The 62598-nt window shown below is 45.7% G+C and overlaps 1 protein-coding gene, 1 long non-coding RNA gene and 1 pseudogene across 3 annotated transcripts; 2 read left to right on the forward strand and 1 right to left on the reverse strand.

Annotated features, from left to right (window-relative positions):
- Window positions 1-22923: 22923 nt before the first annotated feature.
- Window positions 22924-23953, forward strand: LOC146203856 (ELAV-like protein 1 pseudogene; annotated as a pseudogene).
- A 5825-nt stretch (window positions 23954-29778) lies between these two features.
- Window positions 29779-30509, reverse strand: LOC146203857 (uncharacterized). Its single transcript, XM_084585801.1, has 3 exons — window positions 30285-30509; window positions 30133-30225; window positions 29779-30063 (listed from the first exon to the last, which is right to left on the reverse strand). Exons 1-3 carry the CDS (start codon window positions 30482-30484, stop codon window positions 29784-29786), a joined length of 573 nt encoding a protein of 190 aa, XP_084441927.1. The 5' UTR covers window positions 30485-30509; the 3' UTR covers window positions 29779-29783.
- Window positions 30510-47279: 16770 nt separating this feature from the next.
- On the forward strand, window positions 47280-60377 carry LOC146203858 (uncharacterized). 2 transcript variants are annotated; one of them, XR_014703919.1, is made up of 4 exons: window positions 47280-51346; window positions 53004-53238; window positions 56057-56235; window positions 60205-60377. It is a non-coding gene; the product is annotated as an uncharacterized LOC146203858 (long non-coding RNA). The 2 variants fall into 2 exon arrangements; XR_014703918.1 differs by having other exon boundaries at window positions 51053-51346; window positions 53004-53119.
- Window positions 60378-62598: the final 2221 nt, after the last annotated feature.

Genomic DNA, 62598 nt, shown 5'->3' on the forward strand with positions numbered 1-62598 from the left:
GTAACATGTGGGACGCCTTCCAACCTGGGGGGCTCATCGTCCGGCGCCATATCGATAATGGTATTGTGACTGGCCATAGGGTTTTCTTGGCAGGAAATACTGGAGTGGGTTGCCATTACCTTCTCCAGTGAATCACATTTTGTCAGAACTCTCTGCCGTGACCTGTATATATATATATATATATATATATATATATATATATATATATATATATATATATATATATATATATATATATACACCGGGTGTCCTAGCTAACTTGAACCAAGGGTTACAAAATACAAAGTAATATGTTCGAGGTAGGTCAGTGAAACCAATTGCATACAACTGCCAGCCAGTTTGCGCACTACAGGCAATTTTTTGTTTTGCAATTACTTAATTAGCTAGTTATGTTAATTTCTTTAATTTATTAAATATCGACTTTAGACCAAACATGTGAATTGGAAAGTTGTAGAGCACCTTCAGAAACCCTCATTCCATTAATTGCGATGAAGAAAGTCTCACGTGTATCTTTTTTTCCGGGCTCAGAAGAAGGCCCGCGAAATACAAATAATACCACGTGACTAGCGCATTTGTGAGCCGCGATTGTGGTGCTCTCAGTCGTGGTTTGAGCGAACGAAATCAGCTGCGGCCGTGACCCGATGGTCCCGTTGCAGCGGCAGGCAGAAATGTTGGTGATGGTTCGAGCGTGCTCGAGCTCGCCGGTAGCCACCGCGATTTTGTCCAGGCCTGCGCACCGCAGAAGCCTACATCACGACAGGCGGATGACGATAAAGAACCGGCAAATGAAGGTGCAGCGCTAATTTTAGGCGAGTCACATGATGTCATCTCGCCCCTTTACCCAAGCATGTATATGCAGATTCAGTGGCTGATACCTTATCGGTCATCCGTTTGTCGTGACGTTCGCTGATGGATGAGAAGGAGGCCTTGTTAAAATCTCGGTGGTGTCGGCTCGCCGCTCTCGCTGCTACTGCACTGTCACGTAGGCCGGCTGTCTGACGCGGACGAAGAAGCCATCGCAGGCATATCGGCCTGCCGCTTTAACGGGGCCAAGAAGACACGGCTGCAGTTAATTTCGTTAGCTCAAACCACGGCTGAGAGCCCCACAATAGCGGTGCACAAATGCACTCGTCAATTGGTATTATTTGTATTTCGCGGGCTTTCTTCTGAGCCCGCAAAAAAAGATACACGTGAGACTTTCTTTATCGCAATTAATGAAATGGGGGTTTCTGAAGGTGCTCTACAACTTTCCAATTCACATTTTTGGCCTAAAGTCAATATTTAATATATTAAAAAAATTAACATAATTAGCTAATTAAGTAATTGCAAAACAAAAAATTGCCTCTAGTGCGCAAGGAGGCTGGCAGTTGTATGCAATTGGTTTCACTGACCTACCTCAAATATATTATTTTGTACCCCTTGGTTCAAGTTAGCTAGAATACCCGGTATATAGGTATATAAACGACGCTCGGCTGCTGACCATGTCGGAGTGAATCTGCCAATGCCAGCGCGGGCGTTCGGCACGCACGCGATGCATTTTCGTGCGCAATAAAAAAAAAACGCACCATAGTGGGCTACGCTTAAAACTGCGCATCTTTGAGCCGTCATAAAGATCACCTAAGCTGTCATACAAGCAAGGCATTTGCGGGCGTTCATCTGGTCGAAGCTGCTGATTACACTGCTACTATCGCTACCAGCTTTTCTGTTAGTACTCCTAATAACTATCCCAAATTGCGTAGTTTATTTAGCATTGATTGCAGATATTTAAGCCAAGGATGAGTACAACCGTGCCTTCAAAATACCCTGGAATATTTTTGTAGGGCAAATAAACAACTTTCACTCTTATAAACAATTTTACTGATTGTTAACGAACTTTGACGCCAGGTAGAAGATCTTACTTCGTCTGTAAAACGCCGCCTACAGTGTGCGTTGAAATATATTAATGCAGCCGACTCTCGTTAGTTTCACCTATCAATGCCGCCAAATTTTCGATTCGATTCAAGTAGAACAGGATGTATTTCGAGTGCGACTAGTAACTTTCCTTTCGTTTAGCCAATACTCGGCGGTATCGCCAAGTTCGAATTTCCGACTGCACACGTAGTAAAAACACTGGAGATGTTTCCGCTTTTTCAGTGCTCACGGAATGCAAGCACGCCGCAGGCACTGTAATATTTGGCTCATGCAGGTGGAGCGAATGCGCTAGATTTTATTTCTTAGGACAAAGTACGTATGACATATTAATCTTTTTCCTTCTACTAAAGAATAGGCAGCTAGTAATAAGGTTGAGAATAAATGAGAATAAGACAATTGGAGCGTTTTTAATTAGTCACACCATTGAGGTATTGAATGAATTCTACGTTCTTGTGACATTGTTATTATTAATTTATTGTAATCCTGCATATAGGTTTCTAGCAGGCTCTATGAAGTTTTTCCAATCTTGCACTCGAGTCACCGTGTAGTAGAAGACGAAGTATCCGTCCTTGGATAAGAAATATTTGGACGGTCGTCCCTCACAAGGCCATTCTGTTGAAACTTCTTTCGAAAAATCATGAAATGCAGTTGTGTTTGCTTTCCTCGCGAAGACCAGAGCGCTTTTGTAGCGGCAAGTACACAAAGCATCGTTGGCGCAAGCCCCAAGCCTTTGCAGTGGGCCTGGCAATAGCGGACGCTGCAGCAGACGACGCAGTTTTTTTTTTTTTTTCACCCTGAGCGCAGCGTTCGCGCATAAAGGCACGCTACTGCGCCGCTATCGCCAGGACTGCCAACGACGTCGGCAAGCCGAACGTAAATCAAATAGGCCACTTTGTAACCTTGCCATATGCGGTTGGGCACCCCACCCCGGCCGCCTGTGCAGTTGTGCGCACTGAGGCGGCTTTCCCGCACTGCGTAATCCGATAAACAGTCATTGCGCGTGGCAATGTCACTAAAATCATGTTGAATTCTTCAACATTATCAAATACAAAAAGGAGTCTGTATTTGGTGAGTAAGAAATCTATATACCGCGTTTTGTGAAACTCCAATCCCGAAAAGCCGAGTTAGCGGTATTTCAAGTGATTATTTCTGATGTTAATTTTATAGAACCGCACGGCCGAATGTGGTAATTTATAGATGATTAAAATTTAAAAATTCTCTTTCTTCTACTTCTTCATCTCCTTCTACATCTCGCTCTTCCTCGTCCTTCTACCGTTACTGCTCTACTTCGTTCTACTCCCCCTCTGATTTTTCTATTTCATCCTGTTCTACTTTTTCTACTGCTTCCTCTACTGTACTTCTTTACTTATACTTCTTGCTCTTCTCTACTTTCCCTTCTTCCTGTTGTTGTGCTCTAGTTCCTCTTCTAGAAAATGAAACGTAGACGGCCCCCCCAACGGTGCAACGCATGTTGCCGGGAATGCCCTGGTTACCACATGAGAAAAGCACTTTCTGAGCTACGTCTCCAGATTTAGTGCTTTGGCAACACCAAGAAACGACGGCACTCGGGCTGAGCGATGCTGGTATCACTCTGGGAGGTTGCAAGTGAGACACGCTTTGACGCCAAGATGTGATATATCCCTGACCCTAGTACCCCTCTCCCTTGAATAGGCCTTCGTGTCAGCTTGATTTTAATCCGCAGGCATTAGGTGTCTATGTTCGAAGCAGCACGTGCCCAGAGTTGGTCATCACGATTCCGGTGAACTGAAAATGCTTTTACGAAAAACAACAATTGTATGCGAAAGAGGACCATAGAACTTCGCCAAGGAAACAGTGTTAGTTGATTAGTTAATTTCGGAAGACGGCGTATCCTTCGATGAAAAAATGATTCATGAATGTCAGTTGAGAACGAAAAATAAAGTTAGGGAAAAATATGGCGAGGAGTAGCAAGCAAAAACATAAATGAACACGGGGGACTCACTTTGGCGACATTCCCATGGTGACCGCCATTGGCGCCACCAGGCGCCCCTACAACCGCGCGCCTCTAGCAACGGTCAAGTCATGGAGAGCCAGCGGCGCAGCATGTCTTTGCGCGTTGGAAGAGGAGGCGAGCCGGTACAAAAAACATTGTGGCGCGTAGTGTAGTGAGGCAATGCTCATTCCTCCGATCCGGGCGGCAGCAGTGATATCAAACGTTCTCATTAAAAATTATTCCCTCACTTTTTCTTCATCTTCCTTTATTTTTTCTTATTTTACTTCTTCCGCTTATAATTGTTATGCCTCTCCTCCTTCTACAACTTCTGCTTCTTCAAAAATTGCGTTCCTATAATCTGCTGACGTGAAGCATGTATGCTGAGACACAAGCGCTGGGGATTCGGGGACAGATGTTTTATTCGTATTATGCAATAACCTGGGCAATGTCATCATGTCTTTGTCTTCTGGATCAATAGACCGACAGTGCTGCTGAACGAACCAGCGAAAAAACATTTGTACTGTCTTGCCTTCAATCCCTTAATGCCTCGCGGTCTGCCAAAAACTTCAACCAATAATTCGGCGCCTGTCATCGTTTCAAACTTGACACCGATGTCAGACGGCAAGGTATGTATCTACCGGTGGGTTTCAGGTCCGGTCGCTCCTATAGCTTCGCCTCTGTCCAATCCAATCCGCAGTGATGTTTTGTGTTGAATTCATCTTTATGGAGTTACCTATGGTCCGCAATGATCATTATCGCATAAAATATATTGTTATTCGAGCTGGAGCTCTGGTTTCCTGCGCCAAATTTAAAACTACGGGCACCAACTGTTGTTTGCTTTGGTGCACTGGAAGCGATCGCGTAATTTCGCTGAAGCAGAGATTTATTTGGGGATACCGAAAAATTTCAATTATATCTGAAGTGCATGCAGGTGAGAGTTGTGGTTATTTGCTTTTCACGCACTTTTATGTATGATGCATGTCACGGGCAAGTTATTTTATGCGCTAAGACTTGCCGTTCCTCCTTTTATTTTGTACTTGGAGATATTCGCTTGGAAAGAGGGCTAGTTTACAGCAGGAAATACAGCCATCGGTGACTGCTCCTGAAGCGCTGCGATATCATTACAAATCACTAACGTGTCGCCTTCACCTGCCATAAGTAATCATTTCTTGCGTCGAAGAAAATCTGCCTGAGGGCGACAAAACGGTTCATGTATAGTTCACAGACCTTTCCCGTGCAGTTTATTTACTACAACTTGCATGGCTTAAGCAAACATCGCTGCAGATTGCTTACTCTGACGAGCAAGTTCAATCCTGAATGGGAAAGGGCTTACTTCACTTCTAGATCATTGGACCGCCGTGTACATCAATACTCCAGTCATAACTTGAACATTTTGTTCTGATCTGGTAATCCTCGCCAGTTCTACCGGTGTAAGATTTTGCAGTTTTTTTCTATTTGTGCATCACAAGGTATCCAATCTGCCGCTGCATGTATTAGGTATCCAATCTGCCGCTGCATGAAAACCATGTGCTGTAACGTCAGGTTTCTCGTAGCAGATTTGATAAAGGACTTCAAAATGACCGTTATACATCGTTCAATGTAATACAGTACGCAGTCATCACATTCTTAAGCATCTCATTCCTGGACTGCTCCTGTCAGAGGGTACGAGAACGAAAATGGTGCACCCAGTGCATTTTTACTTCTTTTTATATGCTGTCTTTCTAAATGCATTGAATAGGTTTTAATTTTACGGCACTACTGTTACCACGGGCAGGCACATGGAGGGCGTTAGAATGTGGTGTTTGTAACAGGACGAGCGCTGTTATCACAGTTTATTAGCACACTTTATTCATCATGTCACAGTACCATCTAGCCCAAATGTCTGTGCAATGTAAATGAAGGCTGCGCACTAGCTTACAAAACCTGGGGTTCTGTGACGTGCGCACTCATGGCACTGCATACGAGCGCCTAGCTTTTGCGTTTTTCCCCCATTGAATCGCAATATACTCCACCAGGAATGAATCGGGTCCACTGACTCGGAGCCCGAGCGCTCTGACCACACAAGACACCGTGGTGGCTGAAATTGTTTGTGTATCGTCAGGTTGTCAAGGAGTCATTCTAGGTGTGAGGAGTATGCTGACAAATACTTCGAAATTTTTCGGCGCGGCGCGTTTGCGGACGGTGTCTACGTAAAGATCGTCCTCTGTTCGACTCGCGGCAAGTTGTGCTCCTTGGCCCTTGACTGCGTGCATTGTTCACGGTGCCTGGCCTCCGATGCATTCATTCATTACTGTCCAAGCAATGAACTGCTATGTGCAGGCGGGCATGATGCTGTCTCATTGCTCCTTGGAGGTGAATCGTAGCGTGTATACGAGGAGACTCCACCTTGGGCATTTTATTTACTCTCGATTCCATATGGCCGACCGGAATAGGGGCGCCTTAGTTCAAAGCGAATGCTACATCGCACAAGGAGAATCTTCGTGTGAGCGGCTAGTGCTGTAAAACTTCATTTATAATATTTCTCTAGAAAAGCTTTTACGAAATTTTCATGTAAGCTTGCCGAGTATCGCAGGGGTGTTAAACATGTTATTGAAAAAGCAGTATCAACTATGCAACGTCGCAAACAGGAGCAACGAAGGAAGGCTGCAAATTTGAAACCTGAACTCTCTACACAGTGGTTGCGCAGGCAATCCCTTAAAGAAATAAAGAGTTACTAAGCCGCAAAACATCCCACAATACGCGAATCGAATTCAATTGAAACTATTTGCTTTTTCTTTCCTTCTGAATTCGTAAAATGGTCGCTAGGGGGATACCACCTGCGTTAAAGCGTGGCATGGTATAGAAGCTGTGTACCGTGCGGCTGGGTACAGCAGCTTCAAAGTAGGCGCCGTCATATTCCCCCACTCCAGTTTTCCTTCCTGCGTGGTCCCAAAATTCTCCACAGCTTTTGTTTGGCACCATGCTGCATTCAATATAAATATGGAACCTCGCGTCTATGGTATTTACTGCAACATATGCATTATGAGGACGACGTTCTTTGGTGCGCCCTCCTCAGAATGGTGCGCCGACGTGAAAAGTAGGTTTTGTCCTGAGGATTTGATCTTGGTAAGGGAGTATCTGTGAACATAAAGGTTTGTTCATCATTCGACTTTTGTCCGTACATCACGTGTCGGAGTATTTCGTACTCAGCCCTTGAAAGGGGTCATTGTCTGTAACCGGTGTGTGAAAATAAAGGACAAACATCCTGGCGTTTTTTTTTTTTTTCCAAGTCTCTGAGGAAACAACCTCAAAATTAGCAAGAGAAGAGTAAAGAAACCTGACATCGGAAGCAAAGTTAGACTGTTATATGAGAATGAAAAAAGCCTTGTTTGTTGAAAATGCATCTTGTTTGATATTCAATAGTTGCCGTTAATTAACAATCTTAATTCACTCAGGAAAGACCAACTACTGCTTTTGACACATTTCTACAGATTTAACGGCATGCTTTAACGTTTAGGGGAGCTATCTTGGGGACGCTAGTGACGCACGAAGGCAACGAAGCCCCCATAACATTAGCCGGCGCACAATCTTGTGTTCTGCGCATGCGCGACGGTATAAGTTCATCAACTGCAGGTTGTCGTCTACAGTTCTGTCTGCAGTTGTAGCTTGAAACAATCTCTGCATGAAGCCTGAAATGAATCAACTGAAACGACAGGTTTTATCCGGCTCATATCCGTTGATACATGCATCCTAGTATTTTGGCGCATGCACGAAACGAAAGGTCGCGCTGCGGCGAATGTGTACTATAAGCCCCTGAGGCGCTGACGCCACTGTAACATCGTCACTGTGCTACGTCACGCATCGCGTAATGGGTGCACAACAGTAAAACAAGTTGCAGAGAAATAGCATTCTGCTGGGAACATAATTAGAACCCGCGGTGAAGTGCTAAGGTCAACTCCGGGATAGCTAGGATAAGTAATTAAGTCATTGCCGTGTTTTCATTTTTGTTTTTTGAAGCCATTCCCTGACATTGCACATGTTTAATAGCGACTTTCTCGCTCTGTACGGCGCCGTCTTCATCAATTTTCGTTTGCGTGCAAGACAGTACCAAAGCAAGACCAGTGCAGATACTTGCACGAGCTGACCAAGTTTGAACTCGTGGCCACATCAGCTTAGGAAGCCGTGCCACAGCGCAGGAGCAAGCGACATTCCGGAGTGTTTTGCGTTGTTGCTGGGGAAAGAGCAGGGATAGATAGGAAAGCCTAACATCCACACTTCCGGGTTAGATCCGGAGCTTTCTAGCATTCCACACATCTTGGCAGCCCATGCCACTCAGCGCGCGATGGATGATATCATGGGCGCTAAGCATGGCTCCAGCAATTATTTTATAGAAATGCGGGTCAGTGGAAGTTTCAAAGCAATCGGGTGTGCCCACCCGCCACTCGATGTCCAAAACCAGGCTGCTGTGGCTCTGATATACAAAAGGAAATAATACGAGCCAATTAGGTCCAGGAAGGTTAGTGCATTCTGGTCGTTTGAAACCCAAAACAAATTTTGCTTGCACTTTAGCCTTCCGTATCTCCTCGGAAATGAAAAAAAAAAAGCAATCACATCACAGCACACTTTAATGTCTGTCGAAAAAGAAAAAAAAGGGGCACAGTCTGAGGTGAAACAGTCGTCAGCTCATGGAGTCGATGTCAGGAGTTCATCCTCCACGGTGTTGTCGAGCGAAACTGGCTGCAGGGCCTCAACGATAGGCAAGTCCTCCAGTTCACTGTCCCAGTGACTTTTCTCACTTGGAGGCGTCTTAGGGCGCAGTTCAGGTGTGAGGATAGGCGGTGGGCTTGACCAGGATTCATCGGCCACGTCCTCGATAACCTCTGGACTTCTCAGCCCAATGAAACTAGCTGAGGGCTTCGCTTCGGTGTCACTCATACAGCGTTCGGACTCACCCCTGTCTCCGTATTCTGTTTGGGCTCCTTCTCCAGGCCAGACAGTGCCCACCCCTTGTCCCTCCTCGGGCGTCGTGTTAAGCTCATTCGAGTCGCCATCGGTTGCTGCGGTCTGGAGCTGTCCTTGGGGCTCTGGTTGGTTGCCGCCGCCGCCATCATGCGATGCTTCTGCCATGTTAGCTCTTGGGACCGTTCGACGTAAGTGCCGTTGTACGTCGGTCACGTCGGCAAGAGGTCTTCGCGGTTCGGCCTTTTCATCGCTGCTGCTCGGGAAGGCAGATGCCTGAGACTTACGGGCATCCATCTTCAGTAAAAAGGGCAAAGAATGCGGCTTTGTCTCAAAATGGGCTTGTGCACACGGGCGATGCTTCGGCGCACTAGCTGGGTGCTTCGTACTTGCGGGTTGCGCGTGAAAACCAGTTCTCTACATTATACCCATTTTTTTTTTGTCCTTTGAAATAAACATATCAGAAACAAAGAAGAGGAGAGGAAGCCCGGACGATCAAAAGCTTTGCCAGGCATCAATTCAGCTAAAAATAAGTGAAAGGCGCAAAAACTCAACATTTATATTAAAAAAAAAGAACGTTTAAGTAAAATATTGTCACGAAGACAGGGATTTATGGGTATCGGCAACAGGGGCAGATACACACAGTCAAAACAGAGGTTCCCGGGATATGGTAACACGAAGACACAAGCTCAAGAGTCCACAGTCCTAGCTAGCCGAAGCGCGCGAGAGTATCCAACTTCTTCGTCGTTCAAGCGCTACCTCGAACCGTCAGGTGGCATTATATCCCCCCCCCCCTCCCCTTCTCGAAAAAAAAAAACCGCAAGCTCAGCGAAAAAAAACTGCTCCGGATGGCAAATACGACTTTCAGCGGGTAAAATACGGCTTCATGTGAAGCCCATGCACCAGTTCAGACGAGCACTGACGACTAGAACTCGGTACAGTTCCGTCTGGAATAACCTCGTACGTAACTTCTGAGAGGCGACGCAACACTCTGTAGGGTGCGAAGTAACGATTGAGAAGTTTTTCTGACAGGCCTGGGTGCCGGACAGGTGTCCACACCCAGACTTTGTCACCAGGCTGGAACACGACATAGCGATGGCGGTCGTTATATCGGCGTGCATCTGTTGCTTGCTGTTTTGTAATGCGATTACGGGCGAGTTGGCGAGCTTCCTCAGCGTAGTTGGTGAATTCTGCGTCAGCGGTAAGCAGCTGGTCGTCAGCCGCACATGGCAGCATAGCATCGAGCATGGTCTGTACATCGCGTCCGTATACTAGGCGAAACAGAGTTAATAGAGTTGTTTCTTGGACGGCCGTGTTATATGCAAATGTGACATAAGGCAATATCTCGTCCCATTTTTTGTGCCGGACATCGACATACATGGCGAGCATGTCCGCTATTGTTTTGTTTAGCCGCTCAGTAAGGCCATTAGACTGAGGATGGTAAGCAGTAGTCTTTCGGTGATGTGTCTGGCTTAGTTGGAAAACTTCTTCAAGAAGACGCGCTGTAAATGCCTTGCCACAATCAGCGTTTACGTATGAAGGGGCGCCATGGCGGAGGACAATCTGCGTCATGAAAAATTGTGCCACTTCGGAGGATGTTGCACGTGGCACCGCCATAGTTTCCGCGTAACGTGTCAGATAATCTGTAGCCACGATAATCCACTTATTGCCAGCTGACGATAGAGGAAAAGGGCCAAGAAAGTCCATACCAGTTTGGTCGAATGGTACTAGCGGTGGGGGAATAGGCTGCAGGAAACCCGCTGGCTTCAATGGCGGTGTCTTGCGTCGCTGGCACTCGTGGAAACCTCTAACATATCGATGAACGGTGGCGGTAAGTTTGGGCCAGAAGTAGGCCTGGCACACTCTGGTAAGAGTGCGTGCAAAGCCCAAGTGTCCAGCGGTGGGTTCATCATGGCAAGCATGAAGGATTTCATCGCGCAGATCTGCAGGGATGTCTAGAAGATAGGCTCGGTCACTGTTGCCGGCGCTTTTCTTGTAGAGGATTCCGTCGCGCGTACAGAAGGATGACAAGTTCTTAGCAAACAGTCGAGATACTGTAGAATCGAAACCCTCCAGATGATCTATCACAGTTTCGAGGTCTGGATCAGCCCGTTGCCGGGCCTTTAAATCAGAGGAACTGATAATGCCAAGAAAATGGGCGTCTTCATCCGTACTGTCATGGGCCAACTCCACGGGTGATCGAGACAGTGTGTCAGCATCTTCATGTTTACGCCCGGATTTATAAACGATAGAGTACTCAAACTCCTGCATACGAAGGCTCCACTGTGCAAGACGTCCTGATGGATCTCGAAGACTAGCTAACCAACACAAAGCATGATGGTCTGTCACAACTTTAAATTTACGGCCGTAGAGGTAAGGTCGGAATTTCATTGTGGCCCAAACGACGGCGAGACACTCCTTTTCAGAAGTTGAATTGTTCGATTCTGCCCGAGAAAGGGTGCGGCTGGCATAAGCGATCACTTTTTCCTCGCCTTGCTGGTGCTGGACCAGAACAGCACCCAGACCGACATTGCTGGCGTCGGTGTGAAGTTCGGTGGCAGCGTCCTCATCGAAGTGTGCAAGAACGGGAGGGTTGTGCAGCCGTTGGCGCAGCTCGGTGAATGCCTCCTGCTCCTCGGAAGACCAGACATACGGGACGTCATCACGTGTCAGGCGCGTCAAAGGTTCACAATCTTGGCAAAATCGGCAATGAAACGGCGATAGTACGCGCACAGGCCCAAGAAACGTCGGACTGCTTTCTTCGTGGTAGGGATGGGAAAATTGGCTACAGCGGCTGTTTTATCAGGATAAGGCCGGACACCGTCAGCGCTTACCACATGACCGAGAAATTTTAGCTGCTGATATCCAAAGTGACATTTTTCCGGTTTAAGTGTCAAATCGGCCGAGCGAAGAGCGTCCAATACAGTTCGCAGCCGCTCAAGATGTTGGTCAAACGTTTCTGAAAACACGATGACGTCGTCCAAATAAACCAAACAGGTTTGCCATTTAAGACCAGCAAGTACGGTGTCCATCATTCTCTGGAACGTCGCTGGCGCTGAACACAGAGCGAAAGGCAGTACTTTAAATTCATATAAGCCATCGGGTGTCACAAAGGCAGTCTTTTCCCAATCGCCCTCATCCACTTCTATCTGCCAATAACCACTTTTTAAATCAATGGAGGAAAAGAACTTTGCGTTGCGAAGTCGATCGAATGAATCGTCGATACGGGGCAACGGATATGCATCTTTTTTTGTGATGTCATTCAGTTTCCTGTAATCAACGCAAAAACGCAGCGTGCCATCTTTTTTCTTAACCAACACGACTGGTCGACGACCACGGACTTTTAGACGGCTGAATAACATCATCATTAAGCATTTCCTGGATGGACTTGTGTCCGAATTGCCTCACGTTCTTTGGCCGAAATACGGTACGGCTGCTGTCGAATAGGTTGGCCATCGTCAGACGTTAAGATGCGATGCTTGGTGATAGAAGTTTGCCGGACTTTCGATGATGAGGCAAAGCATGGGGCGTACTCCAGCAGTAAGGCACGCAGGGCGCGTTGTTGACAGAAAGAAAGGTCACTGCTAACATCAATGTGGTCTAGAACACTGGGAGTATCAATAATGTCAGACGCAAAACATTCAGAAACTTCCTTTAACAGTTCGCCGAAAGCGATGGCAGTAGAGCGATAGAGGTGGCGAGATTCATTCGTGAAGTTCGTGACGAGAAGCTCAGAGTGACCCTTGCTGAGAATAATTAAGCTTCGAGCTGCACAGATGCCATGAGAAAATAAAAGCGAACGGTTGCTTTCAGCTATTATCGGCCCGTCACGAAGCCCGTCGCACACAACACTCACAAGCACGCTGGAACGGGGAGGCACTGAAACACACTCGGCTGAAACCCGTAGGGCGCACGTACGTTGGCCATCGGTGGGGCTGGCACCCGCTTTCTCCGTTGAACACGAGACCATTCGCTGTCGGAGATCGATGATGGCGCCATATTCCCGCAGGAAATACACACCGAGAATCAAATCACGAGAACATTCCCGGAGAACGACGCAGCTGACAACGAACGTTGACGCACGAATCTGGATTCTAGCCGTGCACTGTCCAATAGGAGTAATTACATGCCCCCCAGCCGTGCGTATTTGCGTGCTACACCATGGTGTCATAACCTTCCTAAAGTTCGCTGCCAGTTTCCCACTCAAAATCGAAAAGTCTGCTCCGGTATCCACTAAAGCGCTGACATTATGACCATCGATGCACACAGGGATGTCCAGCGATAGCCGGTCTCGTGAACCAAATGCTGTCGTTTCTGCTCCAAAATCCATATCTGTTCTCATTGGGGGGGACTTCTTTCTGCTGACATTTAGCGGCCCCGCCCCGCCAATGTCCGGAGGTAGTTGTCCGAACGTGCGTCTAGGTGCGTTGGTGTAAAAACCCTCCGGTCCGAGTTCCCGATAAGGGCACCACCGGAAAATGTGACCAGGTTCCCCACAGTGGTAGCAAAGGCGGCGGCTCCGAGGGGCCTGCCAGACGTCCGTTCGTCGAATGTTTGATCGCGGTGGCCGCACGTACCGCGTTGGCTGCTGTACATGAATGCATTGCGTTGGCTGCTGGGCGGGCATGCACTGGGTTGGTGGTAACGTAGACAACGGAGCTTTGACGGGAACTGGGCGTCGGAGAATGTCAGCGTAAGTCGGACGAGGATAATCAGGAACAGGGGTACTTTGAGCTTCAGCAACATGCAGAGATGGCTGCGTGACTCGCTGAATCTCTTCGCGGATCATATGTGCGAGAGAATCACCCCTGGGTTGGAACGTGCCACAAACCTTCTGCAGTTCCTCGCGTACATTTGCACGAATAAGATCTCGGTGCTGTTCAGTATTGCTTACAGCAGCTGTAAGAGGCTCGGCAGCAGTCGTAGCGAGGATTGGGCTGTCGTAGACCGCCGAGCGGCGCTGGTGTAGGATCTTTTCCATGGTGACCGCCTCTGTTAAAAATGAGGTAACTGTAGTTGGTGGGCTACGTACAAGACCAGCAAAAAGCTGTTCTTTAACCCCATGCATCAGGTGACGCAGCTTTATCTCTTCAGACATGTTGGGATCCGCACGTCGTAATAGTTTCGTCATGTCCTCAACATACATCATGACGGACTCGTTTGGCATCTGTTTCCGAGATTGGAGAGCACGTTCTGCTCGTTCGCGCCTATCCAGGCTGACATACGCCTCTACGATAAGACGGCGGAACTGAGGCCATGATGTTATTGTGCCTTCTCGGTTCTCATACCACGTCAAAGCATGGTCTTCCAGGCAGAAAATGGCGTTCCGTAGCTTTTAGTTGTGGTCCCACTGATTAAATGATGCGACTCGTTCGAACTGAGTTAGCCAATCCTCAACGTCTTCATGCGCAGTGCCATGGAACGATTTCGGCACTCGGGGGTTTTGAAAGTAAACGGGAGTACCTTGCATGACCGACGTAGTGCTTTGCGTGGCTGGCCGGAGGCTCGTTGTTGAAGTGCACTCCAAGGGCCCGTGTTCGGCAGTAAGGCCCAGGTTCCTCCGGGTGACGCGATGAACTGGCGTGCCCACAGGCAAAAGCTCGGTGTCGTTGGTTCGCGGAGGGGTGTGCGACATTGAGAGGATAAATACCCCGCACCTCCACCAAAACTGTCACGAAGACAGGGATTTATGGGTATCGGCAACAGGGGCAGATACACACAGTCAAGACAGAGGTTCCCGGGAAATGGTAACACGAAGACACAAGCTCAAGAGTACACAGTCCTAGCTAGCCGAAGCGCGCGAGAGTCTCCAACTTCTTCATCGTTCAAGCGCTACCTCGAACCGTCAGGTGGCAATGTTTTAAGAATATAATGGAACAATAAAACAAAGTCAGAGCCCAAAGAGATCCACGCTGGCTTGAAAAAAGGCCTCCAGAATGTAGAATCCAGAGCCGTAAACTAACAAGAGCTAAAAACGTAACGGGAAAAGAAAAAACAACAGCAAACAGACAGTAATTTCGAAAACAACAAAGAACGTGCATTGAAATAGACAGACTTACTGTATGCAAAAATGTTGGATAAAGGAAGCACTGAAGTAAGATAGCAAACAGGATAGTACAGAACAAACAGGAGTGGTGTTAAATGGAGCTTGGAAATCTACGGCATTGTAAGAGTAGGTCATGAAGAAAAAAATACCACAATTGGAGCAGTAGCAGAAATTGGCGATTAATCAAAACACAAGCGAGAGAGAGGAGAGAAAGAGGAAGAGCGAAAAATGTTGTACGGGAAAGAAACAGTCGAAAAAGAAAAATATGCATGAGAACCTGGATGCATTCAGGAGACGTCCATCTCTACACCACATTTATAACATAACTAATAGGTGCGATAAGTAGATACGCTGGACAACGACGTATAAAGCATAACCGAAGCATCACTATACCTGACAGACCTTACAAGAGCAGTAGAGGTGGCAGAAATTACTTGTCGGAATTCAAAACATAAACAAGATAACAAGCAAGAAAACGTGCGGGTATATAAATGAATAGTACCATTAAAACTTAAGAGCAAGAATTGCAAGTCTGAAATAGAAATTAAGAAAAGCTTAGTTTTCTCTGCGAACCGTTGCGTTACACTGTTTGCAAAAAAAAATCAGTAAGTTTAAGCGAAGGCCGAACGAGGAAATCAATATTTTTGAGATACGGGAAGTTTTTGTGCAGATACTGAAATGTATGGGGCAGACGCCTCGACGAGCAAGGGTGCACCACAGAAGAGTCATAAAAAGGCTCGACTCAGTTTATACAATTATGCGTGGGGCCCCAAGCTAAGCTGGCTCAATAGGCAAGAGCGACTGACTTCCGCACCGCAGTCACATGCGCTTCTAGACAAGCTGAAATGGCATTCCCAAAGCACTCAGCTCAGCACAGGTGTACGGAGCAGAGCGTGGTAGGGGGTCTGCAGGACCGTCCGCTGAGACCATCGCCCCCACCGCAGTCAGGCTCAAGTGCAGAATACACAAGTCATCTTATGCTGCGTATAAAAGCGAAGATGCAGTTGGCGGCATCGCAGGGCCCGGCTTGACGGGATAGATGTCGGGAAATATCAAAACATGACCAGTTCTTCCAACAGAGAGTCGCTTGAGGGAGCCTGTGAAGACTCAGAGCGACGAAAGCATAGATCGAAGGCTATTTTGCGTGAATCTCGACGTTTTTACTCCATTTGCGAACGAGAAAATGCCCGCGAATGTCTTCACGAGAATCACGAGACTGTCCAGTTCAGAATTGCGGCCTGAAACGAGAAAGTACACTTCAAGTGTTTCGCAAGATAGGCTTAGTCTAATTTTTAGCATTAATTTGCCAAAACTCCCAATGTTATGAAATACGCTGCCTTCCAAGCTTGTAACATTACAAGGATACTGCCAAATCAACGTTGAAATACTGCATATTGCCTTCGTTGCCTCTTCATTTCTCTTGCGCTCATAGAGGCTGCGCATCAAATTGGTAAAAAAACTGCAACAGAAAGCCACACGCAAAGCTATAGGGTCCAAATTCTATTGAAATTCGTCCCCTTTGCTCCCCTCTTCACTACTTGAAAAATGTTCTACGTACGTTACGCAAAACATCCTTCTTGACACTGCATTCTTGCTGCGCTGGAGCAGTTGTCAGCAGTCTGTGGCGCAGCAGTGCAGAGTAGAAACCGCATGCTGTGGGCTACCTTACGGCTTCTTCTTCAAAACGGACGCTTGATAATCGCTCTTAGTTCTCCTTTCCCATGCACATTCCCACGGAAACCGAATTCACGGTGCCGAATGCAGTTTTCCTCCACTGCTTTCTCGTATTGTATGCTGGATAGAAGAAAAATTACTTTTGGAATGTGATGAATTATTTCTGCGATTTGTTGTCCTAAACTTTCAGCTCGCTGCCGAAAGCCGCACCGTTAACTTGACACTTAATCCTTGTATGAAAGCATAGCGAAGGGGTTCTGATTATAGCTCCTACAAACACTTCAGGTTTCTTCGCTTATAGAGTCACTGGAGTTGAGCCTCAAACCTTTGTGTCGAACATTTTCTACTTTCAGGAAAGGGTATCCTTCGCAATGCTATCCGGCTGCTAAGCTGACGCAGTGATTGGCAACCAATGTTTCTTGAAAGACGGAAATACTTTTCAGTCGTGACGAACTAAAGAAATGTAGAATCGCGTGTCTGTATGTTTTTGTGCATGCATGAAATGCGACAAGCTTCAGAGAGTTTTCCTTTTTTTAGATAGCCATTTTTGTGGCTAAGGCCTGCGTCCACATCCTCACTCGTCCGCATGTGAGGATTCGCTGACTTGCTAAGCGGAGGCGCGTTGGTCGTTGCTCCTACTTTCGAGACAGCTGACCCGGCAAACGAAAGCGCGAAACCTTGCGGCACTAACAGCAGTGCTTCAAGCCAACAAAAGCACTTACGTAACCAGATATTTTTCTTGCACAGTTACATGCTCAAATTAGTACATTATGATACCCAATAGAACAAAACATTTCTTCCATTACAGTCTACAGAAAAACAATCTTATTTCTGTAATTTCCTTGCAATAATGTAATCTGCTCGAATTTTACAGTATTCTGTATGTCGGATTTTTAACTCTGGAGGCTACACATAGGCTGTTAGGAGGTGGAGCGGAAGGCTCTAAATTAATCTCTAAGGGTGCTCAACGTGCTCTGCACACCTCACAGCACAAGGACGTTTTTGCACATTGTCTTTGTTTATGTCTGGACCAGCATCGAGCATCCGATCTCGCGAACGTGGAATCAGCAACCTTAAGCTATTGCCAAATAGCGACTGCGGCGAGATCACTCGCTATCATTGAAGTCCTTATTGCGCACATTTTATTCTAGGCTCTCAAACAGACATGGCGATCAGTCCAAACGTATTTATTTTTCGCCAGAATTGAAGGAATTCAGCCTTTGTCTGGACATATGGACAGGTGCTCTAAGGGAGTACTCCAGTGTTCAGCAGACCCGTACTAAGCTTGGGAAGTCTTGCAGATTGCTATTCGATGCTTACTTACAAGGGACACTCAGGAGGAAATTCACTTGGTTCGCATCGAGAGATTGCTAGCTCCTAATGACGAATAAAAGTCATTTTTGTTCAAATAAAAAGGCTCTTGCTGAGCAGACCAGAGAGAGAACAGAAATACCGGTATTGCGGCCACAGCCCATTCCTGCAAGCCCAAGCGCCATGAGGGACAATGAATCTCGGAGGTTCACGCATGTGCATTGCTTGTCTTGTAAAGTAGGTTTTGTTTAGTGACTGCTGGTGCACTTTTATAACGCAGTGACGACAAAAAAAAGGCATCCTAGATGTTGGAAAGAAACAAAACCTACACTTGTTTGCGCCATTGCTGGCGCTATAGGCGGCCGGTTCTGCCTCACTGTGTCTTGTTTTCGTCCTTCATGCGTGCCTCCGCGGTTTCGTTCTTGGCATGCTGTGTTTTCAAGTGCAGAGCAGCCGAGGAATTTTTCGTTGGAAGAAATTGATTCGTCGACAAGGGCCTTCATCTTAAAAAATCTGATAAGAACTTTCTTACAAAATTCAGTATACCGGCTTACTGTACAGAATGGACCTGCATGCAATACGACGGAGCTGTCATAGAGGCTGGCCCTGTAATATTATTCGGTCGTCCTGCTTGATCTGGGAGAAAAAAAAGGTTTGAAAAAGATCGAAGCTCTAAAATACCGCGGGCATATATTTGCAGAATAAAAAAAAATGAAACCAGATTTACAGCTGCACATCACATGATTCGAACCACTGTCTGGCGATGCCCCACCCAAGTGGGTTAACTATTACGCCACTCCTAGCTGTTTATTTCTTTACTGCTTATAAATACAGCATTCACTGGCATCTAGCCTTGTTTAACCAGGCCGCATTCCGCGAACTTGTCATAAATACTCTCATCATCCTACCCTCAGTCTGCGCACACTTCAATATTTTGGGAGACGCATACATGCAGCAAAACAATGGCAGCCAGATATGGGGCTTATCTTGCGCAGCGCATACACGCCACGCATCATTGCAACACTGTACTCTGAACAAAGACTTCGATAAGCGTGGCGGCTTTGAGTGGGATCTACCATGCGGCTCTGTCATAGGCTATACACTCAAACAAAAGCAAAAAAAGTCAAATTAAACCTTAGAACCTTACCTCGTAAGAAATCATCTTACAGTATACGGGGTTATTTCAATAACCTTTCTGACAGTCCGTTGAAGAAAATAACACTGAATCAGGTCAAAACACAAAACAATAATAAATAGTCTCTGGCTACTGGCACATGGGCAGCTCACTGACCACGGTCAAAAGGTCCTCTTTCCTCGAAGGCGCGTTTCGCTAGGTGCGTAAAGCTTCAAAAAGGTTTTGCGGCCAACTGAACGCGTAACTATTTCGTTCGCATACACTGCTATCTCCCGCCTGGGAGGCGCAGGGGTTACGGTGCTTGACCATTGTTCCAAAGTATGCGGGATCGAATCCCAGCCTCAGCGGTCGCTTTTCGGTTGAGGCGAAAGACAAGGCGCCCGTGTGCTGTGCGATGTCAGTGCAGGTTAGAGAACACCAGGTGGTCGAAATTTCCGAAGTCCTCCACTACTGCGTCTCTCATAGCCTGAGTCGTTTTGGGACGTTAAACCCCACAAACCACAAACCAAACCACACTGCTACCTAGAACCGATACCTCCGTACAGGAAATAAAGTCTCAATCAAAACTGCTCTCATCTGTCTTTTGGGGAGTCTGTATAGGTATTCTATTAGGAGCAACGAACAGTGATGAAATAAAATGTTACGGCAACTGTGTTAAGGAAGCCCCACAAACTAATCTCACCCCGTGAATCCAGTGGGTGTGAACAGGGCAAGCAAACGGGCACTTAATGGGCTAATGAGCACTGGTAGAAGAAAGGAATGTTTGCCGTTTCAAAGACTCAGCGTTAACAGCGCGAGTTTCCATCATGTTGGCGGACTCCGGAAACCGCTCTATAAGGTAGTACAGGGTTATCAACGCGCTAGTTCGCATTTATATTCGTATAGAGGGTCCAACTACTGCTCTGCACCTGGCTGTACACAAAAACGTAACAAACCATAACCAAGCAAACCAGGCGAGGGTTCAAGCATTGTGCACTGTTTTTTTTTATTATTATTATTATTATTTCTCTCCCGGAGCTCGATGCGAGACAGCGGAAAGCCACCTGGCGGGTGTAGAATGTTTTTCGAGAGGTAATATTTAGAGTGCAGAAGAAGATAAATCTTAAGAAAAAGGCTCAAAAAGAAGTGGTTCGCTTATCCTATATCTGCCGAGTTGCAAACCTGCCGGCTAGCAGTTACGGTGCACTGCGTCGGTCAGCTAGTAGTTTCTGACGCGGGATTAGGTTAGGGTCTGCCGCTTGGCTTTATGTACCAGTTTTTGTTTGCCCTTTATGTTTGGTTTGTTTTCGCGAAACGTTTTATGAATTTTTTCGTTCGGAAAGTGTCACAGGCAAACGGATCCGAACCACCTAGACCTTCACGCAGCCCCGGTCCCAGTAAGTAGTGTGCGCGTTAGGCTGTGCAAATCGGTCATTTAGCGCTTGTGGTCGGCTGCCCGGTCTTCGAGTACTTTGCGATGAAAGAATATTCCAAGCTGAATTATCCAATCGATGGTTTGCATCAGAGTGGCATCGGCAGTCGTTATAGGGCCGTCACTTTTTTTGTCGAACACCTGGTATCGTAATGCGCAAGAATGAAAGCAGCAACGCAAATTGAATTTCCTTTTAAAGTACCGAAATAACATAGGGCGATTTTGAAAGATCACTGAACAAGGGTAGAGGGGGAGCCTCAGTTCGCAAGCCGAGCCAATGTTTCGCCAAGTGAACTTGTCTTCGTCTGGACAGCGCGATCATCAGTGTCGGGGTTTAAATACGTTTTTGCTTCCGGCAAAGAAATGCTAGGAAGGGGGGAGATGGGAGGGTGGCGAGAAAGATGCAGCGCGAACAGCGAAAGAATGCTCCTTCGGTATGTATTCTGAACGTGGAACCACTCATCCTGTGACCTGAAAAAGAAAATAAAAAGCGGCACCAGGCAGGAAAAACTACAATGCAGGGTAGATGATTAGTCAGCACTTAAAGGTGGTCCGATGACTGGCACGCCTTTTTCGAAAGAGGACTGACATTCCAAATGGTCCTGATAACGAATGCAGCTGCAGGGGAACAGTTCTCAAACGTTTTCTGCTTTGACGGGAGGAGGACCAAGAAACAATAATAATAGACCAAGTGATCCACACCTGCCACGTCTGTAGTGAAAGACTCCGAACATTTGGTGAGACGGGGCTCTTTAATGTTCACTGACATCGCGCAGCACACGGACACCCCTCCGTTTCGCCTCGATCGAAACGGAGTGCCTGGCGTTTATTCTGATGGCGAACCTAGGCGCGTGCCACAGGCCAGGCGGCGCCGCGGGATGATGGCGGTGGTATGTACTCGTGAAAGAAGATCCAATATAATGATGCATAGTAAAGAGACCTTTTTTTTTTTTTTTCTCCATAACAATGTGGAGAGCGGCCCTGAGTTCTTGAATAGAATATTGTTCCACAAGAATCTGTAGATTTTTTTGTTTTCCTGCCCTTGATCACACATAGGTTCCTGTGGCCTAGTTGCCATGGACATTCTACATGTGTGGTTTAGCAAATAACGTGCCTCAAGACCTATTTTATAATAATAAGCCATGTCTAAAAGCTCTGTAATCCATAGCTTTTAAAGGTACGTGATCACAATAGCTTTGACTAAAATGACATGCCAGAAATGTTTTGATCAAGCATTTCCTTCTGCCGGTACTTCAACAACGCCCTCCTCTGCTCAGAATATTTTTTCACATGTTTCTCCCATCTCGATTGGTAATTTCTGTCTTTCCAAAGTGTTTTACCCGTTTTTTTTTCTTCATATTTGTTTGTTATTTTTCTGGGTATATTTTTTTAACAGCTTGGACCCGTCGTTTTTTACCGCCATCGCTTCTGCTCCTTGCAGCTGGCGTTGGGGGCCCTCCTGTCTTCCTGGCCGGTTCGCTGACTCGCTGCCCGGTTGACCCACCTGTCGAAAGCGTGATTCCGTACTCTCAACGGTAGGGTTCTCTGAGCAGCGTCACCTAGTGACATCAGGAATATTGTAAAAATGAATCAGAGCGCATTTAAAGCCTGCCATTCTCGTTGCTTCATTATTAACAGGAAATAAAGAAAAAAAAGCTTCCGTGGCGCAATTGATTGACAGTAATTACTTGAGCACTGTACGAATGAAACATCTGTTCAAATCCTGTAAGTTCATCTTTTTCTGCATTGTTTATTAAAACGCAACGTACCAAGATCATTCCTGGGTGGGTGTTCCCCTTTAGCTTAAACTATGTGGTGTTTTTAAGATAAGAGATTAAGAGATAGGAAACGTGCAGAGTGGGTCAGAGAAATAACTCAAGTTACCGACATTCTAGTGGAAATTAAGAAGAAGAAATGGACATGGGCAGGACATGTAGTGCGAAGAGAGGATAACCGATGGTTGCTTAGGGTAACAAACTGGATTCCAAGGGAAGGAAAGCGTAGCAGGGGGTGGCAGAAAGTTAGGTGGGCGGATGAGATTAAGAAGTTCGCAAGGGTCAAGTGGATGCAGCTAGCACAGAACCGGATTAAGTGGAGAAATATGGAAGAGGCCTTCGCCCTGAAGTGGGTATAGTCAGGCTGGTGATGATGATGATGATGATGTGGTGGTGGTGTTTTTTATTCTTAATAGCCACAAAACCAGCCGTGAACAGAGTCCCGAGGAGACAGTTTAACAATGGTAACTCTATTCAATTACCTTCACCGTAATCATTTTCTGCCTTCAGAGAGTGTATGTTACATTTAGGTTGCGTTCAGAGACACCTATCCGTAACAATCGCCGTTTAACCCGCTGAGAGGCAACGAGTGAGGAGAAAGAAGTTGCGAGACCCCACCGTTGAGGAAACGGAATTACGCCTGCTGCAGTGCTTCGAAGGAAGTGCCTTTTTTTTTCTTCCTCCCGAACCTAGCCATCAGTCCTGTGAGCTCCTGGCAAGACGGGAGCAAGCTAAACCGAACCTGAACAGTGAGGGCCTGACCCAGCATGCACAGTGGAAGAAGACGAAGCCATGGAAGCCGACGGTGGCAATAGCCAGACCAACCTGATCATCAACTACCTTCCCCAATGCCTGACGGACGAGGAGTTCCGCAACCTTTTCACCAGCATCGGTCCCATAAAGTCGTCCAAGATTGTGCGCCAGAAGGCAACGGGTTACAGCTATGGCTTTGGCTTTGTCGACTACGAAGGAGCTGGCGATGCAGCGAGAGCCATTGAGACACTCAACGGCTTGCAGCTACAGAACAAGAAGATCAAGGTGGGATACGCGCAGCCCGGCGGCGAGACCATTAAACCTGCCAACCTTTACATCCGTGGCATCCCTAAGCACTTTCCAGCAGAGCAGGCCGAGAAGCTGTTTGCTGATTTTGGCCGGCTGATCCAGTTCAGGGTGCTCAAGGAGGACTCGGGCGATACTAACAAGGGGGTAGCTTTCGCGTTGTACCATCTCCGGGAGAACGCCGAAGCTGCCATGGCAGCGCTGACCGGCCAAACGCTGCCGGGTGCCACCGAGCCACTCCTCGTCAAGTTTGCAGTGGACAACTCCAAGAAGGTACGTCCGCCCGGAGGCCGAGGTACCCAGGATCAGCTCATCGGACCCCCAGGTGCTGGTGCTGGACCCATGAGTGGTGCTCAGGGTCGCTGTCGGTACAACCCACTGACTGGCTCCTACCAGTATCCAATGGGTGGCATGGCTTCGGCTCCCACTGCAGCTGATGCTGGCGGGCGCGTTCTCTTTGTCTACAACATTGAGACCGATACAGACGAGAAGTCGCTCTTGCAACACTTTGCCAAATACGGCACTGTGACCGAGGTGAACATCATCCGTGACACGGCCACAGGGCTTTCCAAGGGATTTGGCTTTGTGACCATGGCCAACTACCAGGACTGCGTGCGGGCCATTGAGGCTCTCAACGGGTTCCTCTATGCAGGCTTGTTTATCAAGAGAGATGGCACATAACACAGATGAAATGTCTATATTGAGCCAATAAAAAGCCGGCCTACCCACAATGCTGGACTTCCAGTTTCAAACCGATAATAATATTAATTCCTATTGTTTGGCTGTTCTATATTGGAAACCCAGCCTTATTTGTCGACTATCGTAATAATTTCCATCTGATTTTTCGATGGCTTCTAAATAGTTTCATGCTCTCAAATTCATTGGCACCGCAATATTTGTAAGCCAATCCTACTTACTGGCTAGTAAGGTGATGTTAGTATCGGATTTATATATTGCATGGTTTCCTATTTTCTTGCCAATCCGTTGCTTGGAGGCATTCGCATATATACAGAGCTGTTTTTGCAACTCATTGGAAGATTCACTGAAGACAAACCAGAAATAAGTATTGTGAACGATATTTCTTTATTTAGTAAAAAAAAAAGCGCGCATAAGGCACAAAGGTTTGAGTGAAATCCGGTGCTGAAGTTGTGACCTGTGCCAGGTTCACTGGAAGGCCCAGTGCAGATGTAGGGTAAGCAGCATCTGTATTTAGGTCGCTGGTGAGTGTGGGGTTTCCGAAAGGCAGCGCCGGTATTGTCACAGAGCAGTGTGACGACTCGTGCGCGTGCACGAGGCTGCGGACGCCGGTCAGTGACATTTCCTGGACACTGCTGACTGCGCCATGCCGGTGTCGAGTGGCCAAACTCTACGCATGCCCATATTTGGCATTGCGGCAAGGGAACCTGCCGATGTATGGACCGCCACCAACGACTCCTTTCGGATGGGACCTGCGAAAGCCGCGGGGGAGCTAACAAAGGCAGCCGGCGTCCGCGGCGACCAGTCAGCCCACACGGCGGGGAAACGGAGGCTCACCAACGGAGCGGATGCCTTTAAGGTGCGCTGTACACGGTATGACCTTTTCAGCAAAGGAACTCAATGCTTCGAATAAACAAGCCTTCAAGCAAATTTTAACAAGTCCAACCTGCCTAACAACGCGATAATGAATAGTTCAATTTACAATTAGTTAAATAAATGTAAAACATATGTCGGAAAAGAACTTAAGCTCAAACCTTTCAAATATCATACACTGCATTGGAAAACTAAAGTTTATAAAATGCATATTGAAGCATATAAATAGAAGAGGCAGAAGTGCACGCAAGAAAATTGAACGAGTTTGTTCCCGTCTGCCCAGTATATTCCTATTCTGATTACTCAGAGAAAAGATCTCAAGTTTTTAGATATCGGGAGGAGTGTACGTATTTCGTGCTTACCTGTGGAATCTGGTCCCAACCTAGCCGCGATTTCTCGAAAAGAACTCTCCTTCAATTCACGCCGGTGACACTCGCATTCGACACAAGGAGGGGTCTTTTGCGCACAGGAATGGGCCAGAGATATGAGGGGAATCAAGGCAGTTCCACCACAGCTGCTTTCAATTACGGCCCCCTGCCCGACTGCTTTCAAGACGAGGTACTGCGGGAGAGAACAAAGCAATAAAGGGGCGTTTTGTTTTTGTTTTTTTCAAGTGCTGTTTGCGAACACGAAAACCACAAAAACGACCAAATCACGGTTAAATGCATGCTGGGGTGGAGAGTCGTCGCCGGGAGTCGTGCCCCCACAACTGCTGTTCTAAAGGGGCGGCGCCCCCCCTCCCCCCCCCCCCCCCTCTTCCACCTTCACAAATTCGGATCGCCCAGACTAAAATGAGGCTTTCATGAGCGCTCAAATTCTAGGACGTTAAAAATGTAGACTGTGTTGTATATGAACTAGCAAGGACTGCTGCCAGTTTCAAAGCTTTTTCTTTGCGTGAACTAAAATAATACTCTCCCCAAAAAAGTTTTCAATCACCGACCACAATAGATGAGCAAGGCCCAGGGGATTGAAACAGGCCGTGCGCGAACTTTCTTAACTCACGTGTACATTGCTCGCTTGCTTACGTTTTGGGACCAAGGTTTTCTTTTTTTATATATTTCACACCAAATTAAGGCCATTTTAGTGTTTTAATTTATTGGCCAAGTTCCATTCACTGGCGATTAGCATAGATTAAAATATCATGTGGGCCTTTATACCTTGCGTTTTACATACTGGTGAGCACAATATCGTTGAACAATTTATTTTGTATTACTCCGTATGTCTTTGTAATTTTCGAGTTTCTTTTGTGCAAGCTATAGAAGAAAAAGCAAAAGCGACAGTCGCAATGAACGGCAAGAAAAATAGCAGCGGAATTTTTAATTTTTTGCGTTTAATGCATCTTCGCGTACCCGCATTTTAGATTGAGTGAGCTGCAAATTTAGTTTAAATTTGCTGTAAATTTCTTCCTGAGAAATCATATATGCCAACTGTGATAGCCACTGGATATGATGTGTGCATTATATCGTTTCTTCATTGCAAAAAGAAAAAATGATGTATGAACGGTGTATATTGTAGTTAAATTGAACAAACACAGATACTCACGCGCCGGTCACCTTCGGCAGTTATGATCTTAGGTCTTGCGAACTCAACGCATCTTTTAAGAACGGCAACGATAATACTGTGCTCCCGAGGAGTCAGTTGACAAGTCACCCGAGCGGCGGCAGCGATATGGCGCGGGGGGAGACACCGGCCGCTTGCCCTATATCGGCTGAACTAAACGGCGGTAGGAAAAATAGAACAATTATTCGTTCTGATCTGAAAAAATTCAGATTGACACGCCAGACCCCTTCCTTCCCACGACAGCATTCTACGCGTGGAAGTAGAGAACCATTTCAGCCTGGACTTACGGCGCCGTTACAAAACAAAATAAAACAGCTCGTGGCTGCATGGTCATGTGTGCCCACGGGATCCGGTAAAAACGACCCCGGAAAAAACGTCCCCGGAGCAAATGTCCCCGGAGGAAACGTCGATGTCCCTATTGGCGAAGTAGAAAAAAATGTCCCCGAACGAGGCTGAAATCTTGCGCTATAAGGCTTAGACTAAGTTTTCCTGTGGCGGGCTGCAATGATGAATGATGCGTGTTAACTTTATTACAGCGGTTTCACCTGTCGGCTTGGAATTGACCATTATGGCAGCGGTAATACCAGTTACAGCGCCTCGTCTTCACTTTGTTTGCGGGGAAAAGAGGAGCTGAACACCAGCTTTACCGAAGAAGCTTGGAGCGAAACTTTAATGCGTTTATGGTGCACGACCGGTTAAACCTCGTTCTGCTTATACCATCATCATCCTTATCACAAATCTACACCAGCATCAGAAGACGGTTGAACCTCGTCACCAGAAGGTCTGAAAGTAATTCTAGTGACGTCTTCTGCTTTGGACGGTACCCCGAGACTGCCACACGCCGATACGCTTGTACCTTTCTAAGTGGGCAGTGTTACCAAACTTATTAGACCTGCCATATATGACTGCTTAACGAGCGGCGGAGCTCGGAACCTCGCAACATATAAAAAGCCAGATGGCTCTTTCACCATGCTTTTGCACAATTTTTGTAAACGTTTAGTGCCAACAGGGGACGCAGGTTTCAGATGATGACTACATTTAACAGGGCTGGCCAAGATACTCCAAAAAAGTATCTTCGATACCGATACTCGATACCTTGAAAAATTGTATTTCCGGTACCGATACAAGATACCGCAGCGAAATCTTTTTTCAATACAAATACTCGATACTGTATCTCCGATCCTTCGATACATCTCTGAAATACCAATATCATAAAGGCGGTAATATTATTAGCGAACCTGGAAATTTGTACCATGCTTTCTAGAGCTTTCAGTGGTACCTATATCGCCGTTTTTGTTTCTCTGAAAGGGGCTAAACGAATCCGACAGCACGGATTTATTCAAGCTCCGCTGTCTGAGCAGCTGGCCTTGTCACAACTTCCCATCGAATTGAAGCCATGGTTACAAAGCTTCTTCAATTTCTTTAAGCTAATGTTCTTCATGTCTTAGTGATTGGTTTCCGATTGAGAAAGGAGTGAGACAAGGCTGCATACTGTCGCCCTTCCTTTTTAACCTATATGCAGAGGGCATCAGGAGGAAGGCCGGTCTGGACGAGTCTTCTGCTGGAGTGAAGATTGCTGGAAAACGTATCAACAACCTTATATATTCGGATGATACCACTTTAATGGCAGAAAGTGAGGTGGAACTCAAGAGACTTCTGATGCGCGTACAAGAAGAGAGTGAGAAGTTTGGGCTTAAACTGAACATTAAAAAGACAAAGATCATGACGTCTTGCCCTATCAAGTCCTCGAGCATCAATGGACAAGAAGTGGAAGCTGTGATAGATTTTCTCTTCTTGGGCTCCGAGATTACCTCGGAAGGAGACTGCAGCCATGAAATTAGGAGACGCCTGCTTCTGGGAAAGAGAGCAATGGTTAGCCTTGACCGCCTAGTAAAGAGCAGAGACATTAGTTTGCCAACCAAGATCCGTATAACTCGTGCTATGGTCTTTCCAGTTGTAATGTATGGATGCGAGAGTTGGACTGTGAAGAAGGCTGACCACCGAAGAATTGACGCGTTTGAATTGTGGTGCTGGCGAAGACTCTTGAGAGTTCCTTGGACTGCCAGAAGATCAAATCAGTCGATATTGTCGACCATAAACCCTGACTGCTCATTGGAGGGTCAAATTCTAAAGTTAAAGCTCAGCTACTTTGGTCATCTGATGAGAAGAGAGGAGTCGCTGGAGAAAGATTTGATGTTGGGAAAGGTTGAGGGTCGCCGGAGAAGGGGTAGGCAGCGAACGCGATGGTTAGATGGCATCCTCGAGGCACTGCAGATGAAGTTATGTGATGTTAGGAAGATAGTGAGAGACCGGAAAGCGTGGCGTGACATGGTCCATAGGGTCACGAAGAGTCGGACACGACTGAACGACTGAACTGAATCAGACTGTCTAGAGAGACCTTTGACTGACTGAGTAGCAGATTCAAAGCTTCAGCCTTTCATCCAAAAGCGGTTCAAGGGCGTTGTCAGATATCTGCCGAAAAGGCATGCTTAATTGCACTAGCGTACATCGGCTCGCAGATCTCTATGTACGCTATTGGAGCCAAGTTTGATGTCGCCGAATCGTCGGTGCATGCTTGTGTGACTCGAGTAATCTACTTTCTGCATGCGATTAGCGGAGAGGTCATATGCTGGCCTAGTAACGCAGAAATGACTCGTATTACGGCTGGTTTCCTCGCAAAGAGCGGTGGCAAGGGCCCAAGGAATGCTATCGGATGTATAGACGGGTCGAATATACAGATACTTACCCCAAGTGAATCGGCATAGTCCTACTTCAACAGAAAAAAGTGGCCGTCAATCATTCTGCAAGGAATATGCGATGACAGGAACAAGTTCCTAAACGTATTCATCGGATTTCCCGGATCGGTGCACGACGCCCGCGTCTTGAGAGAGAGCCCATTCTTCACAAGTGGAGCTTTGGATTGCGAGGACAATTACATACTCGGGGACAGTGCGTACCCCTTGATGCCATGGCTCATGACACCGTTCAGGGATAACGAAAGCACTTTTCCTGCTTGGAAAAAGAATTTTAACAAGAGACACAGTCAGCAAAGAGTGGCGATTGAAAACACTTTTGGACTGCTCAAACAGCGCTTCAGGCGGCTGTACCTTGTTGATGCAAAACGTGTTTCACAGTGCTGCTACATAGTTATGGGTGCGTGCGTGCTGCACAACCTGTGTAATGATGAACGAGACTTCCTGCCCGACTTGACGTCTTTGCCACAAGAAGAAGATGTGGGTAACGACGACAGTGAAGGTGCTTTTGACAGCAATGCTCCAGGTTACAGCCAGAGCCTGCGAGAATTCATCGCCAAGGAGCAGTGTTAGAAGCATACCTTGGCCCTGTGAATGCACACTGTACTCCACACAGAAGTCATGGTTTCAGTGAAAATAAATGCAATGTGCTGTGCTTGTAAAATAGTTTTATTTGTTTCCCTGTTTTTCGAGGATATTCATGAGGCGGTCAAACCGCTCCCTCCGATCATTGTGCCTCTCCTGCTTGGCTTGCTCCCACTTCTCCCTCGCTTTCAATTCTTCCTTTCTTGTCTTTTCTCGATGGTCCTTTTTTTGCTGCAGTTGTTGTAGAGCATCCAAGAGGGGTGTCAGTTTCGACTTGCTGCGCCGTTTGCGCTTTGGTGTGGCATTATTCTCTATTCGTACTGGCACGTTTTCTTTTTCGAAAGGTGCTTCTGCAGTGCTTTTCCTATAAAGCATGCACATAAAGGGGCCACATCAGTTAGCGTTTTGTAGAAAATGAGTAATTTTCACTTACTCTGCACTTCCACTGAGCAGAATTACTTTCCCGGGTTCGAGGAGCAACCTCGGGTTCACACTGTGTTCTTTCTCGAGGACTGCAGCGAGTTCTCTGCGTGATACACAATTGATCAGTACCACTGCACAGCTCCAGGAACAACAGCAACTTACCCTTCATGCTCGCAGATCGCCCGATGGCGCCCGGAAGAGCCGTTGTTTTTCTTTGTTTTTTTATATGCCCGGTCCAGAGACTTCCATTTGTTTTCTACTTGAATTGGCGTTAGTGAACATTGCAACTCAGTATTTATGAGTTCTGTAAGCTTCTGCCACAGCAGCTTTCTTGTGCTAAACAAAATAGACAATAGCAACATTACTGTGTGTCATGTAATTACTTTTTTTTTTCAGAAGAGCACCTGAAATACCTTGCATGCAGCCATTGCAAAGCTGCTTTTTTCTTACAGCACACTAATACAAATAGGCATTATTTATTAGAACATGCATTCACACCTTAGTAGCCATGCATTTGAAGCAAAGTGTATGGGCTTAAATCTGATGTAATAATAAGTATAAGTGTACACTGCGAGGGATTCTTTGAAACATTACTGGAACTATAAACCACAAAGAGAATATATTTATATGTATATAGTACACTGTAATTAACACAGGTATTATTTACTAGAGCATGCATTCTTACCTTAGCTGCCATGCATTTGAAGCAAACTATATGGGCTTAAATCTGAGGTAATGTTCAGTATAGTGCACATTGCGAGGGATTCTTTGAAACATTACTGAAACAATAAACCACAAAGACAATATATTTATATGTATATAGTACACTGTAATAGACACAGGTATTATTTACTAGAGCATGCATTCACACCTTAGCTGTCATGCATTTGAAGCAAACTACATGGGCTTAAATCTGAGGTAATGTTCAGTATAGTGCACACTGCCTGAGCTCCTCATCATCGGTTCCCAAATCAGTGATTGCCTTTAAAATCAAGGGTTTTCGTGCCAAACCACTTGTATCAATTCCCAATTCCTCACACAATAGCAACAGTTCCAGTTTCTGCAGCTTTTGTAGGTCCATGATCGCTCCGAGTGTGGGCTACTTCCAAAACAACTGTGCAAACTACCAAACCTAAAGGCGTTTCAACACTCTTTACCAGTTCTAAAATCTAACCCTGTTCTAGAACCTGGTCCACATCAGAAGAAAAGCCAAGCAATCACCCACACATGCGATCGATGATCCGAGCTGCTCTCTTGTTGGCCGATTGTTGCTCCTGCTTGCTGCTTGAAAGGCCACCTCCGATCACCAGACGTTGTGGCTTGTAGCTTCAGATGCCACCTCCGATCACCAGATGTTGTGGCTTGCAGATTCTGATCCACCTCCAATCACCAGATGTTGTGGCTGGTAGATTCAGATCCCAACGCTGGTCACCAGTTGTCGTGACACTGGGACTAAGTTGACCCGGCCTTCACTTGGTAGCGCGCAGAGACTCCGGGATGATGAAGGATTGAATCTTCGAAATTGGTAAAATATATACATAAGCAGGTTTAATGGCACTTTGAGAAAACTTATTTACATGAAAAAAGGGTATATCAGCAAAATGGCAAGCGTTAAGAATTCATAGTGAGAAGCGTCTGGATGAGCCGCTTACCCAGGGCTCAGAGCGTCATTTCGTGCTCTGCAACGTCCTTAAATCCCCCTATGTCCAGCCCCTATCTGAAGATGCTGATGAATCAGTTCCAGGGCACACCCCTCAGATATCGGCAACCAATCGATTACATCACTGCACTGATGGTCTGATGCACTGACATGGTCCAGTATCGTTTCGTCGGGCGTGGTCACTTGTTGTCGGGTAGAGCTTGGGAACGGCGAGGAGGTAAATTTCGATTCTTCTGCAAAGATCCGCTATGTTGGTTCCGGCAAGTGGATTTCCTTCTCAGAAACCCAAGTGAACGTGCGCGCCACGAATACTGCTCCCAGCATTGTCCCTTTCCCACAATTTCATCGTTTTCCTGCATTCACGGGAAATCCTCTAATGGCCGTAATCCTCATGCTCCTTTCTTCTCCTGCACGTCAGCGGACGTGTCACTCCGATCGTCTCCTTTGGGCAATAGGCATTCCTCACTTGACAATAGCGCCTCTCGACGGGAAGGGTGAACAGTTGAACAAAAGCACTTCCGGCTATTTCTCACAGGGCGACGTTTCTTTGTATTTTTCTTGATGTTCCCTTGACACGGCCAACTTGGCAGTTGCAGGGTCACGACAAAGCAAAGCATGCTCACACAAAAAGATTCATGGAAACAGGCTCACTTAGAGCCCTTGCACCAACAGCACATATCAATACCATGCCCACAGGCGAACAATAGTGCGCGCAAGCGCGGACCATGAACGGTCACAACAGTGCACATTAAAGAACCCCAAATGATCCAAATGTCTGGTGCCCTCCAGTATGGCTCTCTCATATTCGGATTCGAATTGTGATGTTCAGCCCCAAACAACCAAACCGGACCACCGTTTCATATACGTTGAGATGTAAGGAAGCTCACTTGTCCCTGATCTCCTTTATTTATTGTCTTAGCCAGTGAAATTTGGAGCCCGAGCTAGATATCTAGGTAGTTATCAAATTACCGTGGCACGAATTGCAACGAAATCAGCTGCGGCCGTGTCTTCTTGGCCCCGTTAAAGCGGCAGACCGATATGCCTTTACCCAAGCCTGTATGCTCGCCCCTTTACCCAAGCCTGTATGCGCAGATTCAGTGGCTGATACCTTATCGCTCATTCGTTTGTCGTGACGTTCGCTGATGGGAGAGAAGGAGGCCTTGTTAGAATGTCAGTCGTGTCGGCTCGCCGCTCTCGCTGCTACTGCACCGTCACGTGGGCCGGCTGTCTGACACGGGCGAAGAAGCCATCGCAGGCATATCGGCCTGCCGCTTTAACGGGGCCAAGAAGACACGGCTGCAGCTAATTTCGTTAGCTCAAACCACGGCTGAGAGCACCACAATAGCGGTGCACAAATGCACTAGTCAATTGGTATTATTTGTATTTCGCGGGCTTTCTTCTGAGCCCGGAAAAAAAGATACACGTGAGACTTTCTTTATCGCAATTAATGAAATGGGGGTTTCTGAAGGTGCTCTACAACTTTCCAATTCACATTTTTGGCCTAAAGTCGATATTTAATATATTAAAGAAATTAACATAATTAGCTAATTAAGTAATTGCAAAACAAAAAAATTGCCTCTAGTGAGCAAGGAGGCTGGCAGTTGTATGCAATTGGTTTCACTGACCTACCTCAAATATATTATTTTGTACCCCTTGGTTCAAGTTAGCTGGAATACCCGGTATATATATAAACGACGATCGGCTGCTGACCATGTCGGAGTGAATCTGCCAATGCCAGCGCTTGCGTTGGGCACGCACGCGATGCATTTTCGTGCGCAAAAAAAAAAAAAAAAACGCACCATAGTGGGCTACGCTTAAAACTGCGCATCTTTGAGCCGTCATAAAGATCACCTAAGCTGTCATACAAGCAAGGCATTTGCGGGCATTCATCTGGTCGAAGCTGCTGATTACACTGCTGCTATCGCTACCAGCTTTTCTGTTAGTACTCCTAATAACTATCCCAAATTTCGTAGTTTATTTAGCATTGATTGCAGATATTTAAGCCAAGGATGAGTACAACCGTGCCTTCAAAATACCCTGAAATATTTTTGTAGGGCAAATAAACAACTTTCACTCTTATAAACAATTTTACTGATTGTTAACGAACTTTGACGCCAGGTAGAAGATCTTACTTCGTCTGTAAAACGCCGCCTACAGTGTGCGTTGAAATATATTAATGCAGCCGACTCTCGTTAGTTTCACCTATCAATGCCGCCAAATTTTCGATTCGATTCAAGTAGAACAGGATGTATTTCGAGTGCGACTAGTAACTTTCCTTTCGTTTAGCCAATACTCGGCGGTATCGCCAAGTTCGAATTTCCGACTGCACACGTAGTAAAAACCATGGAGACGTTTCCGCTTTTTCAGTGCTCACGGAATGCAAGCACGGCGCAGGCACTGTAATATTTGGCTCATGCAGGTGGAGCGAATGCGCTAGTTTTTATTTCTTAGGACAAAGTACGTATGACATATTAATCTTTTTCCTTGTACTAAAGAATAGGCCGCTAGTAATAAGGTTGAGAATAAATGAGAATAAGACAATTGGAGCGTTTTTAATTAGTCACACCATTGAGGTATTGAATGGATTCTACGTTCTTGTGACATTGTTATTATTAATTTATTGTAATCCTGCATATAGGTTTCTAGCAGGCTCTATGAAGTTTTTCCAATCTTGCACTCGAGTCACCGTGTAGTAGAAGACGAAGTATCCGTCCTTGGATAAGAAATATTTGGACGGTCGTCCCTCACAAGCCCATTCTGTTAAAACTTCTTTCGAAAAAGCATGAAATGCAGTTGTGTTTTCTTTCCTCGCGAAGACCAGAGCGCTTTTGCAGCGGCAAGTACACAAAGCATTGTTGGCGCAAGCCCCAAGCCTTTGCAGTGGGCCTGGCAATAGCGGCCGCTGCAGCAGACGACGCAGTTTGTTTTTCACCCTGAGCGCAGCGTTCGCGCATAAAGGCACGCTACTGCGCCGCTATCGCCAGGACTGCCAACGGCGTCGGCAAGCCGAACGTAAATCAAATAGGCCACTTTGTAACCTTGCCATATGCGGTTGGGCACCCCACCCCGGCCGCTTGTGCAGTTGTGCGCACTGAGGCGGCTTTCCCGCACTGCGTAATCCGATATACAGTCATTGCGCGTGGCAATGTCACTAAAATCATGTTGAATTCTTCAACATTATCAAATACAAAAAGGAGTCTATATTTGGTGAGTAAGAAATCTATATACCGCGTTTTGTGAAACTCCAATGCCGAAAAGCCGAGTTAGCGGTATTTCGTGATTATTTCTGATGTTAATTTTAGAGAACTACACGGCCGAATGTGGTAATTTATAGATGATTAAAATTTAAAAATTCTCTTTCTTCTACTTCATCATCTCCTTCTACATCTCTCTCTTCCTCGTCCTTCTACCGTTACTGCTCTACTTCGTTCTACTCCCCCTCTGATTTTTCTATTTCATCCTGTTCTACTTTTTCTACTGCTTCCTCTACTGTACTTCTTTACTTATACTTCTTGCTCTTCTCTACTTTCTCTTCTTCCTGTTGTTGTGCTCTAGTTCCTCTTCTAGAAAATGAAACGTAGACGGCCCCCCCAACGGTGCAACGCATGTTGCCGGGAATGCCCTGGTTACCACATGAGAAAAGCACTTTCTGAGCTACGTCTCCAGATTTAGTGCTTTGGCAACACCAAGAAACGACGGCACTCGGGCTGAGCGATGCTGGTATCCCTCTGGGAGGTTGCAAGTGAGACACGCTTTGACGCCAAGATGTGATATATCCCTGACCCTGTACCCCTCTCCCTTGAATAGGCCTTCGTGTCAGCTTGATTTTAATCCGCAGGCATTAGGTGTCTATGTTCGAAGCAGCACGTGCCCAGAGTTGGTCATCACGATTCCGGTGAACTGAAAATGCTTTTACGAAAAACAACAATTGTATGCGAAAGAGGACCATAGAACTTCGCCAAGGAAACAGTGTTAGTTGATTAGTTAATTTCGGAAGACGGCGTATCCTTCGATGAAAAAATGATTCATGAATGTCAGTTGAGAACGAAAAATAAAGTTAGGGAAAAATATGGCGAGGAGGAGCAAGCAAAAACATAAATGAACACGGGGGACTCACCTTGGCGACATTCCCATGGTGACCGCCATTGGCGCCACCAGGCGCCCCTACAACCGCGCGCCTCTAGCAACGGTCAAGTCATGGAGAGCCAGCGGCGCAGCATGTCTTTGCGCGTTGGAAGAGGAGGCGAGCCGGTACAAAAAACATTGTGGCGCGTAGTGTAGTGAGGCAATGCTCATTCCTCCGATCCGGGCGGCCGCAGTGATATCAAACGTTCTCATTAAAAATTATTCCCTCACTTTTTCTTCATCTTCCTTTAATTTTTTCTTATTTTGCTTCTTCCGCTTATAATTGTTCCGCCTCTCCTCCTTCTACAACTTCTGCTTCTTCAAAAATTGCGTTCCTATAATCTGCTGACGTGAAGCATGTATGCTGAGACACAAGCGCTGGGGATTCGGGGACAGATGTTTTATTCGTATTATGCAATAACCTGGGCAATGTCATCATGTCTTTGTCTTCTGGATCAATAGACCGACAGTGCTGCTGACCGAACCGGCGAAAAAACATTTGTACTGTCTTGCCTTCAATCCCTTAATGCCTCGCGGTCTGCCAAAAACTTCAACCAATAATTCGGCGCCTGTCATAGTTTCAAACTTGACACCGATCTCAGACGGCAAGGTATGTATCTACCGGTGGGTTTCAGGTCTGGTCGCTCCTATAGCTTCGCCTCTGTCCTATCCAATCCGCAGTGATGTTTTGTGTTGAATTCATCTTTATGGAGTTACCTATGGTCCGCAATGATCATTATCGCATAAAATATATTGTTATTCGAGCTGGAGCACTGGTTTCCTGCGCCAAATTTAAAACTACGGGCACCAACTGTTGTTTGCTTTGGTGCACTGGAAGCGATCGCGTAATTTCGCTGAAGCAGAGATTTATTTGGGGATACCGAAAAATTTCAATTATATCTGAAGTGCATGCAGGTGAGAGTTGTGGTTATTTGCTTTTCACGCACTTTTATGTATGATGCATGTCACGGGCAAGTTATTTTATGCGCTAAGACTTGCCGTTCCTCTTTTTATTTTGTACTTGGAGATATTCGCTTGGAAAGAGGGCTAGTTTACAGCAGGAAATACAGCCATCGGTGACTGCTCCTGAAGCGCTGCGCTATCATTACAAATCACTAACGTGTCGCCTTCACCTGCCATAAGTAATCATTGCTTGCGTCGAAGAAAATCTGCCTGAGGGCGACAAAACGGTTCGTGTATAGTTCACAGACCTTTCCCGTGCAGTTTATTTACTACAACTTGCATGGCTTAAGCAAACATCGCTGCAGATTGCTTACTCTGGCGAGCAACTTCAATCCTGAATGGGAAAGGGCTTACTTCACTTCTAGATCATTGGACCGCCGTGTACATCAATACTCCAGTCATAACTTGAACATTTTGTTCTGATCTGGTAATCCTCGCCAGTTCTACCGGTGTAAGATTTTGCAGTTTTTTCTATTTGTGCATCACAAGGTATCCAATCTGCCGCTGCATGAAAACCATGTGGTGTAACGTCAGGTTTCTCGTAGCAGATTTGATAAAGGACTTCAAAATGACCGTTATACATCGTTTAATGTAATACAGTACGCAGTCATCACATTCTTAAGCATCTCATTCCTGGACTGCTCCTGTCAGAGGGTACGAGAACGAAAATGGTGCACCCAGTGCATTTTTACTTCTTTTTATATGCTGTCTTTCTAAATGCATTGAATAGGTTTTAATTTTACGGCACTACTGTTACCACGGGCAGGCACATGGAGGGCGTTAGAATGTGGTGTTTGTAACAGGACGAGCGCTGTTATCACAGTTTATTAGCACACTTTATTCATCATGTCACAGTACCATCTAGCCCAAATGTCTGTGCTATGTAAATGAAGGCTGCGGACTAGCTTACAAAACCTGGGCTTCTGTGACGTGCGCACTCATGGCACTACATACGAGCACCTAGCTTTTGCGTTTTTCCCCCATTGAATCGCAATATACTCCACCAGGAATGAATCGGGTCCACTGACTCGGAGCCCGAGCGCTCTGACCACACAAGACACCGTGGTGGCTGAAATTGTTTGTGTATCGTCAGGTTGTCAAGGAGTCATTCTAGGTGTGAGGAGTGTGCCGACAAATACTTCGAAATTTTTCGGCGCGGCGCGTTTGCGGACGGTGTCTCCGTAAAGATCGTCCTCTGTTCGACTCGCGGCAAGTTGTGCTCCTTGGCCCTTGACTGCGTGCATTGTTCACGGTGCCTGGCCTCCGATGCATTCATTCATTACTGTCCAAGCAATGAACTGCTATGTGCAGGCGGGCATGATGCTGTCTCATTGCTCCTTTGAGGTGAATCGTAGCGTGTATACGAGGGGACTCCACCTTGGGCATTTTATTTACTCTCGATTCCATATGGCCGACCGGAATAGGGGCGCCTTAGTTCAAAGCGAATGCTACATCGCACAAGGAGAATCTTCGAGTGAGCGGCTAGTGCTGTAAAACTTCATTTATAATATTTCTCTAGAAAAGCTTTTACGAAATTTTCATGTAAGCTTGCCGAGTATCGCAGGTGTGTTAAACATGTTATTGAAATAGCAGTATCAACTATGCAACGTCGCAAACAGGAGCAACGAAGGAAGGCTGCAAATTTGAAACCTGAACTCTCTACACAGTGGTTGCGCAGGCAATCCCTTAAAGAAATAAAGAGTTACTAAGCCGCAAAACATCCCACAATACGCGAATCGAATTCAATTGAAACTATTTGCTTTTTCTTTCCTTCTGAATTCGTAAAATGGTCGCTAGGGGGATACCACCTCCGTTAAAGCGTGGCATGGTATAGAAGCTGTGTACCGTGCGGCTGGGTACAGCAGCTTCAAAGTAGGCGCCGTCATATTCCCCCACTCCAGTTTTCCTTCCTGCGTGGTCCAAAAATTCTCCACAGCTTTTGTTTGGCACCATGCTGCATTCAATATAAATATGGAACCTCGCGTCTATGGTATTTACTGCAACATATGCATTATGAGGACGACGTTCTTTGGTGCGCCCTCCTCAGAATGGTGCGCCGACGTGAAAAGTAGGTTTTGTCCTGAGGATTTGATCTTGGCCAGGGAGTATCTGTGAACATAAAGGTTTGTTCATCATTCGACTTTTGTCCGTACATCACGTGTCGGAGTATTTCGTACTCAGCCCTTGAAAGGGGTCATTGTCTGTAACCGGTGTGTGAACATAAGAGACACAAACATCCTGGCGTTCTTTTTTTTTCCAAGGCTCTAAGGACATAACCTCAAAATTAGCAAGAGAAGAGTAAAGAAACCTGGCATCGGAAGCGAAGTAAGAATGTAATATGAGAGTGAAAAAATCTTTGTTTGTTGAAAATGCATCTTGTTTGATATTAATAGTTGCCGTTAATTAACAAGCTTAATTCACTCAGGAAAGACCAACTACTGCTTTTGACAGATTTCTACAGCTTTAACGGCATGCTTTAACGTTTAGGGGAGCTATCTTGGGGACGCTTGTGACGCACGAAGGCAACGAAGCCCCCATAACATTAGCCGGCGCACAATCTTGTGTTCTGCGCATGCGCGACGGTATAAGTTCATCAACTGCAGGTTGTCGTCTACAGTTCTCTCTGCAGTTGTAGCTTGAAACAATCTCTGCATGAAGCCTGAAATGAATCAACTGAAACGACAGGTTTTATCCGGCTCATATCCGTTGATACATGCATCCTAGTATTTTGGCGCATGCGCGAAACGAAAGGTCGCGCTACGGCGAATGTGTACTATAAGCCCCTGAGGCACTGACGCCACTGTAACATCGTCACTGTGCTACGTCACGCATCGCGTAATGGGTGCACAACAGTAAAACAAGTTCAGAGAAATAGCATGCTGCTGGGAACATAATTAGAACCCGCGGTGAAGTGCTAAGGTCAACTCCGGGATAGCTAGGATAAGTAATTAAGTATTGCCGTGTTTTCATTTTTGTTTTTTGAAGCCATTCCCTGACATTGCACATGTTTAATAGCGACTTTCTCGCTCTGTGCGGCGCCGTCTTCATCAATTTTCGTTTGCGTGCAAGACAGTACCAAAGCAAGACCAGTGCAGATACTTGAACGAGCTGACCAAAGTTTGAACTCGTGGCCACATCAGCTTAGGAAGCGGTGCCACAGCGCAGGAGCAAGCGACATTCCGGAGTGTTTTGCGTTGTTGCTGGGGAAAGAGCAGGGATAGATAGGAAAGCCTAACATCCACACTTCCGGGTTAGATCCGGATCTTTCTAGCATTCCACACATCTTGGCAGCCCATGCCACTCAGCGCGCGATGGATGATATGATGGGCGCTAAGCATGGCTCCAGCAATTATTTTATAGAAATGCGGGTCAGTGGAAGCTTCAAAGCAATCGGGTGTGCCCACCCGCCACTCGATGTCCAAAACCAGGCTGTTGTGGCTCTGATATACAAAAGGAAATAATACGAGCCAATTAGGTCCAGGAAGGTTAGTGCATTCTGGTCGTTTGAAACCCAAAACAAATTTTGCTTGCACTTTAGCCTTCCGTATCTCCTCGGAAATGAAAAAAAAAAAGCAATCACATCACAGCACACTTTAATGTCCGTCGAAAAAGAAAAAAAAGGGGCACAGTCTGAGGTGAAACAGTCGTCAGCTCATGGAGTCGATGTCAGGAGTTCATCCTCCACGGTGTTGTCGAGCGAAACTGGCTGCAGGGCCTCAACGATAGGCAAGTCCTCCAGTTCACTGTCCCAGTGACTTTTCTCACTTGGAGGCGTCTTAGGGCGCAGTTCAGGTGTGAGGATAGGCGGTGGGCTTGACCAGGATTCATCGGCCACGTCCTCGATAACCTCTGGACTTCTCAGCCCAATGAAACTAGCTGAGGGCTTCGCTTCGGTGTCACTCATACAGCGTTCGGACTCACCCCTGTCTCCGTATTCTGTTTGGGCTCCTTCTCCAGGCCAGACAGTGCCCACCCCTTGTCCCTCCTCGGGCGTCGTGTTAAGCTCATTCGAGTCGCCATCGGTTGCTGCGGTCTGGAGCTGTCCTTGGGGCTCTGGTTGGTTGCCGCCGCCGCCATCATGCGATGCTTCTGCCATGTTAGCTCTTGGGACAGTTCGACGTAAGTGCCGTTGTACGTTGGTCACGTCGGCAAGAGGTCTTTGCGGTTCGGCCTTTTCATCGCTGCTGCTCGGGAAGGCAGATGCCCGAGACTTACGGGCATCCATCTTCAGTAAAAAGGGCAAAGAATGCGGCTTCGTCTCAAAATGGGCTTGTGCAAACGGGCGATGCTTCGGCGCACTAGCTGGGTGCTTCGTACTTGCGGGTTGCGCGTGAAAACCAGTTCTCTACATTTTACCCATTTTTTTTTGTCCTTTGAAATAAACATATAAGAAACAAAAAAGAGGAGAGGAAGCCCGGACGATCAAAAGCTTTGCCAGGCATCAATCCAGTTAAAAATAAGTGAAAGATGCAAAAACTCAACATTTATATTAAAAAAAAGAACGATTAAGTAAAATATTGTCACGAAGACAGGGATTTATGGGTATCGGCAACAGGGGCAGATACACACAGTCAAGACAGAGGTTCCCGGGATATGGTAACACGAAGACACAAGCTCAAGAGTCCACAGTCCTATCTAGCCAAAGCGCGCGAGAGTCTCCAACTTCTTCGTCGTTCAAGCGCTACCTCGAACCGTCAGGTGGCATTATTCCCCCCCCCCCCCCTCCTCGAAAAAAAACCGCAAGCTCAGAGAAAAAAAACTGCTCCGGATGGCAAATACGACTTTCAGCGGGAAAAATATGGCTTCATGCGAAGCACATACACCAGGTCAGACGAGCACTGACGACTAGAACTCGGTGCAGTTCCGTCTGGAATAACCTCGTACGTAACTTCTGAGAGGCGACGCAACATTCTGTAGGGTCCGAAGTAACGATTGAGAAGTTTTTCTGACAGGCCTGGGCGCCGGACAGGTGTCCACACCCAGACTTTGTCACCAGGCTGGAACACGACATAGCGATGGCGGTCGTTATATCGGCGTGCATCTGTTGCTTGCTGTTTTGTAATGCGATTACGGGCGAGTTGGCGAGCTTCCTCAGCGTAGTTGGTGAATTCTTCTGCGTCAGCGGTAAGCAGCTGGTCGTCAGCAGCACATGGCAGCATAGCGTCGAGCATGGTCTGTACATCGCGTCCGTATACTAGGCGAAACAGAGTTAATCGAGTTGTTTCTTGGACGGCCGTGTTATATGCAAATGTGACATAAGGCAATATCTCGTCCCATGTTTTATGCCGGACATCGACATACATGGCGAGCATGTCCGCTATTGTTTTGTTTAGCCGCTCAGTAAGGCCATTAGACTGAGGATGGTAAGCAGTAGTCTTTCGGTGATGTGTCTGGCTTAGTTGGAAAACTTCTTCAAGAAGACGCGCTGTAAATGCCTTGCCACAATCAGTGATGACATATGAAGGGGCGCCATGGCGGAGAACAATCTGCGTCATGAAAAATTGTGCCACTTTGGAGGATGTTGCACGTGGCACCGCCATAGTTTCCGCGTAACGTGTCAGATAATCTGTAGCCACGATAATCCACTTATTGCCAGCTGACGATAGAGGAAAAGGGCCAAGAAAGTCCATACCAATTTAGTCGAATGGTACTAGCGGTGGGGGAATAGGCTGCAGGAAACCCGCTGGCTTCAATGGTGGTGTCTTGCGTCACTGGCACTCGCGGAAACCTCTAACATATCGATGAACGGTGGCGGTAAGTTGGGGCCAGTAGTAGGCCTGGCACACTCTGATAAGAGTGCGTGCAAAGCCCAAGTGTCCAGCGGTGGGTTCATCATGGCAAGCATGAAGGATTTCATCGCGGAGATCTGCAGGGATGACTAGAAGATAGGCTCGGTCACTGTTGCCGGCGCTTTTCTTGTAGAGGATTCCGTCGCGCGCGCACAGAAGGATGACAAGTTCTTAGCAAACAGTCGAGATACTGTAGAATCGAAACCCTCCAGATGATCTATCACAGTTTTGAGGTCTGGATCAGCCCGTTGCCGGGCCTTTAAATCAGAGGAACTGATAATGCCAAGAAAATGGGCGTCTTCATCCGTACTGTCATGAGCCAACTCCACGGGTGATCGAGACAGTGCGTCAGCATCTTCATGTTTACGTCCGAATTTATAAACGATAGAGTACTCAAACTCCTGCATACGAAGGCTCCACTGTGCAAGACGTCCTGATGGATCTCGAAGACTAGCTAGCCAACACAAAGCATGATGGTCTGTCACAACTTTAAATTTACGGCCGTAGAGGTAAGGTCGGAATTTCATTGTGGCCCAAACGACGGCGAGACACTCCTTTTCAGAAGTTGAATCGTTCGATTCTGCCCGAGAAAGGGTGCGGCTGGCATAAGCGATCAATTTTTCCTCGCCTTGCTGGTGCTGGACCAGAACAGCACCTAGACCGACATTGCTCGCGTCGGTGTGAATTTCGATGGCAGCGTCCTCATCGAAGTGTGCAAGAACGGGAGGGTAGTGCAGCCGTTGGCGCAGCTCGGTGAATGCCTCCTACTCCTCGGAAGACCAGACATACGGGACGTCATCACGTGTCAGGCGCGTCAAAGGTTCACAATCTTGGCAAAATCGGAAATGAAACGGCGATAGTACGCGCACAGGCCCAAGAAACGTCGGACTGCTTTCTTCGTGGTAGGGATGGGAAAATTGGCTACAGCGGCTGTTTTATCAGGATAAGGCCGGACACCGTCAGCGCTTACCACATGACCGAGAAATTTTAGCTGCTGATATCCAAAGTGACATTTTTCCGGTTTAAGTGTCAAATCGGCCGAGCGAAGAGCGTCCAATACAGTTCGCAGCCGCTTAAGATGTTGGTCAAACGTTTCTGAAAACACGATGACGTCGTCCAAATAAACCAAACAGGTTTGCCATTTAAGACCAGCAAGTACGGTGTCCATCATTCTCTGGAACGTCGCTGGCGCTGAACACAGACCGAAAGGCAGTACTTTAAATTCATATAAGCCATCGGGTGTCACAAAGGCAGTCTTTTCCCAATCGCGCTCATCCACTTCTATCTGCCAATAACCACTTTTTAAATCAATGGAAGAAACGAACTTTGCGTTGCGAAGTCGATCGAGTGAATCGTCGATACGGGGCAACGGATATGCATCTTTTTTTTTGTGATGTCATTCAGTTTCCTGTAATCAACGCAAAAACGCAGCGTGCCATCTTTTTTCTTAACCAACACGACTGGTCGACGACCACGGACTTTTAGACGGCTGAATAACATCATCATTAAGCATTTCCTGGACTTGTGTCCGAATTGCCTCACGTTCTTTGGCCGAAATACGGTACGGCTGCTGTCGAATTGGTCGGGCATCGTCAGACGTTAAGATCTGATGCTTGGTGATAGAAGTTTGCCGGACTTTCGATGATGAGGCAAAGCATGGGGCGTACTCCAGCAGTAACCCTATCGAAAATCCCACCGTAGATTACCATAAAACCACCATCGTTTTGTGGTGGGTTTATGGTATTTAGAGTGGAAAAACGGTGGCCATGGTGTTTTTTTCGTGTCCATGATGGGCATGCTTTATGGTGGTCAATCTCGACCACCATACTGCCCACATCATGACCACCGAAAAATAACCATGGCCACCATTTTCCACCCTAACCACCAAAAACCCGACTGAATTCGTGGCGCCATACTGGCGATGGTAGCAAAAGGTGTGCATGGTGTGTGATCTTGCTTCTGTGGTGGATACGGTGGTTATGGTTCCCTACGGTGGGGCCATCGTGGGGCAGCCTTGGTGTCAAGGTGGTCAAGGTGGGCGGTAATGAAGAATGGCGGCCAACTTGGCTGGCTCATCTCGTGCATAGCGCACCATATGGCGGTGTGGTAGAACGAAGTATATAGGTATGTCCGACGTATCGAGTCGATTCTTGAGCATTAAAGTGCACGTAGTAGAATGTCCTAAAGCCACGTACATTCGACAAATATACCAGTTATGCTGCTCGCCTTATTCCCCGCAAGCGAGCGTGCAGGCTATATTCGAATGTAGTACATCGGATGCTACATCGGAAGCCGCGATCGCGACGAGGAGCTCACTGGTTTTTCACGCCTCATCTGCCTTCCCACAAACTAAGCAGGTTGATGTCTGCATTGGCCGGTTGTGCGTGGCGGGTGTGCAGCCACGCAAACGACAGCGGCAGTGCCTATACGATTCGCACATCGCCGTGTACAGCGTGCTTGTATAATCGCGTGCCGGCCGCATTCAACGACCGTTCATCCGCGAGGACTGGCCTCGGAAGACGTTTTTATCTTCAAAGAGAACAAATAACTTCACTTATAAAAGATTATACGTCATAGCTAAGTCAACGTATGCCGCCGCCGCCGCCGCGATGTCTACGCACGCTGTGAGCGAAGCTACACGGCCGTGGAAAATCAGAAACATGAAATATCCGTTTCAGGTAAGCTTCGCTTGTAAACTGGGGAAAACATGGCGAAGCCCCAGCACACAGCTTTGTTTTCTCGCAAAATCTCTTATATAGAGTTTAATACAGCTCGGGTGAAAGTAAGCCGAAGAGCCTTCGCTCACGCAGCCGTTGCCGCAGGTTTCATGTGTACGCGTTGCACAAATTCCACGCAATTTCGCATCTCGCAAGCTACGCTGCAGCACCGCGATGTGGTGGCGATCGAAAGAAAAATGAAAGCCCAGCTACTCAGCTTGCGCCTTGCTCATGTATACAGACATGACATTCGCTTCCAGGGAGAACAGTAGTCAGCCTCTGCTATGAAAATGAATGCAATGCAAATTTTGTCAGAGGTACCTATTACGGCTGGAAAAGCAATTTTCTAGCACATGTGCAGTAGCAGTAGTATGTAATTAGTTTATTATATATCCGAAAGGAAGGAAAAGGTGTTTGTCAGCCCCGGTATCTGCTATCTGATATCTGAAGCACCTGAATTGGGACGGCAGAAATAAATGGGTAGTGAGGAAGCAGAAGACGAAATCAAAGAGGTGAGCGATAGGGAGAAAAGAGGAAAAATAAAGATATATACACTATGGCACAATGTGCAGAATCGCGGGCCTTAGCAATAGCTCCAAGTGCAGAGGATCAAATGTATGTGCTGTAGTGGCGTTTCCACATTGTGAAACAAGCTCCATATGCTTGAGCTAGCTGCATATAAGTGGAAGTGGCACATAATATGGAATTAGGAAAAACAACACTGCATGTACTGTCATTCTCTTTCTCCTTGTGAATGTTATGCTGACCCTCATCAGAAGTCTCAAAAGCAGTACAATTCATACAGAGGCTCTCTGAGAGTGCACTTAATTTGAGCACTACATTCCAGCAAAACCCTGTAACACTTTCCATAGGGACATTTTAAATGATGCAACAGCCACATAAAATCTTTTGTAGCCATAGGATACATTTTGGGATTAGCTGCAACGAGATTGCTGATGCATGTGCCATATGAGCTGATAAAAGAAAAAGTAAGGAAATAAGCCTGTCCCAAGAAACTTCGTAACGCCCAGTGTAATATCCCAAAGATAAATAATGGTTGGCATATGATATATGAAAGCAAAAAAATCCACCAAGCCATATGCTGAGTATGTGAACAGTAACAGCATTGTTCAAAGCAGCTTTATGCTGTCTTCAAACAAGGCAATGACACTGTAGCATGTAGTTCTACTTACCCGCTTTAAAAGAGGTATGTATACGAGTATAGTTAAAAAGAAAAATATGTTTTGGGTTTTCAGAACAGGAATAGTTATCATCATCATCATTATCAGCCTGACTATACCCACTGCAGGGCGAAGGTCTCTTCCATATTTCTCTAATGTTATAACCCGGTTCTGTGCTAGCTGTATCCACTTGACCCCTGCGAACTTCTTAACCTCCCCCACCCTTTCTGCTGCCCCCTGCTACACTTTCCTTCCCTTGGAATCCAGTTTGTTACCCTGACTGACCATCGGTTATCCTCTCTTCGCACTACATGTCCTGCCCATGCCCATTTCTTCTTAGTTTCTACTAGAATGTCAGTAACTTGAGTTATTTTTCTGACCCACTCTGCACGCTTCCTATTTCTTAATGTTACCCCTACCATTTTTCGTTCCATAGCCCTCTGAGTTGTCCTCAACTTAAGTAGAACCCTTTTGGTTAGCCTCCACGTTTCAGCCCCATAGGTGAGTACAGGTACGATGCAATACTACTGGACAGGCCGCCATTGGAAACTGACCCTGGCAACGTTTAACGCTAGAACCCTAGCTAGTGATGCTAGTTTAGCAGTGCTGTTAGAGGAACTAGAGGGTATGAAATGGGATGTCATAGGGCTGAGTGAGGATGGTTGTTGTCAGAAACAAGTATTTCTCAAAGAATGCTAGGCCGCTGAAAATATGTAAGCCAGAATCACTTTTGAAAGGTTGTTTTCTTGCAGAGTTGGCAACGAGCATTAGAGGTCGAAATATGGTTTATTCAGTAAGCATTATGGCAGGCAGCATAAAATGCTGAACGCTATTTTCATGTTCACAAGGTATATATGAAGACATTGAGGAAAACAAATGCGTTTTCAATCTTATACTATTCAGACTACAATAAATGCTGATGCTCATGGTGAGAAGCTTACCACAGCAATTTATCCTTGGGGCACACTGTATAGTTTTTGCCAGTTTATAATTATACAAGTTGTTCAATAATTTTGAAAAGTGAGAGGTGCACACATCTAATTTTGCTTTGTCTGCAATTTAACACTTCACAGATACAAAACAAATAGAAAGTACTGTTTGTAAGCTAACTCAAAACTGTCTGATTAAGTATGACTGGTGAAAAGTGGATGCATCATGGCCACTACACTAATAAAAATCATGCCAAAGAAATTCTTGGAGGTACTGAAGAACTCATCCCACACAAAATTTTATTGCTGGAACATCTTTGCTTACCCATATATAAGTGTCCTAAGCAATGTTATCAGAACAAGTATGATAAGCGACCATGTCACAGTTTCCTGAACATCAAAAATAAACGCAGCTATAAGGAGGAGGTGGAAAAACACAAGGAATTGCTTCAGCCTATGAGTGGGGTCTTCATTCCAGAGCTCCACTGACATTACCTAATGAAATGATGTCAATTTAAGGAAATAGCAGAACTCATTTCTGTTCCTTCAGTGATGTTTTACGACTACTGTCAGCTCTCTAAGAGTTACTGAAAGAATAAAATGTCTACAAGAAAAAGACTAACCATGAAGGCAAAATGCAACTTGGAAAGGAGGAACCTGAAATACTTTCACACTTGTAAAGCTTTCATATACATCGATGTCATATGTGCTATGCATAATACTAACAATCAGCCAGATGTGTTCTGGCTGTTTGGATCAAAGGTTTCATCATGGCTGCAGCTGAACATTAAAATATTGATTCAACAAATCTGTAATGCATTACCTAAGCCCTCTAAACTGCATAGAACCCAAGTGCTTTTTGCAAAAAATTACAATTAGCAGATCAACATCAGGTCAATAAATATATTAAAAAATGCGATAATTCTAAGTATAATGAAATAACTATGCACCATCATAAGAAGCAGAGCTAAAAAACAGGACACAGAAAAGAACACAAAGACAAAGTGAGCACAGCCAAGCTCAAAAATTGTGCTATGGCCTGTTTTTTTTTTTGCTTCACAAGATGACGACCAACTATCGAGAAAATACCGTCTCAAGAATTCCATCAGAAATAACTAATAGTGCTTTATAACTTGTGGTGAATTACATTTCCTGCATTTCACCGTACCAAGATAAGGCACAGGACAAAAGGCAGATGCATGCGGTTGTACTCGACGTTTGTTGAAAGCATTACAGCACCCATATAGCCCTCCGCCACCGACTCATTCTCATCTATAATCTAAACAGAATAAGAGTGAGAATGCAGCCATATGCTGAATTAAAATATGTGCCTAAAAGCTAATCAAACAATCTCGCTGGATAACTTGAATTGCAATCAATAGTGCCTCTGTCGAAAAGACAGCAAACAATGCAGTCAAGTTGTTTTCTGAATACAGAGAGAGCTAAGCGCAGCAAAGAGGAACTCTCATTTCTGTTCGAAACCCTGCAATCATGCCTTGTATCTGGGAATTGTACAAACTTTCACTTTATACTGCACACATCACTGACCATAGTAATCATATAGAGCAAAGGAGGTTAAAAAACAAAGGTGAGCTTGGCAACCTGTGTTCATTATATTTTTGTTGTCCTGTCGTTTACTTTGTTAGCATAATTGCAGCCCCACAGTTCACTTCTATGAAGTAGACTTTCTGCTCTTGCCTCGGTAGTGCGAACAGCACGACTATGCAAATAATATAGCGTCCTAATAATATAGTAATAATAATAATTATATAGTGACTGTGAAGCAAAGAAAAGGGTCAACCGGCATGTGAAATGATTGAGTTTGATCAGGCCATATTTCAAGTTAGGGGCACAGATTTGTGATTTCAACACCCTAGAGGCATCACCTACCTGTATAGCAGAATTACGAGGTAATTTAAAAGCAGACATTAATGTGTTATTATGAAGGTCAAGCCAACCTAATGACATACTTGCGGTAACAAGCTGACAATTTTTTTCTAAACTGAACTTCAAGGAATAGGAGAAACAGTGCAAGTGGGAATTGTTTAAGAAAGCATAAGATCAATGAATGAACTAATGGCACACTACAGTTTCGAAACAGTTTCAAAATTTCTTCTTGCATTCATAACCAAGTGCTTGCTTATTCATCCTGCATCGCAAGTTAATGGATAGCTCCACTTTTGCAAACATCGTGAAATCGGTAAGCTTGGGTAACTACAAGTGGTTAATACTATTAGCAGCTGTCAGTTGTTTGGCATAACTTAGTTTTCCAATGATACTCTCACGATGCACTGTTTTTTTTTTTTTTTTTCCCCAAAAGTTGCCAGCAGGCAGGTAGTGGATTGCCAGACTTGTCAAGTATGATCGCAACCATGCAAAACAGCTTTCACAATGTTTCAGATTTTAGTAAGCGCTTAAGGCTCAATTTCCAACTTGGACCCACACAAGTGTGGCCTAAACGGTCAGCAGTTTTGATCTTCATTGCCCACCATGCACACTTGCTGCTGTTGCCCTGGGCACAGAGTTGAATACACGAACATTACAAACCAGTGAAGCTACAAAGGAATCGTTTTGATGCTGAACTTTTTTTTTTTTCCGCCTTCAAGTAACCACTTCCGTGAAGTAATTCTACGTCAATAAGATATGTAGCTATAAATAATTACGTACACTGCCTCCCGGCAGCGAATACAAAATTTCAAACGTACCAATGGGTTTTTTTTTTAATTTTTTTCTAAACAGTAGGTGCGATCTTCGCCGCTCCAAGCCCAAATTCCGAACACAGCTTCATGCACTTTCTTCCAGACGAGACAGCCACTCGAGGAAAGCTTCGAAATGGCTGTTTCCGCTTCACTGTGCCCTCCCCACATACAATTGCTGCGTGCCAATCTACAAACACAGGCGTTTCTCGCTTCGTTTTATGGATGAGTGACGCACTTGGCCCATCGTACACGACACGCACACAGGCACGTAGAAACACGGCTTATTTATTTACAAACACGGGGGTTCCTCGCATCGGCTTATTAATGAATGGCACGCTTGTGGCCGATCGTACGAAACGTGCGCTCGCGCGCTGAAACACGGATTATCTACAAACACAGATGCTTTTCGCGTGGCTAGCGTGGCATGCTTGAGGCTGATCGTACTACACGACTATAGCCTCATTTGACACGACATGCACACGCGCACGTACACAGCTTGTCACACGCCATGAAGCTTCTTGGTGTTCCGACGGCAAGGCAGGTTGCTTCAGTTGTCACTTGCGACGTTGCACTCAGAGTATCACAAACGTTTACACATTTTATACGGGTGCGATCAAAAATCAGCTGACCGGGGATTGCCAAACCCACCGTAACAAGATTATCCCTCTCAAAGCGCGCCGTCTGTAGCTTGCAGTTTAGTTCATAATTTTACCGCTGTCGGTTAGCGCTGCATACCATACACTAAAATAAAAGAAACAGAGTGAGAAATAGTAATTGTTTCTAATTTTGAACCCATTAGCTTTTAAATAATGTTAAAATATTGAGTGGTGTCGAAAAGGCGTAATATTATAAATAGTAAGCCATTGGAGAAGTTAATAAATAAAAAAAGATGAGTGAGTAAGAGACACTTAACGGCCACTTGGCGAACCGGTCACGAAAAATGTGGTCGAAAAATGGGCTTGCGACGTAGGTGGGCGCAACGGCCGCGGCAGCCGCGATACAGCTTTGCTGTTTGGAAATACACTGCTCGTAAGCTTGTATGCTTGTAAGATGTACGGTTGAATCTGAAGATGGCCACTTTTCCCGGGCGCACGTCCAGCGTCTTCGGAGCAAAGTAACGACGTAAGGACGAGCGCGGTGCTGTCGTCACTAGCAAAGCCGGTGAGTATTTTGCCCGTTGGTTTGATTTTCCGCTCGCATTCCATTCTTGCTGGGCTCTAGGGTACTGGACGCAAAAATGAAAGAGCGAATCTGACACAGCGCATTGTACAAATGTGGAAATTACAGACTTTGGATCGCGCGTCGCGGAGTGAAATGCACGTGCAATTTCTCGAGCGACCGTTGTGGGCTACATTGAATGAGCAGGGATTGATTTTGACAGCGTATGAAGAATAAAAACGGAGAGGGCCACAGCTAGTTTACAGCGCGTATCTATTTATGCAGGAACATGAGTTGTTGCTTCGGGCTTCTTGAAAGACCCCCAGTGAGCGATTCTGAACACCGCGTTGACGATAGCCACATATAAGCCCCAAACGCGTACAACTCGGCGGCTTGTGAGGGCTCGTACTGAGAAGCAGCGTGCTAAATTCGACTCGATATAAGGTGAGGACGAAATATTTTGTCAGGACGTGAACTCATTTTCTTTATTTTGAAGGAATGGTGAGTCGGCTACCTCCGCAATGATTTTATGAAAGCGGTAGGTTTTCAATACAACTGCAGCTGGCACCAGCTGGCACTTGGTAACCGCGGTTACCAGAACTTTGTGTTTTATTTACTGCTAACATATTTCAGAATTCGTATGTTTATAATTGGAAAAATTATCCTAATAATCGTAGTAATTTCATTCATAGTATGCACCTTAGCATTGGCACGTGGCTGTGTACTATAAACTGACGGGTGCACTCTCGTGGTAATGATTTGTTGCTACACTACGTATATATTTATTTGCAAACACTGAAACATGGAATTCTGGGCTATGGGCAGGTTTACACGAGGCATTATACGTAGAAAATAACGGTAGGTGAGAAAAAGGATTATGACAAAGGCCTGAACCAAATGGCACAAAATTTAATTATGCATTCACCTTTGGAGATTAATTTATTTTAAGACTGTGCCAAACTAACATTAGTGTAGTGTGCTGGTTCCAGTTAACAAACTATTAGATTTTGCTAATCTCAAGAAAGTGGCATTTAGAGCGTAGAAAACTACTTAAGCAACTGCGGTAAGGTCTCGACAAATGCCTGGCACATACAGGGTGGCTGCACAGTTTAAAAGATCACTGAACAGGGGTAGAAGGGGAGCCTCAGATCTTAACCCAAGCCAACGTTTCGACAAGTGGATTTGTCTTCGTCTAGCTGCCCAAATGAAGACAAGTCCTCTTTATAGAACTGTGGCTCGACTTGCAAACTGAGGCATCCTCTCAACCTTCGTTCAGTGCTCTGGCACATACAGGGATAGAAAAGAAAAAATTTACAGTTCAGAGTTTAATGCGGGGAAACAAGTTTAAGGCCATGCGGCACATTAGTAGTACGCCACGCAGCAGCCTGAAAATGTCTTGTAATAACCTCTGTGTGAATGTGAAATTTGAATTTCCTTGTAGGGAGCCAGTACTAATGCGTTTAACTATCTTGCTTGAGGTTAATTTTCTTTATCGACCCAGCACGTTGTCTCTCTGCCATACTGATATTGCTGCAGGACTAGAAAAACTTTATTGCCATATGAAATATACCTTTAGGTGCAGCTATTGCCTTGTTTAGTCTTATTTCATCTGACATAAAGGCAAAAAAATGCACCAATTTTACCATACATCTTCATGCAGGTGTTAAAACTTGGCATCTGATGGAGTCCGTCTCCCAAGCTTCATAGCTGGATCTTTGTGTAACAAAGACTGCAGGCATGGTTCATGCTGGAAGCTGCACTTTCCAGCCATTCAAGGTCTGCACTGCATGGATGCTACTTTCATTTCTGGGCACATCACTACTCCAGTCTGTAACATGGTACAGTGCCAGCTGACCTGACAGTGCTGTTTTGCTGGGTCATTGTTATTTGTACAGGTGTGTTATTGTGAGCCTCAATTGCATCATGTATGTTTACTGGATTAATATAGACATACTCATGTTACTTTTGTTAGGGCCATCAGCATGCTTAACCCGAATGCTCAACAGCGTGCCCTAAACTGACGCAGGCATTGCAAAGTGTTGGCCACTGAAGCTGAGACAAGGCCTCAGCATATTTGTGGTGGCTGACGACAGCTGGAGTGCAGTTTGATACAAGTTGTTTTCGACTTTCTGAGGGAGTGTACTCTTGACAAGGCTGTAACACTGCAACTGCATTTTGCTCGTGTCTGCAGCCGAACATGTTACAGTTTGCTTATCTAGTCAACCTTACATGCTGTGTGTGACTGCTCGTGCTCCCTTTTTTTTTTTTCCTGCTTGAAACAAAGTTTAGGAAAGGAGGAGCGAATGTGGATTCATGGTGTTTATAAAGTTGAATGACAAATACATATTCTGGCTACAGTTCAGCTTTTTGAGGCCAAACTTCTTTATTCTCAGGTTCATGACTTCATGAGCTTTGATTCTAAACCTGAAATGTGCATGAGCAGTCACACATCATGTCAAATTTAAGCAAACTTCGTGTTTTCTGTGTGCGCATGTAATTTTCTTAGTGTGTAATTTTCATCTGAATACTCAGTACACTACAGAATGCTTGCACGTTAGGTGTTTTTCATGTAAGTTATTTATTGAAACTGAGGGGAAATAGTCTCTTCCCGAATAGTACATATCAAAGGTGAAACTATAGCCTAACAGAAAAACACACTCACATGGAAGGCAACAAGACACAAGGTTGACCAACAACTCATCCTTATTCCAGGGTGCAGACGAATATAAATGTGAAAGGGAGAGGGAATGTGGGGCATTATTAACACAAAAAAATGACGTGCGTGAGATTAAAAGCTAAAACCAATGTGAGGAAACGCGGCTGAAACACAAGCGCCGCGATAACAAAAGGGGGGGCGGTGGGTGGAACGGTGATGGCTGGAGACACCAATGAGAGCCAACTTAGTCAAGCACTAGGGTGCTAAAAACTTGTACAACTGTCCGAGGTATTTCTTCTTTTCGACGAGTGCCACAAGACAGTGCTGATGAAGATCCCCGTAGTCATTAATTGCCACCGCTTCCAGCGCTGCCTGCATTCACTGCACATTCTTGTTGTGGGCTCCCAATGCTTGCAGTGTTGAGACAAATGCCCCCCTCCCGAGAAGCATTGTTGGAATACCTTGCGTGCTTCTTTGCTCGTTCATTATAGCACCTACCAATCTGTTTTACGTACACTTTACCACACTAGATGGGAAACCTGAAGCCAACACCACTTCACAACCACGCATATCGCACCTGGGCACCTTTTCAATATTATTAACCTTTGAGCACATTAAAACGCTTAGGGGGGCATACATCTCAGCACTGCAAGCATTGCAAGCCCACAGGATCTGCCCACTGGTGCACGAGCTGACCTGCTTGGCTAGGAAGAGCACCCAGGTAACTCAAAACGTGCTGGAAGCAGTGGCAATTAATGACTATTAGCATGGCCTCTGTGGCACCTACTGAAGAAGAGCAGAAATGTCTTGGACAGTCCTACAAGTTTTTAGTGCCCTAGTGTTTGACTAAGTTGGTTTTCTTGTTTGTGCTTCTAGCCGCCCCAACCTCTTCCCCCCCCCCCCCCCCTTTTTTTTTTGTTGTCGTCGCTTGTGTTTAGCCACATTTCTGCACGCATTGGTTTTAGATTTAATCTCTTCCAGGTTGGCCTTTTACAGCACCCATGTTCATACATTTTCTTCTTTATATTCTGCTCTTATCCTGCGGCATTGACTTCATTTATTTCATTGTGACAACTGAGTGCATTTTTCGTGTTAACGCCCTTCACTTCTTTATCCTCTTCCTTTTGCTTTCATATTCTTGTGCATCCTTGAACAAAGATTAGTTGTTAGTCAGCCTCATGTACTTTCGTATTCCTTGTGTCTTTTTCTGTTAGGCTATAGCTTCAACTTTGACATGAAACAACTAGCTCAGATCTAGATCATCCTGGAGTAGTAAATGTTCTGGCTAAAGATTTCATAATACTCAGATATTTCGAGCTGAGTTTTTAAAAGCTTAAAGATGACACCTTGAACTGAAAAAAAAAAAAAAAAAACTAAATCGATAATGAATGATTTTGCAGTGACAAGTTCTTCATGCATAATATAGAAGTACAGCTCATATACATTTTTTTTTTTTTTTCAGAAATTTTAAAGGTTTGTATTATTTTTATGGACACTTAACTCCCTGACAACTTTCTTGTGTTTGACAGCGAAGGCTACACAAGAAAGGGAATGAGTCCAGCCTTTGTCTCCATGCCACTGACAGTGGGTTGTTCAGGGGAGAGGTGATGAGGGGAGGTTGAAAGGATGGTGCGGGTTTTTTGCTGTCCCGACAGTGTAGCCTTCACTGCATAGCCACTGAGTTTTCCATGAATACAGTCGTACAGTAGTCAGAAAAATTCAAAAGGCTATCACATGATAGGATCTTTAACCCCTAGATAAGGAAATGGCTTTTGACTGTAGTAAATGCTGCAAATTATAAAAAAAACATTGAGAGGGTCAAGCATCCAGATGCATTCAACATGGAATGGCCATAAAGAAAGGATGTATTATTATTGTGGTTACTGCACTGTTCTGTCAGAATAATCTCGGGTTCTTCCTGTATGCATTGTAAGTGCACATTATTAGCTATGCCTATAGAAAAGCTGATACAAACCCACTGTGCATGGCATTTTCAAGCTATTAAGTTTTCTGTATCATTCTTGCAATGTGCCTGAGAGCCACCTTTATAACTGCAGGTGTGGTTATGGCTGGGCTGCTTGTGCCACTCAACACCGATTTGGTCCTGGAAATTGCTGGAACACCTTGGATGCGTGAAAGAGCTGCTGTCCAGAGCCTAACTGCGGAAGCCTGTTGCTACATTGCAGGCTCAACTACCATGGAGCACACCATGCCATTTTAGTCGACATATTCAAAAGTAAGTGAACTTTCCCAGTAGAAATTCTATTATACTGAATATATTTTCAGTATTTTAGGATATGTACTTAGTACTTAGATCATCTTAGCATGAGCCACTTTGGTGCTTTAAACCCCATGAACCAAGCAAGGCTGAATTTGAGAAAGATGGCTTCAGAGTATGAAAGAGCACTGAAGAAGGGTAGAGGAGAAGCCTCAGTTCGCAAGCTGAGCCAGTGTTGTGACAAGGGGACTTGTCCTTGTCTGGGTAGCACCATCATAACTAGCAGGGTTTAAATGCACTTTTGCCTCAAAAGAACGAAAGTTAGGGAGGGAGAAGAAAGAAGCAAGGCAAGGAGTGAGAGAATGTTTCCTCGGGGTATGAATTTATGAGCTGGAACCGGTGAACCCTGTGACCTGAAACGAAAATAAAAAGTGGCAGTAGCAGAAAAAGGTATAATTCAAGGTAGATAATGACTCAGCATTTAAAGCAGGTTTAAGGGGTACTCAACTTCTGACTTTTTTTTTTTGGGGGGGGGGGGGGGGGAGGTTTTCGTAGTCGGTTTGAGCGAAGGGACCTGCAGATGCTCCCTTCGTCTGATGCGTGCATATGAGTGCATTGAGACAATTCAGTAAAAGCTTGGTAGGGTAGTAAAGGAAACAAAAGATAGTGTGGCTAGATATTGTTAATTTTCGAAAGGAGCAAGAGAAAGTCACTGCTTGCAATGGAAGTCGGCATCGCAGTGTAGTAGCGCAGTCCCGAGTCCCATCGTTCCGTGCGGTGTGCGCCACCCAGCAACGACAGGCATTGGCATTGCCATTGCATGACACATCTCCAGGGATTGTTGCCTCATGCTGTTGCGCCTGTATGCGCAAAAGCATCGCTGCCGCTCGGCGATGCCTCCGCTCGCCACTTCGCTGTAAGCGGGTCAAGCTCTTCGTGCACTTCGAGTCATGCGGCTTAAAATGAATGCATTTTGGTCGGGACGAAAGATATTTCGAATAAAACGATATCGTTATAACGAGGGATTACTGTAGTGCAAATATCTCGAAAGGAAAATTAGAATTCCTTACATACATTCCCTCTGCACTATAGTTAGTAGGGACAACATCCCCATAAAGCATTAATTGTACAGTTTATTCTCAGCATGTGTAAAATCCACTACCTCCCCCCCCCCCCCCCCCCCCCCCCTTCTTCAGACAACAGCAAAGCTGCAAGTGTTTTTCTAAACACGTTTCCTAGTCACCACTGCTTTGGCTCCACTTGAATCCTTTTCTTCAGATAATGTCTCGCTAGGCAGGTGTAGTCTACTCTGATTTGCTTTTTTTTTTTCTATTGCCCTCTTCTGGAAAGCTCAGTATTCCCTTGTGGCCATATATCTTGTTAGATCTCTTTACGATGCCTGTCTGTATCCTTTCAAGAAACAGGTGTCATAATCCAACCTGCTTCAGGTGGTTATCTTGTAGCTTATCCTGCTGCTGCCACTCTTTATTTTCGTTTTAGGTCACCTTGTCACAGGTTGCAGGCTCATAGAAATTGATACCCAAGGAAATATTCTTTCACTTCTAGCCCTGCTTCAAGCTTGCATCTGTACAAGACATGGCAGAACAGAATTTGTCAAGGTACATGGGTGCCTTCAAACGTTATTAGCACTGTCTTGGTCTTTCTCATCATGCAAGTGGAAAGGATCGTCGCATGCCGCGGTTGAAGAGTTTATAAATGTTCGGTTTCCGAAAGACCTTTCCCAGTTTCGTGAATTACGTCCCGGTACGAATTCACGGGGGCCATCATGCAAGATTGGATGATATGAGTTTTGGCTTGAATGAATAACGAGGTAACTGCTGCTACCTTTTGCGCAGTGAATTCGTTGGTGCTCTTCAGAAGGATGACATTCTGGTGGTACTTGATTTTCAGAGTTCTTTCTAGCCCTCCCTCTTCCCTACCTGGCTTTTGTACAGAAGCAAAGGTGCATTTAAACCCTGCAGTAATGATTGAACTGCCCAGATGAGAAGTTCTCTTGTCAAAATATTGGCTCAGCTTGCAAACTCCAACTTGCCCTAGACCCTTCTTCACAGCTCTTTTATAAACCAACCAGCCTACTTACTTTAGCTTGCATAGCCATATACTATAAAAAAAGATGTTCTCTCTGTCAAGCAACAATAAATTGTGGATTGAGGTGAAGATGTTTCTGACATAGACTGCTGCACCACTGTCAGGCTAAGTTAATGTACACCTTTTGACCCTATGCAGTATTTTTGAACATCAGCTTCTGCCTAGTGCATGATATGGAATTTTGTAGGCTGTGCACTAGCCTTAACTTTGCATAATTTTGAGTGTCTGCTGCAATAGTCTAATGTGACTAGTGGTGGTGATCCACTTGGTCTGAAGCAGCCTGAGTTGTAATGACACACCTTGCATTGACCAAGGGGCGGCACCTAATGTCTGCTGGCTGTCTTGCCCGTGTGTGCAAACTGTTCAGCTATGGTATACAAAAGCACATAGAAAGTTCTGTTAAATTAAAACAAACATGGAATGCATGTTTGAAATGAACAATACCAAATAAAGAGGCAGAAGTGAACTGTTTTGTGACTATATTTCAGCAACCCTTTGGCCTTCAGTTATGACCAATACAATAGTTAAGCAAAGAAACATACTTATGCAAAAAAATATGGTTCACTGCATTTTCTACCTGTTATATCACGAGATGTAAGTTTGGTTTGGCTCTTTAGGTTTAATGTCCCAAAGTGGCTAAGGCTATGAGAGACACCATAGTGGCGGGTTCAGGAAATTTCGACCACCTGGGGCTCTTTAATGTGCACTGATATCGGACAGCACAGGGGCACCTTGCTTTTTCCATCCATCAAGAAGCGGCTGCTATGGCCCAGAAATAAATATAAAGTGCTAACCGCATGAGTGACACTTCACGGCGGTGGGCTGAAGGCGCGCTTCTTTGGGGAAAGGCCGCGGCGCTGTTCTAGATCAGCCGTCGTCAAACTGTTCTCTCTCATTCCTTCCGCGCGTGGCTCGAAAAACGTTGCGCATCAAATTGCCGAGGGTGGTGCGATAGTCTTTGGGGAAGGACCAGTGAAATTGGAGTTCGATGTACGATGCAGCTTCCCTATACTTTTGCATGGAGTTTTCAAGGGGATATTCCACAAGTTTGATGGAACCATAATTCGAATTATCCTGGTTCAGCTCTAGTCATTATCTGCGAGTACTTGCCAAATCTACCCTATCCCATCATATTTTTCGTTATTCTCCTTTCGTTGTCTAGATCTGTTCTTACTGCCTGTCCTAAGTATATATATTCTTGCTACTTTTAGTACTTCGCTACCTATTGGTAAACTGCTATTCCTTCCCGAGGCTGTTAAACATTACTGCAGTGGGTTTTTTTTGCAGTGGGTTAAAATGTTAAGCATGGAGGTTGAAAGCAAAATGCAGTTTCTCAAAGCGAAATAAACTCAGGACTACAGAAATTGAGAGCTTGTTCGAGAGGTAGAAAGCGAGAGAGTGTTTACAGTTTACCAGGTTCGTTGACGCCGGCATTTTTGAAACTCGAAACTTGGGCTGCACTGCTGGCTGGGCATCTATGCAAAGCATCTACCAAGTGAGCTGCGCAGTGCTGCGAGGAGCCAAATTCTTTCAGCAGCATGCACACCGGTGCCAGCATGTTGCCTCTCCCCCATCTCCTCTGCAGGCCATGGTGTGGCTTATCAAGTGCATGCCTTTTAGAGGCTAAGTTATAGCCTTGACTCAAATTTGTGTGACCTGCTATCGAAACGTCTCCCCCCCATCTAAAGGGGTCCAATGGCTGAAAACCACTGTTCTAACATGCACAGTGCTACAGGGCTGTGTCAAAATGGAACTGCCATGTTTCATTTTGCTATTTTTGTGTACTACCACTTGCATAGCCATATGCAAGATCTATTTGTGTATGGCATGGGCTGATGAAGGAGAATTGAAAAGATACATGTGTTTTCTTTTTTTCAGATTGTCTGATGCAGTACATAGCAAAACATCCGAAAACAGATGTGCCTGATGAAGTACAAATTCAGTCATGCCGTCAACATCTGCGGCGCTTCTTCATTGAGGCCAGCCGGCAAGGACATCGCAGGAAAATCTCAGTTGCCGATGATTCCAATAAAGCTGGAATCTGAGCTCGACTTTCTATATGCTGCTTATTCAGTGCGTGCTTCAGTAGGTGAGCCATTTCTGCTGCTACCTGGATGCACAGAAGCTGTAAGCTTGCATGCTCAGTATATCACTTAGCAGGTTAGCAAATACAGCATCGGCTCCTTAGCCATCAGGGAAAATAGGGGCACTACCAGCATTCTGTATTTTCTTCACCAATGAACTGTAACTATATGTGGTACACAAGATGACACACCATTCAGTGTGCTGTACCAAGGCCGGTCTCGAGGGAGAGCGCGCTTCTCTTCTCTTACGGCCTCACCTAGTGGGGTCTGTTTTGACCTCCCGCCGCACCTCGGTGGGGTCGCCACCGCCCCACTGCTGTGCCTCTGCTAAAGCCGTTCATGCGCAAAGGAAACGCACTCGCTCTTTGTCCAGCCCGCGTCAGATGCAACCGGCAGGTCCTGACATTTCACTCCTTTGGTTTATACAAAGATGCCATAATCAGCGTCTAAGATTTATCATGTACGAGGAATAAAATATAGTCAACACCCCTTGTCCTTCAACGAAGGACAAGCGGTGTTGACTATAATTCTTGTCCTCGTAGAAGAGTGTACATGAGGCTGCTTCTTTAGCTAGTTTCAAGATAGTGCAAGCGTCACTCCCGAAGTCACTGATTAACTTATCAATGTATTCATCGAAGTAAGCTAAACCTGAATATGTGACAGTGGGTAATGGGATGACAGGAGATGCCACCACAATTCCTTCATTTCTTCGGTTACTGATTGCGGCCAAGCAGAAATGATTTCTTCGGCATTGACGAAAGCTGCCTTGATTTTGCTCCAAGATGAAACTTCCGTCTTGACAACGTGGTCAAGTGCCGCTGTTACGGCCCTTGCGTCTAGCATCTCGTTCTTTCCGCACATTAGCCTTGCTTTCCCTAAGAGAGCCTCAATGGGGTCGCTATTGAGTTTCCTGGTGAGGGCGGAGCCGACACCATTCCCCAGGAGGTATTCTAAAACTTGTACAGTAGACTCGTGATGAACAGAATTCCTTGAAACATTTCCTCAGTGAAAGTTCCCTTCTTTAATGCTTTAGAAGTTTCTTGGGTGCTTTATAAGCAAGTGAACTCGTTTGTCAGCCACTGCAATTGAGTATCACCAGCTGCGTCATTTATTAGCCTCTTTTTACCGCTTACAGCACAAGTGGTGTCATGAATATCAAACCATTCCTTTGTTTTTATAAGCATAATATGTAAAATTTCTTTAAAACAGCATTTTAAAATAATGTTTAAATACAACACATTTCCTAATATATAAATTATAATAACATTAAAAACTCAACCTTAGAGTCTACTTTGACTGTTATGCTAATACTTTATATCATGCAAGCATTATGCAACTCACATTATATTTTTATGAAATTATTTCCATCTTCGGTGCTATATATGGATGGTTTTGCATCTAGCGCTGAAAGACGGTTTTGCTGTTGCAGAGGAGTTGCTGTAATGTTAGCCTTGAAGAAGCTTCAATGTGATCACTGCTGATTTTTTTTTTTTTTTTTTGCATTTTTGTGCAGGCTTGGAAAAAATTCGGATTGAAATGGGCAAAAGTAGCTAACATGCCGCAATGTATGTCATATATGCTTCCGAGCGTCCGCTGAGCGACAGTGTTTTTTTATATAATGACTGTTCTCGTGTATAGTACACTGACGATAGTACACTGACGACATGCCGCTGCAGCATCTATTCCGTGTTCTTTCATTTTGGGCTGCACTCACCACGAAACCCGCGAGCGACAACATGAAACCAGGCAGAAGCCACCCGGCACCGCTGAAGCAGGTACGGAGCGAACAGTGAGCAGGTCGCGTGCCTTGCAGCGGTGGAGAGCGTAACTCGAGGAAAAACGTTCCCATTGCTCCCGCGGCTATTGAGGATGCCGGAAGAAAGAGCGCACTCTCTCCCTCGAGACCGGCCATGGCTGTACATACCTACCTTGCTATCCACCATGCACACCATAACGACCATGTAGTACACCATAACGACCATGCGCACCATAATGACCATGCACACCATAATGACCATGCACACCATAACAACCATGCCCACCATAACAACCATGCCCACCATAACGACCATGCACACCATAACAACCATGCCCACCATAACGACCATATGCCCACTACCATAATCCACCATGATCATGGTTCCATCATAACCACCATGAGAAAAATTTCCGACAGGGATAGCAACAT

Source organism: Amblyomma maculatum, chromosome 1 (genome assembly GCF_055883805.1).
Source record: "Amblyomma maculatum isolate TAMU_Amacu chromosome 1, ASM5588380v1, whole genome shotgun sequence".
In the NCBI taxonomy this organism is placed as follows: domain Eukaryota; kingdom Metazoa; phylum Arthropoda; class Arachnida; order Ixodida; family Ixodidae; genus Amblyomma; species Amblyomma maculatum.

Excerpts from the sequence above, each read along its gene's own strand:
- LOC146203857 (XM_084585801.1), bottom strand. The coding sequence starts at position 30,484 with ATGTTGCTATTGTCTATTTTGTTTAGCACAAGAAAGCTGCTGTGGCAG. Across the intron at positions 30,226-30,284 it reads GCGATCTGCGAGCATGAAGG|AGAACTCGCTGCAGTCCTCG; the intron begins GTAAGTTGCTGT and ends TGTATCACGCAG. Across the intron at positions 30,064-30,132 it reads CTGCTCAGTGGAAGTGCAGA|GAAAAGCACTGCAGAAGCAC; the intron begins GTAAGTGAAAAT and ends CATGCTTTATAG.